This window comes from Cyprinus carpio, chromosome A5, assembly GCF_018340385.1.
Source record: "Cyprinus carpio isolate SPL01 chromosome A5, ASM1834038v1, whole genome shotgun sequence".
In the NCBI taxonomy this organism is placed as follows: Eukaryota; Metazoa; Chordata; class Actinopteri; order Cypriniformes; family Cyprinidae; genus Cyprinus; species Cyprinus carpio.
Window position 1 is genome coordinate 270919 of NC_056576.1, and position 72089 is coordinate 343007.

At 35.7% G+C, this 72089-nt stretch overlaps 3 protein-coding genes and 1 pseudogene across 4 annotated transcripts; 1 reads left to right on the forward strand and 3 right to left on the reverse strand.

Annotated features, from left to right (window-relative positions):
- The first annotated feature begins 16578 nt into the window (after positions 1-16578).
- On the forward strand, positions 16579-38857 carry LOC109066188 (annotated as a pseudogene).
- A 945-nt stretch (positions 38858-39802) lies between these two features.
- LOC109066187 (chemokine-like receptor 1) lies at positions 39803-43544 on the reverse strand. The gene is made up of 2 exons (XM_019083197.2): positions 42560-43544; positions 39803-41403 (listed from the first exon to the last, which is right to left on the reverse strand). Exon 2 carries the CDS (start codon positions 41365-41367, stop codon positions 40342-40344), a length of 1026 nt encoding a protein of 341 aa, XP_018938742.1. The 5' UTR covers positions 41368-41403; positions 42560-43544; the 3' UTR covers positions 39803-40341.
- A 60-nt stretch (positions 43545-43604) lies between these two features.
- LOC109066186 (chemokine-like receptor 1) lies at positions 43605-46244 on the reverse strand. Its single transcript, XM_019083196.2, has 2 exons — positions 46101-46244; positions 43605-44965 (listed from the first exon to the last, which is right to left on the reverse strand). The coding sequence occupies exon 2, from the start codon at positions 44944-44946 to the stop codon at positions 43894-43896; it is 1053 nt and encodes a 350-aa protein (XP_018938741.2). The 5' UTR covers positions 44947-44965; positions 46101-46244; the 3' UTR covers positions 43605-43893.
- A 17653-nt stretch (positions 46245-63897) lies between these two features.
- Positions 63898-69984, reverse strand: LOC109053390 (chemokine-like receptor 1). 2 transcript variants are annotated; one of them, XM_042750899.1, is made up of 3 exons: positions 69749-69887; positions 68967-69054; positions 63898-65274 (listed from the first exon to the last, which is right to left on the reverse strand). In XM_042750899.1, the coding sequence occupies exon 3, from the start codon at positions 65262-65264 to the stop codon at positions 64260-64262; it is 1005 nt and encodes a 334-aa protein (XP_042606833.1). In that variant the 5' UTR covers positions 65265-65274; positions 68967-69054; positions 69749-69887; the 3' UTR covers positions 63898-64259. The 2 variants fall into 2 exon arrangements, with proteins under 2 accessions (XP_042606833.1, XP_042606828.1); XM_042750894.1 differs by lacking the exon at positions 68967-69054 and having other exon boundaries at positions 69749-69984.
- Positions 69985-72089: the final 2105 nt, after the last annotated feature.

Here is a 72089-nt window from a genome sequence, read left to right on the forward strand (position 1 = left end):
AATGCGCTTAGCTCTCCCAATTCATGGAATTTAGCTGCATTGTGCTTAATTCCTAAAAAAAAAATCATTCTTTTTCTGATCAGTGGGACTGAGTGGGAAAGATAAACAGACTGCTGCAGTTTTTATTTGTCTTTTTTCCATATGCTGTGTTTGTTTTATTAATGCACTCATTATACACCCAGTAATCACCTGCTAATGGAACAGGATCAAATCCAAAACCATAACAACTAAGAACACTGAAAATAATCAACCCTGTTAATGTAATTTAGACTGCGAGTAAGAGCATTATTGGGAGGTCGCTCTAAATGTTGACAGCACAAAACACTTTGAGTGAGTTGGAAAACGTGAACCGTTCATTGCATTTTTGCTTTATAAATGTTACATTAATTTGCATACATAAGTAAGAATGCTTTGACTTGTTTGCTGACCAAACATGAATTCTGCTTATATATTATAGATTCACTTTTGTTTTGAAATACTGCCAACAAGAGTTTAGAGGACTTGTCTTTTATCTCAGCCTCTCTAAAGATCTGTGATTTGTGTGATCTCACGCTTTATGTTTGCTGAAACTAGTGGCTGTAGTAAGATATCTGAGATTTTGCTGTCAATCTTTTCCTTATAAGTTGGTAATCAACTTTAAAGTTTTGTTACAGCGTTGGTTCTTTTCCTTTAGTTAGTGGTGGAGCCTGAGCCATGCATAGCTGTCCTAGACGAGTGCTCCACGTCTCATCTGAGTGCCCTCTGTTCCAGTGAAATCAAAAAATGCAGTCAACAGGTTTGTGTGCCATTTAGAATTGAGAATACCTTTAAAGGGGTCATGAACTGAGAAATCAAAATTCCCTTGATCTTTTGACACATAAGATGTTATTGTACTATAAAAACCTCTTCTAAGTTTCAGAACTCACAACTTTCTTGTTAGTCTAAAAACAGCTTATCTTGAAGCTTTATGATGTAATAGTGTGACTAAACCTCAGAAGAAGATCAACACCTGCTTCTAAATCACTGCCTGTTTAGCCCCGCCCACGGATTCGCACACATAGTTTAAATACGGAGAGAGGCAAACGCAGATCTACGCAGTAATCAAACAATAAAAATGGCCCTGAAGACAGCAAGACACTACAATGCCAAGTTGCATTGCCTTCCTTCAGATCCCAACATTAGGAAAGATTGGATGAACTTTATTTTTAATGAAGATCCAGACTGCGTCAGTAAGAACTTGGTCCTTTGTTCAGTTCATTTTACCGTGGAATCGTTTACAAACAAGGAACAATTAGATGCAGGATTTTCAGAAAGATAGTAACAACAATCTTGAGAGAAAGTAGAGGGGGGTCAATTCAGGACAGAAAATAGCCTATTACTTATAAATTATGATGTTTTTTGATGTAAAAATTTTGATAACATTATAAGTGGACGTCAGAGAACAGTAAAAAGGCAGTTCATGACCCCTTTAAAATTCCAAATTTAGTTCCTGAATTCCTGAATTTGAATTGAGGTGGAAAACAGTTTGCAGATTTTCCATTTGAAAGTAAGGAAGTAGATTTAAAATGTATTTACATTTTTGTAATTGATATTCAATGTTTGAATGCTGGGTTGACAAAGTCTGGTTTGAAAATCTTTTTAAAAAAAGTGTGAAGGATTGAGGATAGAATATTTCTCATTTACCTTTTGTGAACCAAGGTGAAAGAACGCTTATTTCCTAGACCTAGAATGCATCGACTGTTAAATTTCTTTGAATTGCAATTTACAGAATTTCTCTCTGTCTGCTTCCTGTGGAGTGTGGCCAATTCAATTCAAAATAAACTCACGAACTGAAAGAAAACTTATTCTTCAGTTCTGAATTTTGTTTAACCCTGACAACCACACGCTACTATTAACATGTACTGACATCTTCATTTTAATTGGTTTATTTTAAAAAGTCATGTAAGAGTTGAACTTGCAACCTCTCACACCAGAGTCAGGATAAAGCATTAAAAATGTTTGGGGTCAAATAATAATGAAAAATCTCTTCTGTTCACCAAGGATGGATTCATTTGACCAAGATGCACTCCAGATTGTAATATTGTTATATAATATTAGAATCTATATATTTTTTTTTTCTGATGCACTACTTCATATTTTGTGGAAACCACCATTCCTTAAACAGTATTAATTTCTTAAAAAAAAAAATTCACGTAGGTGGGCTTAGCCGCCCAAATCTTGGGGTTGCCATCAACAGTCATTCGTAAATATAAGCTACATTAAGATAGAAAATAAATAATAAACTTATCCTGCACAGCTCATCCCACAGTCGGGATTTGTTTCATCCTAAGTCACCATATACAAATAACAGTCAGTAGCACTCTGTTTAACAGCATTAACACAGTGTTATATAAACAGGATTTTAGGTTTACTCTATTGAGACTACAAAAAAATGTAAACTTCTGTGGTGGCAGTGTGTCTGTGGTCTAATAAGTCATTCTCAGCTTACACTTGTGTGAGGTATTTCTCATATCGGTGTAGAAAGCATTTAAGTTGGACAAATCATCAAGCACTTTGCTCTTGCCAAAGAGGAGAGCTTAAACAATGCTGTCAGGCACATTAGGAATGTCAACAGCTGTTCCTGCATGTCAGGTGGGAGGTCTGGCTTTTAGTGACATAGTGGGTACAAACCATTGCATTGTGATGTGCAGTTATTCTGTCAACAAAGAAAGGAATCTTACCATTTCACCATTGTTGAACAAACCTACTGATCAACACAACTCAGGACAGAGAGACCACATAAACAGTCAAAATGGCATCCTTCTGTGTCATGCAGGTCTGATCTGAGAACTTGAATTCACGATGATGGTCAAGTTAGATAATGAATCACTTTTAGATATATAGTTATAGTTTTATACTTAATTTCTATCATTGTTCAATATCATTATAATAAATTAAAGAAATCATTGTATTTTGCTCTAGCTTTGTGTTATTTAATTTATAAGTCACCTAAATTACCTGCTGAAGGTTTCAAGTGTACTGTTTTTATGCTTTGAACTCATATCCCAGTGAACATCTAGAGCTGTAGTGCATGTCATCAATAGTGTTGAAGGAGGGGATGTGTGAACTTCATCAGCCATAAGAGGTTTTTCCTCTCCCACGGCTAATGTATTAATACATTTCCACAGCAGATTTTTATTTTTGTCTATATGGCATCTTAGCAACAACAAGCCTTTTTGCCACATCTCTCAAAGGAACCCAGTCATTTCTTTCTCATGCAGGCACCTTTTTCCTTGTTCACCCCTCCCACATGCGTTCTTCCGTTCTTCTCATAGTTCACCCTACTTCTCCAATTTATCTTCCGCCCACTCTCTCAAGACTCACCAACTCTGTCTTGTTCTCACCCTCCTTTGCAGTCTCTCTTTCTCTTGCGCTCTCAGCTCATTTTTTATTCATATTCAGAATGGTTTCTGAAAGGAGAACGGAAACTTCAGTGCTGCATGCAGGCGCTCAGCAGCAAGGACATTTACACCGCATTCCTCACTGATGGCTCTTTGTGTGCATGTACACAAGTCACATGTAGCCTCCCAGCACTGGTTGTTGTGGTTTCTCCCCTCTGCCTCTTCTTCAGTTGCATTAATGAGATATTTCTTAGAAATCTTAGAAATTAAATTTATATCATTGTTTACTTTCCTCTTTGCAACACAAAAAAGTGTTTCATACATCTTGTGCGCTGTATTCAAATACTTCTATTATAAACTGTAACTTTTGATTTAATCAGTCAATGGGTTTGCAAAAAGGTGTGTTTATTTGCCGTTTTTATTTGATTCATTCAAACAGTTCACTCATTCACTGAATCATTGGCAGCTGTTTCTCCCACCATAATAATAAAGGGATATGTTATAAGACGGAAAACAAAAAGAGCACTGGAGGTGGATATTTACCTACTGTACAAATGAAAAAGAACATACAAATGATTTCTATTGTTTGTCAGCGATGAAGCAGCTCTTTATTGTGCAGCTGGTGAACGACTCCTTAATGCATGAAAAGACATTATATAGCCATATACATCCACAACAGTATAAAAATAATATCAAAATATGATGATACTTGTTTTGATGAGAGGCCTATATCTCAGTACTGATAAAAAATATTTAAATGCTCCTTGTTCCTTTGTGAAGCTCACAAAAAGATCACATCAAAAAGAATATTTGGAGATTGGGAATTCTCTTAATCTGATACTTTTATGGTGCTTTGTGTCCTTTGTGTGTCCTGTTCATTGTAGCTGCATGCAAAAAATATATATATTTTTTATTTATTTATTCAATGAAAGAAAAAGTAATACAGGTTTTGAACAACTTGAAAATGAGTAAATGATGACAGAATTTATGGGTGAACTATCCTTTTAACATCGAAAGACTCCATGATAAAAACCTTTATTTGTTTCTTGGTTTTGTCTCTCTCTCTCTCTTAGTCTCTCAGCTCTAGAAGGATTTGTTAGACACCGTGCTCTCCTGACACACATCAAGAGCCAAATTGTGTTCTTCCTGCTGTCTCACTGCTCTAATGAGACTAACCCAACTCTAACTGCTTTAGCTGGAATAAAGGGTTATTACATTTAAATGCTCACTCAGCAAGCAAGAACAAGACTCTCCTCTCCTCTCCACTCTCCCTCTCCTCTCCTCTCCTCCCTCTACCTCTCCTCTCCTCTCCTCTCCTCTCCTCTCCTCTCTCTCTTCTCCCTCTCCTCCCCCTCTCCTCTCCTCTCCCCCTCCTCTCCTCTCCTCTCCCTCTCCCTCTCCCTCTCCCTCTCCCTCTCCTCAACATTATTTAATACAAGTGACCAATATTGCAAGATTTTGTATGAAACATTTAGTTGCATACTTAAAATTACCACTTCAGCAAATGGTGTACAATTTCACTGTTTTGTAGAATTTGATGATGTATAGGAGAAAGAACATATTATATGATAAAAATCTTCATAATTTGCTTGAGGAAGTGATTTGCTATTTATCAGTTTTGATTCTAGTTTTCTCACAACCTGTTAAGAGCAGTCAGTCTAGACTAAGAGGCTTTAGGAACAAAAGACAGACAGGATTATAGTGCCTCGCAGTCAATTTACAGTAAAGTTTAGATGTCATTTTCGACTTATTTAGGATACAATACCGTTCAGAGTGAAGCCGATAGGAGTTTACTAATAAACATGAATGTACAAATTATTTTAAATTATTGATTATTATGCTTATTAGTTATTAAAATGTCTCTGACTCAAAATGCCCCCCCCCCCCCCCCACACACACACACACACAGCGGACTGGTATGGAATGATTTAGGGCTTAGAACTGAAATTAATTTAACCTGAGATTTATTAATTGATTTGTATTTGTTGAGCAGAAGACATACAGGATTACACTGGCGTTATGCTGTGGATTGATCTGTTTTAAGACAGAAGGCTCTTGGCCTTTTTGGGGTCTGTGCAGGGTGGGTGTTTGACTGATATTAGTCAGATAACAAGATCCTTCCTCTGGCCAGGCTCAAAAATAAAAATAATCACTGGCCTGTTGCCCGTCTCCTCCTCTGACTCAGATATGCAGAGGTCAGTGTGTGGCAGATTGAAGTAGATGGGCATGCTTTTGTGTGTTTGTGTGTGGTGCTTTGATTTTGGAATACTGCTTTGTCCCAAGGTTTTTCGATTTCAATATTCTTAGAATAAGAAGTCCAGCTTTTGTAATTCACCCAAATGAGCTTTTAACCATGACAAAAACGAATACATTCATTTATATGAGTTATAAATAAAGGGAAAAACTCCAGGGTTTGGAAACAACGTCCAGGAAGGGAGAGCCACACTCCTCTCAGGAAGGATTCAAGAAGTGTTTTTCCGGCTTGGCATTAGTGTGGAAAAACTGACTGTTCCTCTAAGTTAATTAATGACGCTGTTGACCAAAGGTGACACAGGAAACACTGCCATAGTGAACTCTACCGTGAGTGTGTGCACGACTGTAACTGCTTGAAATGACTTCAGCGTATGTCTTGATATACATATTTAGTACATAGATTCAGCTTGCATCAATCTCTGGCATAAAAACAATGTTTGTTCGAGAAGCTTAATGCGTTTTATGACTGATATGAATAGCAGTAATTAGTCTGATAAAAAAATAAATAAATAAATAACAGGCCTCAGGGCAGTTGTTATAAAATCTTTAAGGCCAATCCATGTTCATGGGAGGCTTCATTGGATACAGTATGTGCGGTTTAATGAGAACAACAGCAAAACATCTAATCAGTTCAATGGTCCAAACCACTGTGCTGCTCATTATCCTGATTGAAATAGCACAAGAGAGTTTCAGGTCAGTTATTTTTAAGATCTATCTATTGCTTGAGTGTGTAGCAATCATGCTATGGGTCAGATTGTAAATAAACTACTATTTGTTTGGGGTCAGTAAGATTAAAAAAAAAAAAAAACTTTTTTGAAAGAAGTCTCTTATTCTCACCAAGAAAGCAGTTATTTGATCAATAATACACAGAAACAGATATATTGTAAAATATTATTACAGATTATAACTGTTCTACTGTAATATTTTTTCAAATGTACAGTAAGATGAATTTTCAAGCAGCCATTTTTTCTGTTATTTTTTTATTTATTTTTCAGTTGATTAATTTTGTCAACTTCAAATCTGTAGACACTGCAAAACTCTTTTGTTTATTCTTTACTGTTCAAGCCTTAAATAGCAATATGAATTCAAGAGAAAAGCCCAAATAAAATAATAATAATAATAATAAAATATATCGCTGTAGCCTCTGAACAGTTTGATGTAGTTTACACACATTTTAATGCAAGATGCAGGACTTCACCACTGAGTGCTGGGGAGGAGAACTGAGGGCTAACAAGCAAATGCACAGTTATTGCATAAATATAGAATACCATGGACGGACCAAATCAGGGCTATTGTACAGCATACTGTATATGTGAAGGGATTACTGTATTTTTAACCCTTTTTTGTTAGCTCCCCCTCTCTCTGTCCCTACATCCTCCTGTTTCCCCAGATGAATAAAAACATGAGGATTAAGGGTAATGGACTATGTAATATTATAAAGATTACAATAAGGCACTTCTCTCCAATCCCTCAGTTTTAGCTTCACTATTAAACCTAATGCTCTTATTGTGCTAGCCATAGAATCAGTGCAATCACTATTAGCTGATGTTAGACATTGATTTAATGGAAATAGTTGCTCAGTGACAGCAAATGGAGAAAAAGTAACAATTAGACATACAGTACAGCAGATTTTCTAATGCAGTTTTAATATGTTTCACCTTCTTTGTTTCAGTCGGTTTGTCTTATTTCCTTCTAGATGGCTATTTTTGTGATATAATGAGCTATAACTGATTTCCTGCCATGCATTTTTAATTGCCTTGTTTTCGTGATGTATTTTAATGTTATTTTTTAACAGCTTAGAAAATTAAAATGTCAACATGTTTAATTTTATGTGGAACAGATACTTTGACAGTAGATTTACACTAGATGACCACATATGTTTGGTTGTTATGAAATCAGTTTTCTGAACTGTACTGGTGCACACCATCAGTCTGTATACTTTATTGGGGAAAAAATGTAATATTTATCTAGTTATTTGTAGTAAGACACTGATAACTGCTCTGCTAATAAACTTCTCCTCTCACCTGCTACACCCAGGAAAATGGCCTTAAGTGGTGTGTAAACCGCAGTAGCAGGATCAAATGGAGAGGAAATCCCTGCGGATTCTCACTGAGAAATTGTTATCTGGCTGCCAGATCATTTGAGCAGGCACACCCGTAATTAATTGCAGTTGGGCAAAGAGCCAGTAACTGGCACATGCTAAGAGATCAGACATCCCTCTTATTAAAATGGCTGGCATGAAAACGACAGGGTGAGGCAGGCTTTTTGTGCCTAAATTGGGCTATAGCCAAAGAGAAGACAGGTGTAGATTGGGATATGTTAAGTGCAGTGGATGGGTGTAGATTGGGATATGGGCGGAAGGAAATATTCCTAACAGACTAGTTAATAATCCTTTCTAGTACACTTCTGTGACATATTTTGCAGATGCTGCTTGCACCAAAAGATGCTGGAAAGTGTTACTGGGTAGTGTTAAAGTGCCCCTATTATGCCATTTTTACAGTTCCTAATATTGTTTTGGGAGTCTTCTACAATAGGATTACATGCATGCAAGGTCAAAAAACTAGGGCTGCCCCAGACTAAAGATTTTTCTGGTCGACTAGTAGTGATTTGTTTTAAGCGTTCGTTGACTAATCACACATTTATTAATAAACTATTTAAATCATAATACTGAGCCTTTAATTGCCTTCATTGCACATCCTGTTTGCTTTCATTATTTTACAAAAGTGCAAAGTTTTGTTGTTATTGTGAGTTGATTTGAAAGACGTATTACTCTTATCTGTATGACCAAAAATGAGGAGTATTTTAAGATTCCATGCTCTGCACAGACACTTGAACAGCGCACATTTTTTCTAGGTTAACATTAGATTGAGCTGCCATGCAGAGTTGCTAATACTTATATACTGCGGATGATAAGCCATATTTGAGGTCGATGACTGATAGGTGAGCGTTTTGATGTCCTGCCCGATGTACTGAATTACCACATAGACTAGCCGTCAGGGGCGCCTGCAGGATTTCATCTGAGGGTACGCGCACAAATTATTATTTTTTTGGTTAAAACAGCACTTAAAGGATTAGCTCACTTTCAAATTAAAATTTCCCTGAAAATTTACTCACCCCCATGTCAACCAAGATGTTTATGTATTTCTTTCTTCAGTCAAAAAGAAATTAAGGTTTTTGATGAAAACATTCCAGGCTTTTTTTTTCCATATAATGTACTTCAATGGACTCCAAATGGTTTAAGGTCAAAATTACAGTTTCAGTGCAGCTTCAAATGGCTATAAACGATACCAGACATTTAATAAGGGTCTTATCTAGCAAAATGATTGGTCATTTAAATTTTTTTTTTAAATGTATATGCTTTATAAACACTTTTCTCTCACTTTTGCCAACTGTCAAAACCGGAAGCCGTTCCAGTGGATGACGTAGCACGTATGGGTCGCGCGTGCGCCTCTGGGAAATGTCTTCTGCCAGTTAAATTCTTGAGTATGTAACTATTACACATGTCTTTAAGTCTTGAGGACCAAACGATCAGCGACGGCAACACCGAGCAGAATGAAGGTGTCACGTGTTTTAAACCTTTTTAAAACTGCACGAAAACAGCAAGAATCAACAAAATTCAGGTCAGGTCAGCTGAATCGCTCATGGTACGCTTAGTGCATACAGCCGTACACCTGCAGGCACCACTGCTAGCCATTACCTATCTGTCCATCACAAACTGTGTGACTTCGCCTGTGGAATTTCTATTTTTTATTTTTCTGCGACTAATAAAATTTTGGTCGACCAAGCCTCTTCTGGTCAACTAACCATTAGTTGACTATTAGGGGGCAGCCCTACAAAAAAACATTTTAGTTTTTCTCAATATGTATTTAATATCACCTCATTTTCCAGCGATTCTCAGACGATTCGTTCGAAGCAGTTAAAAGATTCAGTCTCTCTAAACCCCTCCTATCCGGGAGCCTGCTCTAATTGGTCAGATGGCCTAGTCTGTTGTGATTGGTCTAAAGCGTACAGCGGTGTCAGAAACACTATTTCAATAGTTCTGTATTTTGAATGCTCTATAGAAAATATAAACATCTATTATTTATCATACTTACAGTTTGTGATTCAGTGTAGCAGCTGGTCCAAATAAAAAAGGATACTGATCCATCTTTCAACAGCAAGCATTTTGTGAATCCTGCATTGAACTCCCTGAGATTAGAGAAGCAGTTGTCAGTAGAATGATGTGTTTGTGGGCGGGGTCAAGTTGTTTGTGGCCGGCCAACATAGGCACGCACTATGCAAATGTGTTACCCCAAAGTCGGATGCGAATTGCTAACAACTCATCTAGGCTGTACAGATTCTATTCTTTATTTTGGGAGACAATAAAAATTATTGTGCACTTTCAGCTTTAGAACTTTGCAGATCATTTACATTCAGCTACATTACACACTGCATGACAAGCAATATTGAAAATGGCATAATAGGGACACTTTAATACTTTTATAATTTTCTGTACACTGTTTTCTGAAACAAAAAGCCACAGTGTGGGGAAATTATCAGCTGAAGACCTTGTTTGCCCTATTGATCTTGTCAAGTGTGTCTGAATATAAATAATTGTATACAAATAACTGAACATTTAATTGTTCCTCAATAAAGTATACAGACTGCTGGTTGGCAACTGCATTCAGAAAACTGGTTTTGTAACCAAACGCATCTGGTCAGACTAAAAAAATCCAGGGATAAAATGCTGTAAAACTCTTTAAAATATACCTGTAGACTGAATCCACATCTGAGAAAGCAATGTAAATATATTCATTTTCTATGCTGTTCACTGTAAACTATTAACTGTTGACTTGTAGTTGGTCATATGCATGAACTGGACAACATGACAAACACCTAAACTAAATCTAGACTAAACCATGATCAAACACAAGTTTACACTTTAGAGCATCAAGGTATGTGAATTGATGTTCACATTTTAAATCACTTTGTTAAATCACATTACAGGTAAATACACATTAAATGCATTTATTTTTTGCACTTAATTTTTTTACAGTGTCCTTACAATGTAAAGGACTGAGTAATATTAATTAATAACATGTACTTATGATAGAATTAGGTTTAGGGTTTGGCTTAGGGTTAGTTGCAGATAATTATGCAATTTACTGTTTTGACTATAGTAAGTATATTTAACGTGTAACAATGGACACTGAAATAAAGTGTTACCCATTTAATTTTAAGCTGTATAAAACAAAACAAGCTGTTCCAGAACCTTAATTTATTTTATTTTTTAAAATCTTTTTTGGTTTTGTTTTTGTTTGGATGTTTTTATTCTGTGTACAAAATGTATTGGACAAATGCACACTTATATAAAACACTCCTGACAGTTTTCACCTATGTATGCGAAGGCATGGTACACGTGTGGTACATTAGTGTATAATAAAGTAAAATTACATTGTAAGTAAAATATGGTCTGATATGTCGTAGGTTTGTTTGAAGAGATGAAAACTTTATTGATTAAAATGATGTTTCAGCCGTTATCAAGGCCTTCATCAGACATCAAGAACAGCAGTATCAAACAATGCTTTAAACATTTTTGTATTCAGCAACAGGTGTGTCACTTTGCCAATTACGGGAGTGACAAATGTAAGTGGTAGTCAGAGTTTGACACATACTGGTATATGACAGGCTGCCTGCGGGCATGTAGATTCTAATGTAAACATTATTACAGTGTTTGTGGAATTCAGCCTTTAATCCTGAAGTGAAAGCCATAACTGCTGAACAGAGTGCAGAAACAAAGAAAACATAAGAAGGCAGAGTGAGAGCGAGGCCAAGAGAAGGCCCCCTGTGGTTCTGGGGTCACGGCACTTTAATAGGGAAATGCTGATGCTGTCATTTTTAACACACTACATGAGGTCCTGTCTGAACTTTTGGCAGGGATTGGGGAATGTCTGCTTTTTTCTCAGCCAAAGTCAGTTTCATGTGCTGTGAATCATTTTAACCTCTACTACAACAAAAACATAAAAACTAAATTACCCTTCTGTCAGGCAGAAAAATTAGCTTCTGTAGTCTGTTATGATGATTAGTTGTTTATTTTATGACTTTTAGTTGTTTATTCTTACTGCAATTTCCTATTGTCATTTGAAGGTTTGAAGAAAAAAATAAATAAAAGAAAAATAATGTAATAGTCTAATAAACTTCATATTAAAATTAAAGGAAGATTGCATTGCAAACCAAAATAAGGGTCCATTTATTAGCCCCGCCCACTTTCCTGTAACACCAAAGAATCACATCTCTTGGGAACTTTACAAAATCATAATTATGACCAAACCACAATCACATGTGAAGAAAATCACTTACATCATTTAGGATGGGAAACATTGGCTGAAACTGACATTGTTGTTGCTTTATTATCAAAATTTTGTTTCACTCAAGAAAGTGTTTTTTTAATTTACTGTGAATGTTTGTCTTTGTGATTTTGGGGTGGATTTTTTTTTTACACAAAATGGGCTATATTTTTCTTTTTCTGATATATTTTGACAGTTCAGCATGTGAAAACAATCCTTAAAATGCAAGTCCTCATCGTGTGAACCAGTTGGGTGGAGAGTTGTGAAAAGACGTTCATGGACTTTCCCCACCTGACCTTAGAGCCTCTGTTACTTCTGTTACTCAATCAGTCAGATGGGGGAAACAAGGGAGTTCTGAGGCTACTCTGCACTAGCTTACTGTACATCCACATTGTTTGCAAATCTTTGTTTTTTTAACCTCTGCTACAACAAAAATGTAAAAACTAAATTACCCGTCTGTCAGGCAGAAACATTAACGTCTGTAGTCTGTTATGATGATTAGTTTTTTTATGACTTTGATTTAGTTGTTTTTTTCCACTGCAATTTCGATCTATTTCAACAGTTCAGCATTTGAAAACAAACCTTAAATTACTAGTCCTCAACTTGTGAACCGCTTGTGTGGAAAGTGTGAAAAGATGTCCATGGACTTTCCAAACACCTGACCTCAGAGCCAACGGTACAGTGACAGTGTGGGTGGTCCCACAGGAGCGGTGGTATTTTTTATTTACAATGGGACATGTGCAGGAAGGGTCTGTAATGGCACTGTAGCTCTCTGTATGCTGATACTCAGTGGCTTGGTTAGCAGTAATGCAGTGTGTATTTATGGAAAAGCCTGTGGATTCTAACCTGAAGTCATAGCCCTTAACTCAAGCAACCAAGATGAATTCTGACATGGTTTGCCCAAGATTCTCTCTAAGTGAACATTTTTAGTCATATTTGGTGTGAATATGAAAATAATATCCATCAGACCTGTCTAATTAAAAGTAGAGGTCAAACCACTTTTTTTTCCATTTTAGTATCCTGCTTCACTGAGAATGCCCTCTAAATTATTATTCCACCATTAGAAGTGTGTCTGTTTCTATGGACCGCCGTAGATGCCTCATTAGGGGAGTTTCTATGGACCGCTATATGTAAGCCCTCTGCCATATTGTAGCGGTCTACTTGACATCATTCACCATAGTATTCACTGAATATTTGAAAGGTGCCACAATCCTGCACAGAATGGTTCAACGGCTCTGTGAGAACCTACAGTATGGTGAATGACGTCAAGTTGACCGTTCCAAGATGTCGGCTGTATCTACATGTCTGGAGCTGTCGAATGGGGCATCTCTACATATCTGTGTGTGCAGAGTTCTGTGTTAATATAAAGGATTAAATATGAACATGTTCCATATATGTCTGACAGTTAGACAATTATCTATTTTTTGACAGTATAATTTTTTTAATTATAATTTACAGTAAAACCTAACTTTTTGTGAAGGATAAAGGTGTGCTTGACTTTGACTAGGAACTGAGCTATATCTGCTCTGAATGAAGTCTGTGTGCTGCTGGTTTAGAATGTTATCACGATAACATCAGCCTGACTCCGCTCTGACTGCAGCAGGTGGGAGCCCAGGGGTCAGGTAATGGTGACATTGGGTCATTGTATATCCAAACACACACACACACACTCTCTCACATGCACACTCACATTAAGTCTATAGTGTGAAATGTTAGCTATGGAAAATTCCGTTACCCTCGGAAAGAGGCTGATTATGACTCCTTGTTTAAACACTCTGCCTGAATGTTTTTGCCCACTGTGGACACTGGGGGTCTTTGAGAGAACAGGAGTGGACTACTTGCATCCTGTCTAGCTTTTACAGTTTGTTCACTGTTTTAATTATTATCTTTTTTGTTGAGTGAAAATATCTAAACATCCCTAAAACTAACTTTACTCAAGAAGCAAAATTGTGTAAGATAAATCTTTAAAAATATGTTGTTTTCTGACAACATATTTTAAATTAAGTTGAATATTGTTATTTATATTTTAAAAACACAAACCTTACTGTTTGATTAAAATTACATTTATGCTCTTTTTGACAGTTCGCAAGGGTTTGATTGACAGGTGATCTGACCAATCATAATGCAGAATCCGCCATTTTATTCAACAAACAAACCAGACAGGAGAGTTAGGAGATCAACATCAGTAGAGTTGAACTTGAAAATGGTGTATTGACATCTTTTTCGCAGTTGAGACAACATACTTTCTGATGTTCATCCATGTTTATTTCATGCTGTAACTAGTAGGAAGAGATGGGTTCACATGCTGCTTGAATCTGCATGAGGCATTAAAGAGGCACAAAACACAGTATTTATTGTTTGAATTTCTTACAAAATGCCAAAATTTGAAAGCTGAGACTTTTTTTCATACCAAAAGTAACCTGCTCTGTCTTGTCTGTCGGCACATTGTCAGTGTCCTCTTTGCTTCATGATGTAATTTTCACTGCGTGATGATATATGGCTTGTCGGACATAGTAAACAATGGGGGTAGTTCTTTGCGAAGGGTCAGTTGGATTTGAAAAATAAACTTGCATTATATCTATTCTCTGAATATGTCTTAATATCTAACACAGTTTTGATTCTAAAGTAAATTCTTTTAACTCAAAGATATTTTACAAAATTCACAAATGTACACATTAAATGTACACATCCTGTTTTTTGCTGTTTGGGCTTTGGGCTTATACTGTAATAAACTTTGAACCTTGAACCTTAAAAGGGACTTCGGATGCCCATTTTCCACAAGTTGGTATTGATTCTTTAAGGTCTTCATGAATGGTCTGCACTGCAACATACTTTGGTTAAATTTCCTCAGTGGTTGTGTAAAACAGCATTCATGTCTACATCTTCTCCATGTCGAAACAATGGCGGACTGTTTACAGCTCACTCAGGGTGGGTCAGGGTGGGTCTGTGCTCACTCAGGGTGACCAAACGTGCCATTTTCCTAGGACCCGTCCTGGCCAGGATTTATTTATTGCCTAAAATATCCAGGGTTTTGGCTTTGGTTTCCTGTCTTCATACTTAATGAAGGTAATGATCGTTTGACCAAAAACATGCAGATATTGTACGTAATCGACCAATCGTTCTACAGAGAACAGTCAAATACAGTGATGCAAATACGTGTATATTTTAGTGTTCGACTTGAAGCAGCGCTGAGCATACCGATCGGTGTTATGTACATCAAAGTGACATCAGTGTATGACACTTTTGTCATACAACAATTTGTCTGCGCAGCGCAAAAAAAGCCAAAACGTGGATATTTTAGGCAATATAGAAATCCTGCCACCAGGACATGTCCAGGGAAAATGGCACGTTTGGTCACCCTAGTCTGTGCTAAAACAGCAGTGTCCATCAACAGTCGTGGGAGGGGACCTGTTACTTTTTTTCCCCTTCTTATAATAAATTTTTTTAAGGATGTTTGGGATGTTTTCAAGGTTTTAATTGAGCGTGAAAAAGACTTCAAGTTATATTCTCTGAATATGAGTCCTTAATATGCATTTTTTTTCTAAAAGTTAATTATTCTTGTTTTCAAAAATGTTTAGATATTTTTTACTGGAAAATGAGACAAAAAATACTAATTTAGAAAATAATATTTTGATGTGGTTGTAAAGTTATTATATTTTTGCTATGCTAAGAAGTAACATTGTGACAATATCATCATGACAGATTTATTCCATTTCCTCTGTCGTGAAACACTTTTTTGGTCATTTCATTCTTTGAAGCAAATAAATGAGTTTTTGGCAATGTGTAACTCTGAGTGATGTAATTTGAAGTAATGATTGTTTATGAGAAAATAAAAGATCAACAGAAGAACCAATCCATTTATGTTCAATCACAAGATGGGCGTTTTAGATAAATATGAGAACCTTGTCTTCTGAGAGATATTTATTAAAAAGACAAAAGTCCTCAAGCTGAACAACTTTTGGACATAAAATGTGACCATCCTCTGTATTCTTTAGTGTAGCTGTTGCATAAATTGGTGCAGTCTCTTGTTGGCAAACTTCTTACAAAGGACCAACAATTGCTCAAAGGTTTCTTCTGTGTTTGATGGTTTGGGTGGTCATGATAATGCTTCTGCAGCCTGTTATTGAATTTAAACTCTCCTTACTTGCTTTCAGATAAAGTAGTGTTTTCTTTGCACAGAGACCTCATCAAATTTACTCCTTGTGTCAGTATTTGTCATTTTGGTATTTTTCAGTCTGTGAGTGAGGCCTGAGTCAGGAGTGAATCAGCACTGCTTTTGATTGACGGACAGCTTGGTGGGAAACAAGGCCTCAGGAGAGCAAGAGTCCGATAACAGGAGTGAAAAGCGTCGCCACGGCAATATCATCTTTCAGTCTTCACTGCCACTCGTCTTTCACAACATGGCCTCTGGGGTAGCACCGTTCTCCTCTGTCGCTGCCTCTTTGGGGATGTAGAAAGACAGAGGACACGGACACACATTCCTGCATGCTGCTACAGAGGAAAGCTGGGCAAGTGTCTTCAGACTTTAAGGTCCCTAACGGATGGACAAACTGTGTTAAGCGTCAGTACTGTTATCATTACAACTAATGTTTCCTGTTTTTGTGGAATCGTTTAATGTTTCAAAGGGACCTCGTAGGACAATAGAATTTATAGGAAGGTGCTGTCTCTGATTTTATATGTTCCTGTGTAACATCGAAGGCCAATGCGTGTGGCTCGAGAGCCCATCATGGCCAGACCGCTGCTGAAGATCCACCGCTATTTCCGGCGTAAACCGGTAACGCTTTTTCTCTTTTATCCTCCTCTACCCTCACTGCTGGCAGTCTTGTTTTTCCTCCACTCCGGATTCTCCAGCGGGACACTTCCACCACTGGAGCTTCTGGAAGCGGCCGTGACCCACTATATCTGAAGGTGGGGCCAGCACAGGTGGTGGGAGCTCTACCCTCTGATGGTCTCGGGCTTCTAGGAAGGGTATTTAAGGAGACACGGAGAACCCCCCGGAGATTTGGACCCCCGTGGATGAAGGAAAATGGGGCACAGCATATACCAGAGTGGGCCGGAAGAGGAGTCGATCATACCAGCAGCTGGAGGATCATGGAGCCAAAGAAAAAACCACCAAGAGATGGGGATAATGGGAGAGGTAGGTAGGTAGAACAGTTTCCATTACCATTTCACCCTAAGATTTAACCTCAGACAATCTTGACCAGTTATAGTCATAGAAAATTCTCTTATATTAACCATAATTTCAAGAATGTATAGCCAGACTATTGGCCAAAAAACTAACAAATAATAAACTTCAAAAAAAAAACAAAAATAACAACAACAAAAATAAAAAAAAAAATAAAAATAACAATAAAAAAAAAAAAAAAACAAAAAAAATAAAAAACAAGATAATAATAATAAATAATAATAATAATAATAATAATCAGAAATAAAAAATTTGAAAAAACAAGATTTTGAAAAAGGTTTATGCTAAAAGCAGTAAAAAAAAATTATTGTTTTTAAACAATCACCTCACAAAAATGGTTAGAGTTGTATAAAAACAAGACATCAAATCTTGTCATTTTGTGTAAAATAAAATCAGTTAAATATCTTAAATGTATCTTTGTAATTATGTTTAGATATTTACACTTGAAAATATGACCCAAATACTGATTTAATTTGTATTTTACATTTTTTTATTTAAGTATTTATTTTATTTTGGGGGTGGGGGGGACATAAAGATAACGGTCACCAGCCATTTTGGCTGGTGAAGCTACATGTAGTTGACAAGAACACAGTATGTCTGATGAAGCTGATTGACCATGCTGGTCTATGCGGTTATTAAGCATTTAAAGCACTGCTCTCAGTTTTTGTCTTTTCATCTTGGTATGCACAGAGGATTTAGCTTATTTAACAGAATGCAGAATATTTGCATGTTCTCGCACTGACATGGCACATGTGATTTATGTGTGTTTAAAAAATAAATTATCAATGTTGCACTTCTGTCAAGACACAGTTCTCCTCTAATGATTGCAACCTCAGACACTCAGTGGAGAAAGAGTCTTAATTTAGTGTCTTAAAGGAGGAACTTTGTGATTATAGAAACACTATGAGTGTTCCAATTGCCCAGTAGTGTCCTGCAAACGAAGTGACTTTACAGGGAAAACCAGTTATCCTGCTGAGGTTCCATATATGCCATATGTGTTTTAATTTGAAGGGCACTGCGAGCATCATGAGGAATAAGTGCATATACATCAATATATCACTTCACAGGAAGTGGAGATTAAATTTACCTGATAAGTCACTGCATATATAAAACATGGATTTATAACATCCTATATGGTATATATAGAATTGTGCATTTACATGATATCATCATAATACTAAAAAATAATCTGTGTGACTCAAGTGCTGCAGGGCATCCACAATGAGCTCATTTTTGTCAAATGAAGTGCACTCGGTGCTGTGAGTACACAGTAAAACACTGTGTGCCCCTGTGAAGCACAATGTGGCTGTTGATTAGAATGAGGTGATTGAGCCTTCGAGATCAGAAGAGAAATGATTCAGCATGTCAGTGGTCAGTTGTTGCAGACAGTCGTCATGGTATTAAGGCCGTAGTTGAAGCTCAGTGGAGTATGGCAAAGCACCTCTGTCTTTAAAGCTTTAAGCTGGAGGAATGAAGTGCCCTTTTGGTGACTGTTTTAAGTAAATAATAAATGTGTGTCTGAGTTTTTTTTCTAATGATTGTAGAATAGCACATTTGTTAGTTTCATAGCCTTCAGTTGATGTTTCATAGCTCCTAAAATATCTTGTTGCTGAGCAGTAGGCACAAAATAATCTTAAAATCAGGAAATGTATGATAATTCATTTTTTTGTTTAATTAACAGAATAAGCAGTATAGAAAAAAATAAACTTGATGCTTTTAAATAAAACTTCATTTGAATGATCAAAGTGAAAGCATTGATGGGTTAGTTATGGTTAAGTTTTGTGGAGCTGGAAAAAATGACTTTCTCAAATCCCCAATATTCCTGTACATAAAACATAAAGTCAGTTCCATTAATCTTTGAAAAGTAAAACTTCTTCTTTGAGGTGATCCCATTTAGGGCTGTGCGATATGGGAAAAATCTAATTGAGATTTTTTTTTTTTGACAGATATTGTGATTGTGATTTGATTTGCGATTTTTAAATTTGCAGTCAAGCTTCAGCTCAATATTGTCAATAATGTGCAGCAAAGTATGAATAACTTAAACCCATCACCCTGCAAAAAACCTATTTAGACTCATCTCTTTCATTTTGAAGCTTAAGTTACATAAGATTTTTTTTATTTGCCTTATTATTGATCTGACCCCGTAGACGCCATAATCCTTCTCTCCGTGGCAGTCATGCATATGCTCTTGAACAGAGTAATATGGGCGTCCACATCACAGGCATTCGGGAGAACGGATTGCTCACTCTAGCAAATCACTCAACATCTCAGATTCGCGATAATATCGATTTCGATTAATCGCACAGCCCTAATCCGATTCGTGTCGATTGAATATCCATGATGTGATGTGACTTGTATCATATTTTTGTCCTTCTGTAAAAGCATGTTTGAGGGGTGTTTGGTGAAGGTCTTGGATGTATGAAGCAGAAATATGATATTGCAATCATTTTTTTTAGGCGCAAGTTACAAGTGAACTTTGTGGGTCCTTGCAAAAATAAAGCATTTTCCTCTGTGAAACAAGACGGACTGATTCCTCAAGTCTCACCACAGTGCCCTGAGCTAACTCACTATTGTTTTACACAGAAACCCACAAAAAGGCAAAAGAAAGCCAATAAGTGGATTTTCTAAGTCCTCAGGTCATCGCCTTTATCCATAGTGAAGTTTAAGAGGTTTTTGAACAGATGGTTCTCAAGTGTAACCCTCAGGGCCTCCAATATAAAAAAAACTGCACTCTTCAATTTTAACAGTCAGATGTTGTATGACTTTAGCAGTCTACTTCTGATAAAGAGGAAGCCACTATGTAATAATTGTGCCGATTGTATCTTCATGATTGTAAAAGAACACAACAAATCTTCAAGGAAGTCAAGGACAGGAACATGATCTCAGACACCCAACATCCTTGTCTGTACTCTACACAGCAGCAGACAGGCTGACAGTACAGAGGTGGAAATGCATGACTGTCACTCTCTGTTATGTTGCGAGTTTACAGAGTAGTGTTTTTAAGTACAAGTGCTCATGTGGAAGTACAATCCTTTTTTCTTGCATTTCGTAATCTGATGTATTTTTGGGAAATGAAACAGGATATATTGAATGAGGAGAAATAAAGCGGAATTGATTTAACAGAAACTAATGATATAATAATGCAGAGGAAAGCTGTATTTGTGTAATATTTCTATAATAGATTTAAATATAATTATTATATTTTATAATTTTAAAATAGCATGTACCATTGAATCATGAAGATCATGGGACAATGTATTAAAGCATAGGGGGTAAATTTTCGAGGTCATGTTGAGAGACAATATTCCTTTTTTTGTCTTCCATGTGCTGTCTCTGTCTCCACTCTGCCTCCCTCAGGACACTTTTAGAACTTTTACCATGTTTCATGTCTGTCATAGTAGTAATAATATTAATGTTATTATTATATATAATGTAATGGCCAAATATCAGACACACAAAAGCAAAGAAAAAGACCTATCTTTTTTACATTAAATAGGAATATAGGCCTATTTTTATAAAAAATATATATTTACAAAAGTTTTAGCATTCTGGTTAACAAAAAAAAATATAGAGGCAAATTTGATCTTAAAATAAAAATTTTATGATATTGAATTTATTTAAATGTTATGTGAAACTATTATAATTCATCCCTGTTCCCCTCTTCATTATTATTTCATATGTTCAGAGCAAACGGTTCATGCAGAGACCTCATCATGTGAGTACAGCAGAGCATCATTATCTCTGTAGTCATGCTGCTAGTGAGTGTTTCATCCTTGCACTTAGCTGCTTCACAGAATGCCAGTCCGTGATGATGAATAGAGCTTGACTTGTAGAAAAGCAGATTACTGAGCTTGCCCTCATGATATACGATTAACTCACAGCTCGGGATCCTGCTCACTGCTTTTTAGACAATTGCAATTACTGTAATGTTGTGCTGGTAAGTGTGTATGTGACAGAACCAGCTTATCTCAGCTATTAGAAAATACATTAAAACCTAATGGGGACTGATGAGATTACAGAGGAAGAATGGATGTCATGCAACAGGGCGTTTTGGATCATTTTTGTGCATGTGTGTGTCACAAATGGATGAGATTGATGAAGCAGATGATGCATCCAGTTTGCATCAGACTGTGAATGTTTTCGAGGAACAAAATGCCTGGAACAATGTGACCATATCCAAACTCTTGATGTTTTATAATGTCTTATGTTCACAGGCTGTTTACATATGAAATGGTGTTCTACATACAGCTACTCTACAATGCATAATGCAGTTGCAATGGAAGTCGATGGAGAGAAGCAGAATAAACTGGATAAACATTAAAATACACACAAATTATAGCTAATTAATTATTACAGACTTAAATATACTAAAATGTGACGCCTGGACTACAAAACCAGTCTTAAATTGCTGGGGTATATTTTTAGCAATGATCAAAATACATTGTATGGGTCAGAATTATTGATTTTTTCTTTTATGCCCAAAAATCATTAGGATATTAAGTAAAGACCATGTTCCTTAAAGATATTTTTGTATTTCCTATTTCCTACTGGAAATATATAAAAAAGCTTAATTTTTGATTAGTAAATAACAATGCATCGCTAAGAACTTCATCATTTGTTCAACTTTTATAGGCAATTTTCTCAGTATTTTAATTTTTTTTGGCACCCTCAGATGCAGGATTTTCAACATAGTTGTATCTCAGCCAAATATTGTCCTATCCCAACAAACCATATTTTATTAACAGCTTTTCAGATGATATATAAAATCTAAATTTTGAAACAAAATGATACTTAAGACTGGTTTTTGTGGTCCAGGGTCACAAATTATAATATTCTTGTGTTAACTAGTGTAATAGAATAATAAACTATAACATACCATTCACAATATTTCACATACTTATAATATTTAGATCTGTAACAATTATCTGATGTTAATTTATTAATAAAAAATGTGTAATACAATTTTATAAATGCTTTCAGGCGTGTTTGAAATACCTTAAAGTGATGCTTTTGCGTCCTTAAAATGTGAATATATTAACTGAACAAATAAACTATGTAAAATTGCCTGCTCCAGAGCAAGTCATAAAGATCTGATTGTGATTTTAACTGTTTTGGCCACTAGAGGGCGTTGTGTTTCATCTTTTTGTTTAAAACGATTAAACGTACTTTACAATGTTGAATGTTATTCCTTTATCCTGAATCAGCAGGATTTACATGTGAAGAGAGTTCAAATCAGCACTTTTTTTCTTTTTCTCAAAATTGTTGGTACTAGAAATTAGCGTCCTTAAAATGTGAATATTTTAACTGAACCAAATAAATATGTAAAAATTTCCCTGGTCCAGAGCAAAGTCATAAAGATCTGATTGTGATTTTACTGTTTGGCCACTAGATGGTGTGTTTGTGTTTCAACGTTTAAACACGATTAAATGTGCTTTACAATGTTGAATGTTATTCCTTTTTTTGAATCACAGGATTTACATGTGAAGAGAGTTCAAATCAGCACTTTATTTCTTTTTCTCAAATTCTGTGTGATACTGGAATTAGCAGTATATATTTTTTTTTAACATCTTTCTCGTTTTAGCAAAGTACATCGGCTGTTATGTTGATGACACACAGAAACGGGCTCTTAGAGGGGTTTCCTTTTTTGGACTACAAAAAAATGGACTGTCTTCCGTTGCCAGCCAGGACAGCCTGTGCTGAGAGGTATGTGCAATTGAAACGTTTTATCCCCATGTACAAGAACACACACTTTTGTGTCATGATAAGGACTTTCTTTTGAATTGTAGGCTGTGGTTTATATACTCTGCTTAATGATGTTTTTTGTGCCCTAACCACAGACCACAAGTTTGTTTAAACTTTTTTATGTGTGACTAACAGATGACTGTTTCCCCACAAACAAATGATTTCAAAGTTTTACTGTCCTATTAAGATGACATTTCATCCCAACAATGATTGGTAGAAAAATGGACTCACACATCCACACAAACACTCTGTTAACATATTAACATGTACGATACACATACATACACATTAAGTCATCATAACATGTAATTGCTCTCACCCTAGAGATGATGACCCTTAAACTGACAAACATAAGCATTTAACACTCATTACACTAATCTAATTCCCTTAACCCTTGATTAACTGAGAGGGCAGGGTTCTCAGATATGCCGTTCCCCTGATAGTCATCTGATGTTTCATGTCACTAAGATTTGTGCTTAAATATCATTTTCATGATGTGTGCTCACAATTGTTTAAAAAAATGTTCCGTTAGGGATAGTTCATTAAAACAAAAAAAAAAAAAAAACTTTTCCACATTTCTTTCCAACTCTGATGTAGTTTCTTTTTCTTTGGAATACACTGAAGAGATACTGAAGAATTGCACGGATTGTTCTTTTCTGTGGTACAACAAGAATCAGAACTAAAGCTTTTAAATTTGAACAAGGTGCATTAGCGTAAACATTATGAAAGTAAAGATGGTCAGTACGACTCAGTCATACTAAGGCATATGATAGAAACTGAATGAAACAGGAACTTAAATGTACAGGAATCTAAACAAACTGATCAAAATTTAAGTCATTATTAACTGAACCTTTTAAATCTGATATTTTAATGAATTGGTTGATCAATGGTTCTCAAACTTTTAGGCTCCAAAGCCCCCCCATTGTCCAGATAAATTTTCTGTAAATTTCCATAAATTTAAAAAAGGAGCTTAACTATTTCAACATTAAATTAAAACTATTTCTTTTAAATAAAATTCATGATTCCAGAAGTTTTGAGAGCTGAATGTGCTTTAGGGATCCCACTCTTTTTTTATCTCTATGAGACATTATTCTCTAATTGTTACGTTTTACTGGATTAGGAATAAAGATATGGATTTAAAAAGTGCTTATGGCGCTTGAAGATTTTATTAATTTACATTACAAGTCTAGAAATCTCACTTTCAAAATTAGGCTTCCTTGTTTTCCAAGACCATCGAAATGTTTCTTCAAAGAAAAAATATAGTTGTTGAGGGAGAGTAGACATAAAGTATGCATATCTTGATTGACTTTTTTTAGCTTATGTAGCTATTTTGTAGCTTGTTTTGTCGTATTTTTAAGTCATTTTGAGGCTCCCTTGGAAGTTTGCTCCCTCATAGTGTGCTCTGGCTAATGCCAGAGAACAACAAACATTCATCAGTCAGTCAAGATCATGATTTGATTCACTGATCCAGTTCCTGCAGTTTGCTGCTCACTTGATAAAATCTAAATCAGTGAATATAGGGACTTTTGGGTTTGCTTCTCACCAATGCAATTAGTATGTCCTCAAAAGTCTTGAAATGTGTTATTGTCTACTATTTAATGATCATTTTATTTTGCTTTTACATGCTTGTGGCATCACCATTCATTATATTTCATGGAAAATAACAACCAACCAGTTTTTCCACAGTAAAAAAAAAAAAAAAGAGAGACATGCAGGTTTGGGACAACATTAGAGTGAGAAAATGAATTTTCATGTTTGGGTGAACTATTCATGTTGCTTTTCACTTTCATTCCTGTTAGCATTCTTGTTTACTTCCTCTTTTCTTCAGTACCTCATCCCTATCGCTTCCATTTATTCTTAACATCAGTCTTTGACTTGGAAAAGCCACAGAAAAGATAGAGAGGGAAGAAAAAGGGTTGAGGGATTTTGGCGTCAGGACTGCTTTAAAGGGAGAGCAATGTGAGTTACAGAATGAGCAATTTGAGAGGAGAGAGCCAACAAAACAAAAGCAGCCCCAAAGCTCCCACTCACAACGTTCAAGAATCCTGCCTCCCTCATATTGAAGAAATTAGGAGAAGACCGCAGCCTGCAGAGGGTGCATGAGCCAGAAACTGAAGAAAGACATTCTTATACTGTCCTCCTTTGATATACAATCATCAGCATGCATGTGAAATCGCCCTCATGCATACTGTGTTTCAAAGGATACAGCTCTATGTTTATGGACAACAGTTCTCTTGAAGCTTTTAAACCAGAATGTCAGCTAGACAGTGCTTCACATTGTTTAAAAATCTGAAAATAAGAGAGTTGGAAAGGAAGGGGTGTCGAGGACTGGAGGAGCACAGTAACTCTCTATGGTCCAACCAGAGATTTTTAGATTTATACAACAAAACTTCAAACAAAGGCACAGTGCAATTTCCAAGAATGGCAAAACCTTTCCAAGAGTGCTTGGAAAACTAAAAACTTCACATAGTGCCAGTGAGCTGAATTTAAACTGACTCCTTAAGCAAAACAGGAGTAACTTGCATCATCATTTCTGAATTTGAGGAAAGGAAAACTGCTGGTTATGTAAGAACAATAAAACCAGTGACGTAGGCAGAATTTTGTTTTTGGTCGGGCCCTGGCCAAAAGTGGGCGTGAACTAGTAACTAATGGACGGAGTCAACTCTCAGTATTCTGGTTATTTTAAATTTTTTCTTTTATCCCTCATTGAAAAACAAAACCATAGAGAACACAGTGGAAGACACACATAGTAAAACTACCACCATCTCTGTCTCTGTCATGATGGGGACATGTGCCTATTGGTCAACATAACCTAAAAGTCATTCACTATAGCCCCAATCCCTAAATACTGTTGCAGATTACAATAGGCCACTCAAACTATAAAGTTAGAAGCTGTGTAGAAAGATTTTCTCACGCAAGGTCACGAATGTCTGCTCAAACTAATACGAATGCAAACAACACAGATGTGAAGCTTTGTATCACTTTGTCCATTAAGTCATAGAATATCAACATACAAGAGAACTAAAGCTATAACCTGTCCACATACAAAACCTGAGTAGCAGTTAGAACAAAAAAATGAAATACTGCTTTGTTTATTCCAAAACAGAAGCCATTAAAAATTTTATTTGTATATTTTAATTTTCATTTCATCATTCTACAGTAAATGTTTAAAGATTCAAGGCACTGTATTTCCTCATCATATTTCCTCAAATATATTAGATATAATTGAAGAGTATAAAATTATATTATTCATATTATATAATGTTTTTTATTTATGAATTTTCATTCATTATTAATATTAATAGGCCTAGATATTCGGAAATAGGTGCAGTTAGTCGTTGGTGCGTCAGTCGCAAATATAAAAATAATCTTTGGTGAGGACATCTGGCAACATTCTTGGCCAAAATTCTTTAGACACGCACACTAACACGACTTTAAAAACACCACACTGAAAACACTGGATGAGCCCAAAAATTACATTCATAATCAGCCTGAGAGTAATGTGTTCCCGTCTTATATAGAATGGAAGTGGATCAGCCTGCACTTGGGGCCTATTCCATCATAGTGGGTAGGCCTTTATGGGACCATCAGGCCCATTCTGCTAGCTAACCCCTGAACTAAACCACATGCTTTCTGTCGTTTACAAGATCTGTATCCTACATGCACACCCATGTTCACCACAAAGGCCCTCAGTATAAATTGAAAACTCATTACACTCCCCCTGAACCACCCTGTTATTAAGTAACTTGATCATGTGGCCAAATGTGACAGTTCATGAACACACCACTTGTTTAACCTACATTTTTTCAGCTACCACCCCAAATACTTAAACTACTAGGCTATATAATGACCCAGTGAACATATATGCAGTAATGCATATGTGTTTTTTTGTAAAAAACAATGGCTATACTAAATTTATCCCTGACCTCCCATTGTTTTTTACGCTTATTTGTTTATTGTTATTGTTTAAAGTATGTATTGTCTGGTTTCTGTTTTTTTCTCCATTTCTGTCACTGATGGAGTTTTGGTTCCTTGCCACTGTTCTCCTTTGGCATGCTTAGTGTGGGGATGCTTGACTGATTGCACAAAACACTAGAAGAGAGCTGAACTGGATGATAATATCACTGAATCATCAATGCACTGACTTTAGCTGGAAAAATGATTCTTTGTTATTGTCTTCTTGCATTATTGACAAACTATTTTCCTGCTTGACATTGTAAAGCTGCTTTGACACAATCGATATTATATAAAGTGCTATACAAATAAAGGTGATTTGACTTGTGCAGTCTATTTTTATGTAGAATATTGTTTACTATGGAGAATAATTGCATTTCTCTCACAGTGCGTTTAAAGTGTTTATGAAAATTCACTTTTGTCTGTTTTGCTAAATGGATGTTATAGATCTTCTTGTAAAACAGTTCAGCGCATTCATATGTTTGTTTGTTTTTCCGTCTTTCTTTCCGGGGGGTTTTTTTTTTTTAACCCTCATATTGTGTCCAGTCATTTTGACCTGTGGAAGATTTTCAAATTTATCACATTTGACTAAAATCTATTGACTTTGCTCAAACAGGTATAACAACTTCACATAATGTTTGTACAAACCCGATTAAAAAAGTTGGGACACTGTACAAATTGTGAGTAAAAAAGGAATGGAATAATTTACAAATCTCATAAACTTATATTTTTGTTCACAAAGACCTTCAGAATATTAGATAACATATCAAATGTTGAAAGTGAGACATTTTGAACATGTCATGTCAAATATTGGCTCATTTTGGATTTCATGAGAGCTACCCATTCCAAAAACGATGGGACAAGGTAGCAATAAGAGGCCGGAAAAGTTAAATGTACCTATACAGGAACAGCTGGAGGACCATTTTGCAACTTAATTAGGTCAATTCGCAACATGATTGGGTATAAAAAGAGCCTCTCAGAGTCGGCAGTGTCTCTCAGAAGTCAAGATGGGCAGAGGATCACAAATTCCCCCAATGCTGCGACGAAAAAATAGTAGTGGAGCAATATCAGAAAGGAGTTTCTCAGAGAAAAAAAACTTGTAAAGAGTTTGAAGTTATCATCATCTAACGTGCATAAATTCATCCCAGAATTTCAGAGAATCTGGAACAATCTCTGTGCGTAAGGGTCAACGGCCAGAAAACCATACTGGATGCCGTGATCTTCGGGCCCTTAAACGGCACTGCATCACATTACAGGAATGTTACTGTAACTGGAAATCACAACATGGGCATCAGGAATACTTCCAGATAACATTGTCGGGCGAACAACAATCCACTGTGCCATGCGCCGATGCCAAAGATGCCAAAACTCTATAAGTCAAAAAAGAAAGCCATATCTAAACATGATCCAGAAGCCGCAGGCGTTTTCTCTGGGCCAAGGCTCATTTAAATAGACTGTGGGAAAGTGGGAAAAACTGTTCTGTGGTCAGACAAATCAAAATTTGGAAGTTCTTTTGGGAAAAACTGGGACTCCATGTCATCCGGACTAAAGAGGACAAGGACAACCCAAGTTGTTATCAGCGCTCAAGTTCAGAAGCCTGCATCTCTGATGGTATGGGGTTGCATGAGTGCGTGTGGCGCCTGGGCAGCTTACACAATCTGGAAAGGCACCATCAATGCTGAAAGGTATATCCAAGTTCTAGAACAAACATATGCTCACATCCAGACGTCGTCTCTTTCAGGGAAGACCTTGCATTTTCCCACATGACAATGGCAAATCAATTACAACACATCATGGCTGCGTGAGAAGAAGGATCCGGGTACTGAAATGGCCAGCCTGCAGTCCAGATCTTTCACCATAGAAAACATTTGCCGCATCATAAAGAGGAAGATGCGACAAAGAAGACCTAAAGTCAGTTGGCAACTAGAAGCCTGTATTAGACAAGAATGGGGACACACATTCCTATTCCTAAACTTGAGCAAACTTGTCTCCTCAGTCCTCAGACGTTTGCAGACTGTTATAAAAAAAGAAAGAGGGGATGCCACACAGTGGTAAACATGGCCTTGTCCAAACTTTTTTGAGATGTGTTGATGCCATGAAATTTAAAATCAACATATTTTTTCCCTTAAAATGATACATTTTCTCAGGTTAAAAACATTTGATATGTCATTTATGTTGTATTCTGAATAAAATATTGAAATTTTGAAGCTTCCCCATCATTGCATTTCTGTTTTTATTCACAATTTTTACAGTGTCCCCAACTTTTTGGAATCGGGTTTGTACTTATTGTCCTTTTTCCCTATAAAAAAAAAAATGACTGGCCTACAAAAAAATGCCATATTATTACCAAATGTTTAATTTTGGAACTGATTGATTGCAGACCTCATTGATCTAGAGCTTTTGCACCTCAGTTTGACTGTGAATATCGCCAATACTTTTGTTCTGGTTTGTATGCACCCAGAAAAGTCTATTGTACAGTTTCTATTATCTCTTTCTGTTTGTGCATTTTTGGTTTTAAACATTTTTTTTAACAAGTTTTTTGCACATTTTGTTTGATATTTTGGGCACTTTTATTACTCAATGTGATAGAGTAGAGAAGTGTCAGTGTTGGGAACAGGATACACAAACATGGCTTCATTATCGCACTTCTTCATAAAACCCATAGCTTAGCATGTCAGATCAATGGCAGTCTGCCCTGACATTGCAATGAACTGACATGAACTAATGATGATTTCTCTCTGTCTTGTGTTATTTAGGGTTATCTCTATGCGGGTCTGGAGTTTGGAGCCCCCCCCCCGAGTGCTACCTGTGGCCATAAGATCCAGGCACCCCAATGTGTCACCAGAGACTGAATGTAAACAAATTGGGAGTTGTAAAGGTGAGAAGAGTAACCTCTGTGGAGGACCTAATCGACTGTCCCCATATATAGACTGGAGCTGAGCCAGGAGTGAAGTCGGCCCGCAGATGTGAGTATCTCATGACACCGACACATACACTTACACACATGCATCTGCAAGCTCACACTTGCATGTATCTGTCAATCTCAAAACTCAGCAGAAGGAACCAGAAAGGAAACAATGGACTTATTTCTTACAGGAAATTGGGTAAGCCATTATGTAAGGTCTCATTTGTTAATATTAACTGCTTCAGGTTGACATGAACTAACACGGAACAATACTTCTAACAGCATTTATTAATCTTAAAGTTAATATCATTAGTTATTAATCCACTTTTAACTTTTAAAAGGTTACAGTTGGTTAAATTTGAGTTAATGTGCTGTGAACTAATATGAACAATAAAACAAAGATTAATAAAATGCTGTAAAAATATATTGTCCTAATGTTAACAAATGAGACCCTTAATGTTAAGTGTTAACAGGAAGTCTTGTTTATCTTTAAGCTGTTTTTTAGAATCCATTTAATATTAATTAGAATCCATTTAGAATTAATTAATATTTTCTTCTAGTGATTGTGGAAAAAATCTATCACTTTGTTTGTTGCATGTTTGTTTTTTTCCTATCTCAATCATTTGTGTCTATCTATTGTATCTCTGAAAAATGCTTTTTCACAGCATTGGTTAGCTCCTTCTCACGATTTTCAATCATCCATTTCCAGATCTTTATGGCACATCCTTGACCCTTTTTCCTTATGCCTCTTGTTTCCTTTATTAATCAAAAAAGTAGCACAGGCAGAAACTTGTGACATTCCACCCTGTGTTTCCTGAATAAGCACTTTTCTCATGTGGACAGGATGTCTGTGTGCGTATGTGATAAAACAATGCCAGTAGTTGTGCAGGAACAACTTAGCCTTTGATCAAAACCATTGGCAGAGCCTGGTTTTACCAAGTGCGACATGTTCCTGGATCAACATCTTTGTGTGAACATTGTGATTAACCAATCAGATTTGAAGAACCAGTTTATAGTTTTTGTGAAGTTTAGGATTACAGTCATTGTTTGATGCTTGTATATCAGTGTCATTCATCTATTATTTTTTCTGATTTTAGGGATTACTCATGGTTAAGGTTAGGTTTAGGTATAGGGATATGGTAAAGACTAAATATTTGGATTAAAATGTTGTTCCAGGGTCAACAAAATATGCTGACCTAGGAACACATCTAACTCAGCAAAATCAGGACGTGCAAAAAAACCATTGTACGGGCCCCGAGGATTTCCATTTTTTTTTAATCAGTCAGTCAAAAAAAACCATTTACAAAACAGTAGCTGATGAGGTATTCATAGACAAGCAACACTCCCATTTTCCTCAGAAAAATGGTATGTATGTAGTTGTTTTTTGTCGTTTTTTTACCCTTTAAAAATTCATACTTATTTATTTTGCTTTTTAGATGGGAGTGCCATCTTCAAGGGATGTTTCAAGAGGCCATACAACGTGACCCTGGCGCTTCCTGCTAGTGCCGTTATTAACAACATGTCAGTGGACAAGTGTGTTGACATGTGCACAGAGAAAGTGAGTATGCATGCATGATGTGCGTCTTGTAACAGTATCTCTCTTATTACTGTGTTTGTAGTCTATCCTATATGATCTCTTCCTTTTTTGTCTGTCATAGGAGTACTCTCTGGCAGCCTTGGCTGGAGAAAAATGTCACTGTGGCCCTTTCCTACTCCCCTCTTCACCCTGCATGACCGAGAGGATGAGTGAACTGTGTCTTCAGCGCTGTGCAGGAGAAGACTTTGAGAGCTGTGGAAACAATGACTTCTTTGTAGTGTACCAGACCCAAGTGCAAGGTAACATTAGCTTGTTTGGATAAAAACAATGTGCCCAGGCCAACGCACAGGCAGCCCACATGCACAATATTTTTCCTTCTTAAGACAACACACGTCACTATAGAAGCACGAAATATAGCCCAGCACATTCGGTCTTCACAGTGTTTCAATTGTGTGATGAGCTCTATGTGAGCAGAGATGGGCATAAATACATGAAAATGTATTTCAAATAAAAATTCAAATACTGCGTGGAAAAAATGTATTTAAATACAAATACAGTATTTTGTATTTTGAAAATACACAAAATACATGTGAAATTGGCCATCCAATAGGCATACCTATTGGCTGAAATCCATCTGGACCTATTCTGAATGCAAAAAAACAAACCAAAAAAAAAAAAAAAATCCATTTTACATACCTCTTCCCTTATCCTGCCCTGTAGGAAATACAAAAACTACAAAAAAAAAGAAGGAAAGGAAAAAAAAAAAAAACTTTTATAATTATATCATGTATAGTTTATTTTGTGTTGTATATGAAGTTTATTCAAATTAGAAAGTTTATCTAAAATGTAAATTTTCTAATTAATTTATTTAAAAAGCATTTAACACTGTTACAATTCAGTACTATTTAATCAGTATTGTTTCAAACAATATTGTTTAATTTAGTGTTATACATATGTTATCATATTTAAACAGTATGTTTTGTTCTAATGACACAAGTAATAATCTCAAGTTTATGACTTTTATATGATTTGATTCTTTTGTGTGGGTTTATGTAGTGTACTTTCACATTTTCACGTGTCCTACAAAATGACTTACAACCTTATCAGTTTATATGTGAAGAAATCCATTTATTTATAAACTTCACAAAATGATTGTTTGACAAACTACTCGGCAAACTTCTTCCTTTTACCGCTGCTTCATCTCGGAGCGCACGTACAAAAAATCTGCCTGCCAACGTGCGAGTGTGAACTTGAATTCACACTTATAACACCCAGTTCGACTGCACCAAGCACACCACACTCTATTACTCAACCACTATTACCTCGATTGGCCTTTTTCTATGTTAAGGATTTACAAAAAGTTAAATGAACTAGCCCTAACATGCAGTAATGCTTTAAACACATTTGACAAGCTAGTTGATAAAAAAAACAACAACCGATAAACTATCAAACTGATTGGCTAACGCTATTTTTTCCCCCTTGTTGGTTGCTCTTTTATTCTTTCATGTTAACTGAAGGCAAATTAAGCTCTATGCTCTATTTTAACTTGAATCAATACGTATAATTGACCATGACATCCTCACTTCATTTTATTCCAGAAAAGTCGCTCACCCCTAATGCTGAGTGGAGCTGTAGCCCTCTGCACATCTGCCCTGCTCCCTGATAAAGAGGTTGACTGGCACAAAGCTATTATGTATTTTGGAAATACAAAAATACTAATCTTAAATGTATTTAAATACAAATTACATTTGACTTTTTCCAAAGGCTTTAAAATATAAAATACAAAATAGTATTTTGCATTTCAAATACGTATTTTAAATACATGTATCTGAAATACTGCCCATCCCTGTATGTGAGATTTTGTGGCTGCTTATCACTTATCAAGGTTGACCCTCAGATCTGCTAAATTCATACTTCCTCTACACTTCCTCTGAGTTTGCTTTCAAAGTAAAACAGTTTTGCTTTTTTTTTTTTTTTGCTTTGGTTTCAAACAGTGGTCAAAAGTCATGGCTTCAACAAAAGACTATTTGGCGCTAAATTGATAGAATATATCATGCATTTACAGATATCTGCAGATGATTTCAATAAATGCATGTTTGTGACACTTAAATGCTGCAACTGGCAGGCAGAGCCTTCTTCTGAAACAAATGCAAATTTGTACTCAGCCTCAAAACCACAGAATTCTGATTTTTTTTTATTTGACTAACATTACCTGTGTAGATTAATGAACACAAAGGTCACAAGGATAACAAAGATTTACCGCTTTACATGTTCTTTACAGCTTTACACAAATGAGGTTAGTAAGGAATTTTGTCATGCTGTAACTGTTAACACACATTATCTCATTTCCTCTTTAGTTTCATAGTCATCCTTTCTGTGGTTCAAATTACGAATGGTCATCATGTACTGCTTCAAACCACATTTGAAATCTAAGAAAGACAACATTTGAAAAGACTGATTCAACTTGTCTCACTTCATGAAAATAGCAGCATATGTTCATGGTGATATGTGCGTCCATAAGCCTTTCCTCTGTTTATCACGCCACTCAAAACCTGATTGAGACATTTTACCTGTCTTTTAAGGAATGCAGAGATTCTGTGATTTGAAGACTTATTTTTTGTTTTTGCATATTGTAATGGTCACTTATAGCATTTATGGTAATTTGTGGAAAAATGACAACTGCACATGTACGTACAGTGTGTGCCTGTAAAGGTGAGCACTGCAGACTTTTGTTTAGACTTTAGGATTTTTTCACTTCAGTATCTTATGTTTGGTCTGGTATGTGTTCTTCATCTCTACAGATAATCGTTGTATGGACCGGCGCTTTTTGCCCACCCGTTCCAAGCACTTAGTGGCACTAGCTAGTTTCCCAGGCGCAGGGAATACATGGGCCCGTCACCTTATTGAGCTGGCTACGGGTTACTACACTGGGAGCTACTACTTTGATGGCTCACTGTACAACAAAGGGTAAACTTATCTTTTTGTTCTCCATAAGGCCATCTTTTTTGTCTCTTGCTTGCTGATGGTCTTCCTCTCTCTTTGATTTCTCTGCATGTGCAGGTTTTAAAGGGGAGAGAGATCACTGGCGTAGTGGTAGAACCCATATGTATCAAGACCCATGAGAGCGGCAGGAAGGAGATTGAGGCCTTTGACGCCAGCATTCTCATGATCCGGAACCCTTATAAAGCCCTCATGGCAGAATTTAACCGAAAGTATGGTGGCCATATTGGATTTGCCTCTCAAGCTCATTGGAGGGGGAAAGGTAAGAGATGAAAGCTTGTTCTAAAGCCTAGTGATCGCTCTACATATTTCACATAGGAAATGTGCATGTTATTGTCTCTGTTAATGAAATAGTTTCAGCTCACCAAAAAATAAAAACTTAAAAAATAACCACACACAAGCCTTCTTATACATAAGAACAGATTTGGAGAAATGCAATCATAAAAGAACTTGATAAACGTAGCATTATATCACTTGCTTACCAATGGATCCTCTGCATTGAATGGGTGCTGTCAGAATGAGAGTCCAAACAGCTGATCAAAAAACCCACACAATGATCACAAGTAATCCACATGACTCTAGTCTTTTAATTAATGTCTTGTGAAGTAAGAAACCCAAATCTATCATTAAGGTGTATTAGGTTTAAATCATCACTTCTGGCCACAATTCATAATAATGAATAATAATTCATTATAATTTATATTATTATAAATTAATTATTATTATAAATGATATAACTTAATAATCATAAAATAGGTAATAATAATGAATAATAATAATGCCATTGTTGTCCTCTCACATCCAAATCAACTGACATATTCTATAAAACTGTTAAAACAGTACTTGATCTGTGCATATTTTTCTCCTGATTCAGATTAGATGACTTTTTTCACTGGAGAAAGGAGTATTATGGATAGAGAACTATTTTTAGCTGGAAACAATGGTTTGAAGTTAAAAAACGTTCTCTTAATGTATTTGTTTATTAAAAAACACACAGCTTTTCACTTCACTGTGGATTACTTGTGAATCGTTGTGGTGTTTTTATCAGCTGTTTGGACTCTCATTCTGACGGCACCCATTCACTGCAGAGGATCCATTGATGAGCAAGTGATGTAATCCTACATTTCTGCAAATCCATTCTGATTAAGAAAGACATTTGTCAACACCTTGAATGGTGAGGGTGAATACATTTTCAGCAAATTTTATTTTTGGTCAAACTATTCCTTTTAACTTTCTTTTCAAACTGCTGCTATACTTATATTTTTTCACTATTACTATTCGTCCAGCTCCTCTTTCATATACACACTCTGGTTTGACATATTTTTTTGTCTTCACTGAGCTCATCACAATATTATCTGTATCTTAGGTCAGTTTGGTAGGCTAACAGCCCAGTGTTTATAATCAAATGTTTAAAAGAACTTCTGTTTTGTTCTTGCTGTTGCCATTAGTCTGAGGGTTATATTTGCTGTACTGCAGTCAAGAGTGTGCGCTTATCTGACACAAAAGCCGTAATTGTTTTTAAACAGGTTTTTAGTGTATACATTTTGAATAGTTAGTGGTTATAAAAACCATTAACCCAAAACACATTTTACTTGCAGTTAATGTAATTTAATTTTACTAAGATGTTGTTGCATTTATCAAAAGTTTGTAAACTATGGTAGTAGTCAGTAAATCGCTTTTTGCAAAGTTGTCTTTACCCCAATGAAGTCCATTTTTAAGCAATGTTTTCCTCTTGTTCTGCTTCTTTACAGTTTTTAATTTCACATTTTTTCACACAGAGAAGATATCCTTGTGACATTTAGGTGTCTTGTTTACTAAAATGAGCTTCTTCCTGTTTTTGTTTCACAATTTTCTATAAAGTTTTAAAACATTTAACACACCATGTTCCTCAGATATTGTTTCACTGTTCTTGTTGCCATGTCAGCATGCTTATTAATATAATATAATATATAATATAATTAATTCTTTCTGATGCATCACACTAACCGAAACGCAGAAGCATCTCAAAAAAAAAAGTATTTCTTTTGTATTCCATTCTTTTTACACTCCTCCAACATCATGATTATGATAATTTCATTCAGTTTGGTGAAAAAGTCATTAGCTCTTCATTAGCTTTTGTATTATTTTCTTTCTCTCCACTGATGAGAATCAGCAGAAAATGACATTCTATTACTTGAATACGAATAAGTGCATCACTTCGGAGTATGATTGACTTCTGCTTCTTCATTTCAGAAAAGTGCTGTCACTGATTAATAATATACTTTTGCAGTTCCACTATTGCAGCCTTTACAAAAACAAAAACAAAAAGTTGTTTTGGTACATTTGTCTGGTATGTCTGGCACATTTGTGCAGTGCTGTTACACATCTGGAGATACATGTCAAGCTTTTCTAATGCACTAAATCTTAGCCACAATGGCACAGCATGTTACTACAAGATGCTATTTTCAAGTTAGTTCAAGAAGTTAAACTCTTTCATTCTCTCTCAATCAGAGTGGCCGGAGTTTGTGAAGAACTATGCTCCATGGTGGGCATCCCACACACTAGACTGGCTGAAATATGGGAAGAAAGTTCAAGTGGTACACTTTGAGGATTTAAAACGGGACCTTTTCTCTTGGTTAAAAGGCATGGTAATCTTTCTGGGCCTAGAAGTCTCAGAGGACCGCCTGCTGTGTGTGGAAGGACAGAAAGATGGGAACTTCAAACGCTCAGGGCTGAGGAAGCTTGAATATGACCCTTATACGCCAGAGATGCGTGCCACAATTGATGGGCTAATTAAGACTGTGGACACGGCACTCAGAAAGAGAAACCTGCCGGGTGTACCTGAAGAGTACAGGCCCAGATGATACTCCTCTCTTCACTTATGCTTTTTTTCACAACACACCCCCCCGCCCCAGCTATACCCATTTTTCCCCTAGAATGTGAAATTGGTTATCATCATTCTCCTTCTTTGCTTTCAGTTTTAAGAATGGTATGTATTGCAAAAATTAACTGCTGAAGACTGTTTGTCCATTCATTAATAATCTACACTACATAGTAAGACATGGGCTTGTGCAACAATTTGGCTTTGAGTTTAATCACCATGGATTCATCTTCCTTAGGCACAATAATAAGTGTGTGGTAACTACAAATTCAGTTCAGTCATTAAGAAAAATGACTATTCACACATTTTATGAAAGTGTCTATTGCCATCAAGACATCCGGGACAGCTGTTTAGACACTACTGGACTCCTTTAAGCAATTCAGTCTCATTGGGAATATATGGACAGTGATTTCATTTTTAACATCTGAACCCCAGCTCCCTGTTACCACAAATATCTGTAAATTGCCTTGTTATGATGTTATGATGCTTCTTAAAACTGATCAGTCAACAAAAATCCTTACCATGTGCATTAGATAAATGCATGGGCAACTCGAAAACATGTTGGTGTACCACAAACACATGATACTTGCCTTCAGGGATTTGCAGGCAAATTGCAGCTCTTATTGAGCTATCGATTTAAATGAAAGCAACAAAGTTCTTCTGTTTTATGTTTAGAGCACTTTTAAGTTGAGATTGTTTCATCAAGTTAGCTTTTTTCTTACTGAGGTTTTAAGGTGTATTTGCAGTGGATGATTAAACAAATAATAATTTCATTGTGTGCTCACAAAGTAAAATAAATGGGGGCTTCTTGTAAATTGCTTAAAATGACATTTACTGACCCTTTACTCCTTTTCTCAATCACAATTATTTTAATCTGTTAAAGAGATACTGAAGTTTACCCCAAAATGAAAATTCATTCATTATTTTATTATTTTGAAAGACATGTTCTAAAACACAGCTCTTACATGAGAGGAGTTGTGAATCGATATTTGGAATCATGTGAGGATGAGTAAATGATGACAATTTTCATTAAGCAAAAAAAAATATGTCCCAGGTTAGACTGTGAGAGTAGTTGCACTGCATACTGTGTGAGGTGCATGCCCACAAAATCAAAAATTCCTCCCAAAATATCATTAGATGTCAGGTTTTGGATGCAATTATAAACTTGTTCCCTGTAGAAATGTTCAGAATTGTTATTTTTGTTTTTAGTGTTTTAATTGCAGGAGTTTTTATTCAAAACTGCAAATCAGCTTTATAATATATCAAATAATCTTGAAGGGGTGAAAGCAAGTGTGAAGCAATGTGCAAAAGAGAGAAAAAACACCTTGCGGGTAAATTTCTGCTTGACAGCTAGAGACCTAACAAATAACATTCAATATATGTAAATACACATATATATTTTTGTAATGCTCACAAGTATAATGACTTTAAAAGACAAAGTGTCACCTATATTTTTGAAAAGGCTTTTAAATTTGAGCATTACATGCTTTTCATTTCGAAAAGGAACAAAACTGAAGTGTCTTTCTGAATGCATTTTGTATGGAGTGAATGTACGGAATTTCTACCAAATAATTATGGAAATCAGAGAGTAATTGCCAACAATGCAAAGGAAATTAAATGATTTCAACAAGATTTTTATTATAATTGTAAGCTGAGAGTGTGAGTATGAGGAAAAGTTTTGCACTTGTTTGGATGATGTTTTGGATGACCTGACCAATAAATTGTAAAGCACCACATTCTCAGAGGCCCAACATTCATTTGTGTAGTTGCATAGTTTTATATTTATTTAAGTGTTTATTTATTTAGATTTTCTGTGTGCATTTGGTGAAATTGTTGTTGAAGCAGTTTTTATGGAAAATTATTAGGGTCCACCAGTTTGCTCAACCAATGGCAGAAGGGTGAAGTGTTTGGGAAACCAAAAAAAAAAAAACATTATTTATGCAATTTTATTGGTTGCTAATGCCGCACAAATTGTGCACTTCAGATTTAAATCTCTCTTTACAGCTGTATTTACACTGGAGTTTAAATGCTGGTTATTTTGCAACTTCCTAGAATCAGAGTTAATGGGTTTCGGGAAATAGCTCAAAGAAACAAGTTTCCAGGCTGCAATGTCTTTCTGAGGACAAACATACTTTCTGAAACACTGCATCAAATCATAAATATTCAAAAGTCATAGGTTAGCCCAAGTTTTACATCTGCTTGTTATATCATGGTAGGACTTATTTCCAAACACTTGTCAGTCTGTTTTACTCAACAGTTATAAAATAAACCGCTGCTGCACACTAAATGGTCAAAACGAATTCAAGACTGTTTTGTGGATCTTTTTGACTTGTCATTTGTTAAAATGACACAGAAACAACAAATGCATGCCAAAGCAACTAGGTTTTAAACTATTGGCTTTTATTTTTATACATTTTTCTTTTTTCATGTTTTTGTATGAAAATGGAGATCAGTTCTATAAATCTATGAATATGAAATAAAGCTTAAATTACTAAATACATTATGCATATTTATTTTTGTAATGCTTATAAGCAGGAAGTATTGAAAGATAGGAAGTATCAAATAATGTTTACCATTTCAAAAACAAATAATTCTGAAGTGACTTTCGAATGGGTTGTGTATGGATTAAATTTATAGGCATATTAAATAATTAAGAGATTTACCAGCACTTAAAGAAAAAGAATGGTAAGAACAAGATTTTTTATTATATATTTTTATGCATATGTTACCAAAACAGAGAGAGAGAGAGAGAGAGATGTGGAGCATGACAACAAATGATGTTTAAAACATTCTGTACATTCAAAAACACCCAAATTCTTTTATACGCCCCACCCCAATATATTTATACAGTATATGTGTTAATCAGCATCATGTGTTAAACATGCACAAATGATAAGATAAAAACAGTAAATATTTAATAGCTGTCATCAAGAAATCATTACGTAAAGTGGCATTTTAATTTACAATGACCTGTAAAGTAGCTTTTATTAAACCTCTATTTACATTTATTTATTCTTCTTCTTTATTTATTTATTATTTTTTTAGCTTGTAAAATCTATTTGTAAATTTCTAAACTCATGCAACAGACTAAAAAATTGCATTACTTGTTAATGCTGTCACATTACTTGTTAATAATGTCATTTATATAAACCATGTTCTCCATTTACACTCGGAAGAGAATTAAGAGAAATATCTTTAGTCCATGACTCATGTTAAAATTTCAGACAGCAGTGGGAAGTTTGTTATCCACAGAACTGGTAATTGAAGTTGTTCTGAAAGCACTTCGGGTCTCTTCATCAATGGCGCTCTCAATATTCGAAAGAAAGGAATAGCATTTCTTCTTTAAGTCCTTGGCCATGAATGCATAGAGGAACGGGTTTAGAAAGCTGTTTGCACTGGCGAGAGTAGCAGATACTTGTTGAGCTGTTTTAAATGCAGAGTTGTGCACAGATCTGTCCAACTCTAAAACAGAAACTATTTGGAATGGCAACCAACAGATGAAAAAAGTTGTGGTCAGTATAGTCATGATTTTGTAGGGCTTGGTGGATTTGGACATTTGGTTTGCTCTAAGTTTATGGATCAGGATGGCATAACAGGTGAAAATGGTCAGGAATGGAATCAAAAACCCAAACGTAAAGCGCACGAACACGACGGTTTTGTGGTGATCCTCATATTTGGCATAGCATTCTTCTGGTGATTTATTTAGAATCTCTCTGAATTTTACAGATGGAATGCTAAGCAAAGAAGACACAAACCAAGCCAACACAACAACTAAAGAAGCTTTCTGTACAGTGCGCCGATTCTGGGCCCAGACAGGAAACTTGACGGTGATGCAACGATCCACACTTATGATGACCAGGATGAAAATGCTGCTGTACATATTGAGGGTCATTACAAAAGCGTTGAACTTGCACAGGAAGAGCCCAAAGATCCAGTTGTTCTTAACTATGTTGTCAATGGTGAAAGGAAGAGTAGCACAGAAAATGAAGTCAGACAAAGCCAGACTCAGATACCAAGTGGTGTTCACTGACTTCTTCATCTTAAAACCAGTAATCCAGATCACTGCACCATTTCCAGTGATGCCAAGAAGGAATATGATCACATTAAAGATCACTGTGATCACACATGCTGCTTCCCTGCAGTATCCAGGATTTGAGTCCTCATGAAGTTGCTCTTCTATTGAATTGCTGACTCCAGTTAACGCTTGTAAATATTTATCATAATCTGGATATACAGTTGAAGTCATTGTGACTTATATTACAACTGAATAGGAAGCAGAATTCTGTAACAAAAACAACAAGGAATTTATCCAACTACATTTAAAGTGTAGTCATTTTGCATATTTTTAAAATGACTAAAGTGGCTGTGCAAAAACATGGCACTATTACCACACAATCCATGCAGAATAATTCTGTCCTATAATTTCCATCAAGCTACTTTGAGATATTAATGTAACAAAAAGATAAAACAGATCAAATTTGTTTTTCGGCACATTGCAGATTTTGTTTTTTGTTTTGCTTTTCTCTTGGTGGGTCACTATTTAAAAAAATCCTCTGAGAAGTAAAATAACAGAAGTTCTGCGTGATGCATACAATATATTTCTGATCAGTCCTTTTCTGACATGCAGAACGGTCAGAAAAGACCAGTAAAAAGATCAATGCTAGCAGAATTCTCCCATAGCTTACCTTTTATTTTCATGTAAACTGCTTACACTTTTCTAATTATACTTTTGACCTTAAATTATATTTGATGGGTTACATGCATGCCTGTTTGTATGAAGGAAATTGCCTAATTTGTTACTTAAAAAGCTATTTCAAAATTTTAACCATACAGAACCACAGAACAATTTACACAATTGGCATATTATTCATATTTGAATCCTAACTGCAATTTTTAGTGTAACTTGATGACTGCTATGTTTGTTAAGTTAGTAAAGTAACTCATCTCATATTGTATCTTATATCAAACCCACCTAAAAGTAAAAGCAATCCCAATACTAAAAATGAAAATTTTTGGAGTTGATTCTACTGAAACATAGAAATTTTAATCACATGCATCTTGATTCTTCTGCTGCTCTGTCTTTAAAATTGAACCAAAAACAAGTATGATGTATGACTGTATGATCAAGTACACATATGTGACCTTGGACCACAAAACCAGTCATAAGGGTCAATTTTTCAAAATTGAGATTTATACATCATCTGAAAGTTGTCCAAATGAAGTCCTTAGCAATGCATATTACTAATCAAAAATTACGTTTTGATATATTTACAGTAGGAAATTTACAAAATATCTTCATGGAACATGATCTTTACTTAATAGCCTAATGATTTTTGGTATAAAATATCAATAATTCTGAACCATACAATGTATTTTTGCCTATTTCTAAAAATATACACCAGGGACATTGGCTGTGATAAAATCTAAAGTTAACCTACCTCACAAAGTAAGCTTCACAATGCGTTTTGCAATGTTTCAGAAATCAACTTCTGCTGCTGGGTTGTTTGCTGATAAGTGCAGACTGAGCTATTGGCCAAACATTTTAACACCTAGTTCCTCTGTACCATGCAAACAAATTCCTGAGAACTGAGACTGTCGATGGCCACACTTAACAAGAACCCTTTTCAAAACTCCTGTTTATCTGATAGTTAGCGATAGGCTGGTTATGCTCTCTTTAAAGCATAAAAAGAATAAAGCACCATCTCAGTTAGCTGTCCAACATCCATGCGTTTACCATTGTGGGAGGATGCTGAAGTGTGTTATGCTGTGAAGCTCATGGTACCATAATTGCAGTCAAAACAAAAATATTTATTAGTCATAGAGAATTTCAAAATTATTCTGAACTGTAAGATCAGTACAAGTGGTTATAAAGATTAAAGAACACTAGCTTGCATCAGGAAGTCATTTGCATTGTGCATAATAATGGTTTGATTTTAGGTTGTAAATCAAAAATGTATTCAAATTAATTGCATATACTGATTGCAAAGCTGCAAATGAAGACTTTGACAAGTAAGAAAACTGTGGCAGACAAGTAAATGGTGGATTTTGAAGTCAAAATACTATTTTATTTCCTTATCATTGAACATAAACATATGACTTTAGAGGTTGTTCACACAGGACAGGTTTTCTACATTCAACTTATTTTTGGACTATGTACATATAAAATGATTTTAGTCATCTTGTGCACTGTTTTACGAATGCAGTATTAAAAGTTAAGTTATATTAAGTCAAGTTAAACGTAATTTTAAATGTGTCATTTTGCTGCACTTAAGCAGTTTTAAATGCAACAATGTATCCAGTAAAACACAATCTGTTTAGGTGGCATTTCAAGCTTAAATTGCATATAATGCAACATTTACTTTTGGCCTTTTTACTTTTCATTTACTTTTAGGCTTAGATATTCACAAAAAAAAAAAAAAAAAAAAAAAAAAAAAAAAATCATCCAGAAGTAGCTAGTAAATTTTAAAAATTATTACAAAGGTAATGCAAGTAACACACTGAATTCAACATGATTTTTTTAAGTAGAAAGACAAATAGTATTTTCTTGTAAAACATAATTCAATAACTTTTTTTTCTATTTTATAACTTTTTTAACAGTGTAGGAAAATTCCTTACTATTGAATTTACAGACAGGAGATACACTTAAGTGTGTTATTTTAAATTAGTTTAGTTTCAAATTAATCACACTAAATGAAAGGCATTAAATTGACATCCCTACTGAAAAAAAAAAAAAATTACTGAAAAAAAAAAAAAATTACTTTGAGTTTAATCTTTAGATATGAGTGGATGCCCTGGCATCCACTGAGCTGGAGCGAGACAGGTATCGACTGATTGTTCGGCCTTCTTCTCCAATAGCATTCTCAATCTTTGATAAGAAGGAGCTCCTGAACTTCTTCCTGAAGTCATTACCCATGAAAACGTACAAAACGGGGTTTAGGAAGCTGTTTGCGGCAGCAACAGTGGTGCCAATTTTCAGTCCGAGAGAAATGACCTCAGTGTGGAAGGTTCGGTTTTGTTCGATTAGCACAAATGTGTGGTAGGGCAGCCAGCACAGGAAGAAGGTCAGAATGAGAGCCGTCATGATCTTAAATGGTTTGTTGGACTTCGCCATCTGGGTGGCTCTCAGTCTGAGGATGATGATGGTATAACAAACAATGATGAGGATGAAAGGGATCACAAATCCAAAAACAAAACGGCTCACGGCTATGATTTCATGGCTGTACTGGCTGGACTTGTAGTTGTTAATGCATCGGTTTGTGCCCAAGTGATTCTGGACATCACGGTATATGACAGATGGGATACTTAAAGCTGTAGAGATGATCCATGCGAGTACAATTAATACAGATGCTTTTCCAATAGTGCGGTGATTCTGTGCCCAAACAGGAAACATGACGGTGACGCAGCGATCCATACTGATGATGACGAGGAGGAAGATGCTGCTGAACATGTTGAGGAACATGACAAAGGATGTGAACTTGCACATGAAGAGGCCGAAGATCCATTCTGATGTGACGCTGTAGGCAATGTTAAAAGGCAAACAGGCACAGAATATGAAGTCAGATACAGCCAGACTCAGGTACCAGGTAGTATTGACTGACTTCTTCATGCCAACCCCTGCAATCCAGATAACCACACCATTTCCTCCAAGGCCCAGCAAACAGATGATCACATTGATCACCAGCAACAACAGGCAAAGAACCTGAGTGAAACACGTGGTGGTGTGGATGTGGAAAGAAACTTCTTCATAAGTTAAATTATCCGAGGTGGTGAAATTATCATAATCAATGTAATTGTTGTAGTCAAAAACAAAATCTGCTGATTCCATTGTAATTTACGTTGAGTCCCTGTAAGGAGAGAACAAAAAGAAAATTTGTTAAATAAATATTTGTTCAGTAAAAGTATAAATATCAGCAATATCATAATCACTGTTCCTATATTATTATTTCTCAGCAATATGTCATTTCAACCTAAGTAATATCATGAACCTTCAGGGTAACACTTTCTATGAAGCCCGTGTTTATAAGGTATTCCTAAGGCATATAATATGATGTTTCATCTCATAAATAACCATAACAATAATTATAATACATTATAGAACTTACTTATTTGTGGTTATAACTTTTATGAGTATGATCATTTATAACACGCAATGAACACCATTTTAAATCCACTTAATTTATAGTGTATTGTAAGTCTCATATTTTGACATTATTTAATTAAGATCTGCACAGTATCTTACGATCTTACTGATATTACATTAAATATGGTTAAAAGCAAATGTGCCATTATAACACACACATCTGATCAAATATCTAATCTTATGGCTGTTAAAGAAAAAACTTTTTTTTAATTGTTTTCTATTATTATTGTTGTTGTCGTCGTTATTTAAGTGGTCTTTGTCTGCTTTAATAAAATAATAAGTTAACAATGGCCAGATATGAGACTTATAATACATTATAACTATAGGAAATATAATCCTTTTGAAAGTTAAGTGGATGCATTGTGCTCATTGTGTTTTATAAATCATCATACTCTTAAAAGCTAGAACCACAAATAAGTAAATATTATAATGCATTAAAACTGTTGTTATGATTAATCATGAAATGATACAACATATTTTAACTTAATCTATTTTTTTGTTTTTATAATACATTATGCATTCACTATAATGCCTTAAGTATAGCCTTAATCTATTATAAATACAGGCTTCATAGTGTCACCAAATTCTGTTTTGAAAACTAAAATATAAGTTTGATTAGCTACAATAGATATGGTTCTCTTAATCAATAAAGAGCAAATTAAAACTAATATAAAAACATATCAAATATTCCAAAACAATATAATATATGATAATACATATATATATAATAAATAAAAATGAATGTGTCTCTGCGGACAAAAACACTCAAAGGCAAACACTTCAGTGTGCTTTGAAGTACATTTTCAAAAGTCTTACAAAATAACAAGGCAGTCTCTCACCTCAGCCTAAGAGCAGTGTTTCCAGCATTACTGCACCAGCACCAGTTTATCATTTGACAACTGTGTCACTTTTATAATGAACCAGTGCCCTTTCCTTCTATTGAGCAATATTGTGCATGACTCCACATGCTGTACTTCTACATAATGCTTCCACAACTGTTTTAGTTTTCCTCATCAACAAGATCCCCTACTTTCACTTCTTGATTTTGTTCTTTTAGTTTTGAAAAAAAATAAAAAATTAGATTCAAGGGTGAAAAAAAATAGATTCAAGAAACAAACTCAAAACTTTGGACCTCTACATGGTCTGATGTAATTAAGTTGGCTTGAAAAAGCCAACTTAATGAAATCTGATTTAAACTTTCTTCTTCTTCTTCTTCTTCTTCTTCTTCTTCTTCTTCAAATTTTAAAATGTATCTCCTCCTAGTCTTTTAAAGCTACAACCACCAAACTCGGCCCAGACCTGCAGACTGGTCTGACTCGGGTTGCTATATCTTTTCTAACTGATCTGGCTTACGGTTTTCGTAAACCAGACTATCAAACCCCACCTAAAATTGAGGGATTTTCATTGAGGGAGTGAAAACTTTTATACAATAAGACTTATGGTGTATTTAAGCTGTCTATTGCTATAGAAAAGCTTAACAACTCCCTACTGAAAATACAGCTAAAACCAGCCTAAACTGATTGGCAGCTTTGGCTGAATCCCAAGCTGGTTTTAAAGTGGTTTTGGCCACTTTTTTAGCAATTCAGGCTGGTCTTAGCTATTTTTTTTTTTGTTTGTTTTTTTACTGAATCAACTGGTTGTAGCTGGATAAGAAAAAAAACAAGCAAACAACAATCCAAAAAATTCCAAAAAAGGCTAGAAACATGCTAGCAACATGCTAGTAACTTGTTAATCAGGCTAGCAACATGCTAGTAACTTGCTTATCATGCTATCAACATGCTAGTCACTTGCTAATCATGCGAGTGACATGATAGTAACTTGTTAATCATGCTAATGACATGTCTAGTCACTTGTTAGTCATGCTAGCAACATGCTAGTCACTTGCTAGTCATGCTAGCAACATGCTAGTCACTTGCTAATCATGCTAAGAACCTGCTAGTGACATGCTAGTCACTTGTTAACCATGCTAGTAACATGTAAATCATGCTACTAACATGCTAGCAGCATGTTAATCATGTTTGAAACATGCTAGTAACATGCTATCATGTTAGAAACACTATTAAAATGCTAATAACACTATAGTTAAATACTAATAAAAAAAAACTAAAACAAGCCAGATAACAACGTTATTAACATTAATCATACTAGAAACATGCTAGTAACTTGCTAATCATGTTCTTAACATGCTAACAACATGTTAATCATGCTAGAAACATGCTAGTAACATGCTAATCATGCTAAAACATGTTAGCAACATGTTAGTCATACTAGAAACAGCCTAGCAACCACCCAGGTAGCCTAGCAATATGTTTTACATATTTCTCATTTTCCCACTCCCCCTGTTTGACTGGAAGAGGTGGAGGTACTGGTCTGCTTATCTCTAATGATTGGAAATTTAATCCTTTACCATCTATGGGTATCAATAGCTCCTTTGAATCTCATTCGGTTACTATTACCTGCCCTACCCTCTTAAAATCCTTTTTGTAGTTGTTTATCGACCCCCAGGACCACTAGGTAACTTTTCAGATGTATTACTGTAGGTGGCTAACCAGAGTGTGCTTTCTACCGCCGCGAGCGCCGCCGCCGCGACTGCAAAATGCATTTGCAGCTTTTGACTGATGAGTGACGCTTTAACCACAAGTTATCAAACAAAGGCATCAAAGCACATTTTCCGCAAATAGCCATCAACTTTGCCTCGCCAATGTGTTACATTTGACGTCTGCAGTCAGGGAAAATTAAAGAAAATCCTGTAGTATTACCCTGTAGTAATATACACAGATGAAAAATTAGTAAGCCTACTTAAGAAGTTATGTGCGTTTCTTAGAACGATTTTCAAGCAGAATAAATGTCAAGCCAAAATGAGCCTGTGCTAATATTTTCTCTAAGCTGCAAAGTATTACACCATATTTTAGATTTGAAACATTTAACTTTTAACATTGTTTATATTATCCTAAAGAAATGGTGGTTTACTTTTCATTGGAGCATTAAAAGTGGGAAGCCTATTTTAGTGAGCTAGGCTACATACGTGGATCTATATGCAAAATGTCAATATTCTCGAATATTATGCCTATATTTGTCACAAGTAAAAAAAAAAAAAAATTAGTATTTTACAATTCCTTCCTAATTCCTAATAAAACAGCATGCATTTTGACAGATAACTACTTAGGAAAAAGATATCTGTGTTGTTTTGTACACACTGATTAAGAAATTGTTGCGTGTTTTATAAATTATTTTTTTTATTTTAGTAAAATGTGAGGCACTGTATAATTTGCTCCCATTATTTAGGCTTAGCTAAAACAAGAAACGAATAAATTAAACCTGGCCACGATTTAGCTAAATCATTAAAACTGAAAAGAATCGACAGATTAATAAAATGTCCTCATGTGAAAGTGCACCTCAAACAAAGTGCACACAATGTAAAAAGAGCTTCATTAATTGACAACGTAAGTAATTTTAAGGGGAGCCTCCTTTACTTGCTTTTGTACATTTATATATTTACAAAAATATATTGCAGCCGGATTTAAATGCAGAAGTGTATTACTATTCCTTAAAATATCATAGTGCAAGATTTGCGCAGCGCAACACACAATTATTCTAATTTGTCTTCATATTTCATCTTCATTAAAAATCTTGTTTGGATTTATTTTGTATAATTTCATGTAAAAAATAATTAACTTTGTAATGGATATGCAAAATATGAAACTGCAATCTTATTTGCAGTCTATAGCATTTTAGAATTATTTGTACAGTAATATTTAACTTAACCTGCTTTTGTATCTTTATTATTTAATGCAAAATAGATTTATTAAAACAAGTTTATGAGAGTCATGCATCTGTTTAATCTTGATCAAGAACAACTAATGATCAATGTATTGGAGTGACATCGGCCGTTAGATCATTTTAAAACGTCAAATAGCCTTCAATTTACAGGTTATAACTGCATTTATCTCGGTTGAATTTTTGTGAAGATTTATTTTTATTGCGGATCCCATACTGTAACCTAAAAGAAATGTGCTCTATTACTATTCATATTCAAGTGTTTGTGCAGAAAATTAATACACATGCATTACAGGGAGGCGTCCTCGTGATCACTTGAATGTTTTTCCTGATAATGAAATAACTTAAAATTGGGGTGCCTAACATACATGAGAAATATATCAACAGAAAGCTTGAAATGTCTACTTTCAAATTCAATTCAAAACGAAAAACAAATACTACCTGATTATGTAATCTGTGATGGTTGCATTTCTCTCGAAAGGCGCGTCCATATGGAGAGAGTCAGCACCGTGAATGTCCATCTTGCAGCCGACAAGTAAACATTAGTTTATTAATAAGTAATTGTAATGTCTCCTTTTTTTACAATTATAAGGTTACTTCTGCCTGTGCTTTGTGGCAAACTTAATGCCTGTGCTTGAGCGTGGAATATATTAAGGCTCATTATTGATTAGACTATGTTAATTTAATATAAACGTGCGATTAGTTGAATAATGACTTAAATGAACGACTACTAGTAACTAAAAAAACTTACGTGGGGGGCAGCCCTATTAAATTCCTTCTAGACATCTCTGTTAAAGTTTTTTTAAAAGCATTATATACGTGTTTGCATAAATTCTGCTTTCAGAACGGTCTGTAACATAGAGATGACACATCCTTAATATTGATTTTTTCCTCTGAAAAAAAAAAAAAAAAAAAAAAGCGAAAATTGAAATAAAATTGATAGGCCTATTTTATTTTTTTTGTGAATGGACAACCTTTCTCCATTCTGCAGATATTGTTGCTTCTGGTTTGTGCATTGTAAATCACAGAAAGTCTACAAAATATGTTGTCTCCCAAAAAATCTGGTCTTTTTTGTGGTGTCTATAACGCATGTGTATTTCCCAAATCTAAAATAGCCTATAAAACACGTTCATAGATGGATACTTTTCTGATGTCTGGACTCTGTTTGGGATTTAGAAAAACATAAAGAGATGGTTCAATATATTGGTAATGAACACATTCTGTTAGAATTTATATTTCAGGTTTTGATTCAATGTCATGTCAATAATGCTGGAATTGCCCAATAATGAAACTTAAAATAATTAGGTCTAATGTCTCGGGACGTTTCTTATTACTGCAATGTAGTTTTACATTTGTATTGCCAAAACGACTTTGCAGCGTACAATTAAAACTGCAAAACTGAAAATAGTACAAAGCAGCACATTAAGAACAAAAGTTTTTCTCTTTGGCAGATGCGTGTCTCTCTCGCCAGTTTCTTTGTCTCTCTCAGAGGCGCCTCATGTCTCCTTAGAAAAAACAAACCATATTATCTTGTATGTAATACTCTGTATGCTGTTGCAAAAATTGCAAAAGCCAAACCAAACATTTGTCCTAAAACAGTCACTTTGCCTAAACCTGCTCTGCAAGTTTAAAATGCTGATCAGACACTCTCCATATGAAAGAGCAAGAGATTCACACCTTTATTTCAACCCCCACAAGCTATACAGAACCCCTCCAGCTGGACTTAATTCAGTCACACCACTGGATGCTTAGTGTAAAATGGACACGCTCAATCTAAAAAAAAAAAAACAGCGAACTGCAGAATACACACATCTGTATTAATCATTTTATATATTATTTTATTATTATTATAAAAAAAAACAATTGGGATTTCTGAAATCACTTCTACCACTGGACCATGGATTAACTTGATAAACCAAACTTCCCTTTTCCATTGCATTTTTCACAAGACAGATGCCCTCTTCATTCATCTCGCTTCACAATAATACAAATAACAGTGTCATCAAGCAGATAATTACTGTGTGTTTATTGTAGTGTTCTAATGCTGATCTGATCAATATCTGATGTAATCAGCCTGGTTTCAGCCTGTTTCAAAGCGCGATTAATATTAACGTTTTACTGTCATTATTAATAAGTCTTATATGTATTGTAGGTAGTGTTATAGCTCTATTTTACAGAAGCACAACCTTTTGTTGATATTCATATGAGTTTACACAAAAATAAGGGGTACACCATTTACAGTTCCAAATGAAATATTAGTCTTATCTGTATGAGCAAAAATGATGGCGTACTTCAAGCTGTTTCCACTGTTATTAAGAACAGAATGAAGGGATTGCACTGATGTCTACGCATATTAACTTCCATACTCTCTGCACAAACTCTTAGATATATGCCTCACAGTCACTTTTAAATGTTTAAACTAATATCGTAATATGCTTTTAAGTGTTCTGTATCTACAGATTTTATTTTAAGCAAGTCGTGATGATTTGAGAATTCTAAATTTATCAAAAGTTACAAACACATAATTAAAAAAAATAAAGTTCCAAACATTTTTCTAAACAAAATAATAATGAAACAATAAGAAATATAACTTTTCAATTCAAAACAAAAACTGAACTATTTTAATGGTGAGAGAGAGAAATTAGACATGGGCTCCAGGTGGACTCGGGCCGGAGATACTGGTAAGCTGTTGGCCAAGGGCTGCTATAGGGCTTAGGTATGAGGCCAGTGCAGGGCCTCTACCTGATTTCTGTGTTGTGATGTTGTGAATCTGTAAGGAACCCTTTACTGGACTGCTATTTTTCCTCCGGGTCGGCAGGTGGCGTCTCTCACCTGACTCCTGTTGAACACTACCACTCATTATGCCTGATGCATCACACCTGTATCTTGCCCTATTTTAAAGTGTGTTTGTGCCATGCCTTATTGTTCAGTCTTGAGCCTATGTTACTTGTTACAAGCTAAGTCTGTTAAAGTTTAAGTCTTTGGACCCTTGTGGTCTACTTTTCTTTGTACTGTTTCTCGGAAGCCCGCTTCTCTTGTTTTGTTGTACCTTTTATTAGTAAAGATAGTGTTTTGTTGAAGATCCACGACTCCTTGCTGTTTGATCACCTCTGCTCTTGGATTCATTGAGTGGGGAGTTAGCTCACTCCGTTAACTCAGTGACTTTGAAGACAACAGACCCGGGTTCCAAATCCCCACCTAGAACAGCCTCGTTACAGCATCGGGGTTGTTTTCTAATTAAATGACAAAATTCTTAAGGTTGTATTTTGTTGTCTAATTCATTCATTTATTATATAGATATATATGTACGATTTCTAGTTTTTTCATGTCAGGTTTTGGCGGTATTCGGCATTTTGGTTGGCCACCTACTGTAGATGTGCTGCTATCAACCTTTCCTGAGGATGGTACTCACATAGTTATGCTTGGAGACTTAGATAAACATCCACATAGATAAACCTCTGTCTGCAGACTTCCACACTCTGCTTGCCTCTTTTGATCTCAAACTGAGTGTCAGCTACTGCTACTCACTAATCAGGCAACCAACTGGACCTTATTTACACACGACACTGCTCCACTGATCATGTACTGGTTACTCCACTGCACACCTCGGATCACTTCCCCCCTCACTCTTAACCCTCATGGTTCCTGACACAACACATACCCCTTCACATGTTATCTTTCGACGTAACCCCATACCTACGCTCACCCTCTCACCCTCCCAGCTATCTGCTATGGTTCTTCGATTCCTTCCCCTAAACTGTTAGCATCTTTTGATGCTAACAGTGCTACTGATTACATTCTGCTCCACTCTTACATCTTGTTTAGACACTGTTTGCCCCTTGTCTTCCAGTTGTTGCTCTCAGTTGTTGAAGCCCTAAGACTGGCAAGAGTGGATTCCAAATCATCAATACTTATCTTGCTTGATCTGTCTGCTGTTTTTTGACACGGTTAACCACCAGATCCTCTTGTCACCCTTAAGGCAAAGGGCATCTCAGGACTGCACTCCAGTGGTTTGAGTCTTACTTATCATATAGGTCCTTCAAAATATCTTGGAGAGGTGAGGTGTGCAAGTGGCAACATCAAACTACTGGGGTGCCTTAGGGCTCAGTTCTTGGACTACTTCTCTGTCTACATGGCATCATTACAGTTTTATAAGTTACTCTTTTAATCTTGGATCCAATTTTCCATGTAAATCAAAATGGCTTAACCTTATTGTATACCTTGGCATAGCATTTGGATATTACCATATAAAATGTGTTATTTCTAATAAAGTTAAAATTATTCAAATAAAAAGAAAATATTCACAGATGTTATCCTGTAAATGCAGCCGTTAGCAGATATATTCAGTGTTTGTGGTAAATGTACCTTTTGTAAAATATCAGTTGAAGATATTGAACATTTAATATTTCTATTGCCCTTTTTTATCTCTATTTAATTTTGGGTTGACTTCAAAATAGACATAACAAAAAAAAATACCTCTTGATATTTTACTTTGTTTTCAAACCCCATATTTTTCTGAAAAACAAAATTACATTATTAATCTGTTATTTTAGCAAAGTTTTTTATTCATAAGTCAAAAATAATTCAAAAGAAACCATCATATATTACCTTTTGTATATATTTTGAAACCCCCTATCTAATAAGAGATCACAAAATATGAAGCTTATAAAAACAATAAAAATTCTTTTTGATTTTTGTAACTGCCCTGATATTATATAGCACTTTTTATTATAGAAAATCCTTCCATAAATTATGCCAAAGCCATACCAATTAACAATAATTATTCCGTTTTTAAAAGATATTCAGTGCAATCTCTTGCTCTGAACAAGGTAAAGCAGGTCACTTCTTAAACACTTTCCCTGTAACGGTAAAGTACTACTTCCACAGGTCTGTGCAGTCACTTTGAACACAGGTACAGTACACACCTTCAAATTTATAAAACCTTGTACCTTTATTTTTACCAAATGGTTTTCAGAATATAATACAAAAAAAAAAAAAGTTGTTTGACATACCTTATCAATCTTAAAGAACCATTCAATGCAGATTTAACTTTATGAGTGTGTCATCACTTCACTGTGAAGTTCAACCCAGTCACAGGAAATTTGTTGCTTACCACAGAACTATAATAAGCAATCTCACAGTTTTGAAGCATCAAACACATGCTCTCATGAAGAGTTAAGAGAAAACGTCTTCTCAGAGGAGAAGGACACAGTCTCATGATTTATTATGTTGCACAGGTCTAATAATTTGTAATTTCTAAAAATTGCTGTTAATTTCACAGCAGTCACTTATATTATGAGAAAGATTTAAAACTTTTGAAGAATTCTGTCCTGCTGCTGAGGGGTGGGTCTCCCTTAAGCTTGTGTTATACTTTCCGCATGAGCATTCTGGACGCATACACAGACAGCGCGGACGCGGACTACTTGTATTTATACTACCGAAAGCACATGCTGATGGCCCACTCCGCAACAATCATATGAACAAATGTACGCTTTCAGTAGTATAAATATAAGTAGTCCACGTCTACGTTGTCCGTGTATGCGTCCAGGTTGCTCATGCGGAAGGTATAACACAGGCTTTAGGGTCTGTGAGAATATTTTCTTATTCCCGGCCAGTGTGACCCTTGGGTCATGAGATCTTAACAAACCAAAAGGTCTTTTATGTTTTTATAACTGATTTAAAGATTTCTTTGTTCTGGTTTGGATGTATAAGGGAAGTGGCAAAACACTACTTTGGGATTCTGTAACCAGAAAAAACCCCACACTGTTTGTGTGAGTCTGGAGCTCTGCACTAGAATTTTCACATGCTGTTAAGTCAGCTATTTCCCATACAGCTGCAGTAATCCACGTACAGGAGCACAGAATTGCCATGTGGCTACAATGTGATTCACAATTGCATTATCCTTTCTGAATTGGCTTGTAATTGTTTTAATTATGTTATTGGCATGATACATTTTTTGATTTATTCTGCGTTATTCTTAGATCATTATTTCTAGTAGATTAAAGTGGAGTCTGGTATTATCGCAAGGATAGATCATACAACAAGGCTCAATGAATGGAGCATGGGTTGCATCATTTGAGACCTTTTCGGTTTCTGACTATCACTGCCTTAGTAAGTTGTAGTTTTTGTGAATATACAAAAACTATGCTTTTTGTTATGAGCAAGCAGAGCACGTCAGCGTGGCCGACTTAAAGATAGATATTCACCCTGCATCCTCTAAGATCAGAACTGACATAATCGATATCTGTGATCAGTTTTTAATTAGAAATACAGTCTAAATTTAATGATCACTTAAAATTGGAAACACAGAGCTAGGCTAAAATTGAAACTGAACCCTGATAAATTTAAGTGAACTTTGCAGAAGTGCAAGTAAAAGACCTATGCGCATTATACCTTTGCCCTACGCTATTGGATTGCATCGTTGGGTGGGTTTACCTTAATTTAAATCTCAGAAAATGTAGTTCAGTGTTTTTATGACCCTTTAAAAGGATTTATTTATTAATATATAACGTTCTCTGAGGTTCACTTATCATTTTAAGTGTGATTTTACATAAAAAAAAAAATCATCATTTTGAAGTAATAGGCTATTTTATATCCTGTTTTTTGAGCCTCTCTGCAGAACAGTCTGTTTTTTATAGGGGGGAACATTGAAAACTCTCAGGTAAATGCCCACTGCTTTTGACTAATTGGCTAACTGCTTCACTTATTAAAATAACAGATGGATGCTGATGTGACGTACTCTGAAAACAATATGGGTCATTTGGGTTAAAATATCTCCAGTTACCTAATGTAACCTTGGTTCCCTGAGAGGTGGGAACGAGACACAGTGTCACCGAAGATGTTGCTTTGGGGTTATAATCCCCTCCTTCCTCAAATCTACCAAAGCCTAATGAAATCTTGCAGGCAAGAATTTGCCCACCAATGCCGTTCAAGCATTGCCTCAGAATATTTGGACTGAAGCAGAGTGCAGCTGAGAAAGACTCTGAGCTATGTAATACAGCAGCATATGCAGGGAACTGAGGTTATGTTAGGTAACCAGAGACGTTCTTTCTCGAGTCAGTCTCCCCGAAGATGTCGCTTTGGGGATCTCATAAAATCCGGCTTTGTAGGTAGCAAAGGTCCAGATCAGCCGCAACAAAGCTGCTGTCCTCAGCTAAAAGTACTTCCACACAACAGAAGACCTCATAAGCTCAGCAACATATCAGCAAAGAGCAAGCAATAGACTACTGTAAACAGATCAAAGGACAGCGTTCTCGCCTGCATCTTTACATCATCCATCTTCTCCATAATCCACAAAAAGCAATACAACACATCAAACACATCAAAAACATACATAACTAACGGCACTAACCAAAATTAACAATATAAAACCTTATCTAGCAATGTTTACCCCGGGATATGTGACATCTATAGTGTGAGCGCCGCACCATCACAACGTGCTGGTGGCCAAATAATGCATGTGGCAGCAACACAAACACTACTGCATAATGTGGCAACCAGTGGCAAGCCTCACTGTGCTGTGTGGTTAATGGTGGCAGTCGTGCCAACACCTAGTACTGATGTCCACTGCAGCGCTGATGTTGGTACTGTCATGAATATAATGCACGCAGGGTTAAAGGAGTAGTTTCACTTCTAGAATGAAAATTCTGTCCGTATTTACTCACCCTCCACTTGTTTCAAACCTGTATGAGGTTCTTTCTTCAGATGAAACACAAAAGAAGTAGTTTGAAAAATGTTAGTATCCGAACAGTTGATGGGCTCCATTGACTTCCATAGTAGGAAAAAAATAATATGGAAGTCAATGGAGCCCATCAACTGTTCGGATACTAAAATTTTAGTGGCTCTGGGGTGAAAAACTATCAAGGAACAGAGTTAAGTCTGCTGTGTATATATACCTCTTATCTTGTTAATTGATTTGATTACTGAATGTGCTCCTCTCGTGTTAATTATGTTAGTTATCTGAACATGCTCCTGCCCGAACTTTGTTAATAAAACAATATAAACAACAGCTGTGCCACCAGGCTTATCACAGGAGGTAAAGAACGCCGGCCATGCCAGTGTACCGATGAAACATGCTACATATCAGAAAGTGCTACCAAAAAAAAAAAAAAAAAAAAAAAATATATATATATATATATATATATATATATAAGTTTAGGGTAGGGGAAGATATGGACATTAAAAAAAAGCCTCAAACCACATGGAGAAGATGACGATAGCACAATCTGATAGGTAGCATTTTTTCGCTATCGATTTTGTGCTACCTATCTTTTTAATGGGAGGTAGCACAATCTGAGCAGGTATAGCACAAATCATCAGAACACCATCATACATTAAGTGAAAGTGAAAGTGAAAGTTAAAGTGATGTGACATACAGCCAAGTATCGTGACCACTACTCAGAAACCGTGCTCTGCATTTAACCCATCCAAAGTGCACACACACACAGCAGTGAACACACACACCATGAACACACACTGCTTGGATAGTGTAAGCAATACTTTACATCCATATGAGAAAACAGAGGCAAGCCAGTGTTCAACACAGAAGGCAATGGAAGGGAGCGGCTGGAGCATTTTATATACACTGTAAAAAAAAAAACTGTTGAGAATACTTAAAAAAGTAATGCAACTTGATGCAGTATGACTTTTGAGTTTTCTCAACAATTCTTTTATAGTTCTTTTAAGTAACAATACTGCATTCAGCCAACCTAAATTTCTTTGTTCATGCAATGATAATTGTCTTATTTTGCTAATAAAGTTATTCTTGTCACAGCAACTGAAAAAACAAATACTTTAGTTGAGTAAATTTACAAACCCGATTCCAAAAAAGTTGGGACACTGTACAAATTGTGAGTAAAAAAGGAATGGAATAATTTACAAATCTCATAAATGTATATTTTATTCACAATAGAATATAGATAACATATCAAATGTGAAAGTGACATTTTGAAATGTCATGCCAAATATTGGCTCATTTTGGATTTCATGAGAGCTACACATTTCAAAAATGTTGGGACAGGTAGCAATAAGAGGCCGGAAAAGTTAAATGTACATATAAGGAACAGCTGGAGGACCAATTTGCAGCTTATTAGGTCAATTGGCAACATGATTGTGTATAAAAAGAGCCTCTCAGAGCCTCTCATAGAAGTCAAGATGGGCAGAGGGTCACCAATTCCCCCAATGCTGCAGCGAAAAATAGTGGAGCAATATCAGAAAGGAGTTTCTCAGAGAAAAATTGCAAAGAGTTTGAAGTTATCATCACCTACAGTGCATAATATCATCAAAAGCTTCAGAAAATCTGGAACAATCTCTGTGCGTAAGGGTCAAGCCCGGAAAACCATACTGGATGCCCGTGATCTTTGGGCCCTTAGACGGCACTGCATCACATACAGGAATGTTACTGTAATGAAAATCACAACATGGGCTCAGGAATACTTCCAGAAAACATTTTCGGTGAACACATCCACCGTGCCATTCGCTGTTGCCGGCTAAAAACTCTGTAGGTCAAAAAAAGAAGCCATATCTCCCCATGCTCCAGAAGCGCAGGTGTTTTCTCTGGGCCAAGGCTCATTTAAAATAGACTGTGGCAAAGTGGAAAACTGTTCTGTGGTCAGAAGAATCAAAATTTGAAGTTCTTTTTGAAGAACCGGACGCCATGTCATCCGGACTAAATAGGACAAGGACAACCCAAGTTGTTATCAGCATTCAGTTCAGAAGCCTGCATCTCTGATGGTATGGGGTTGCATGAGTGCGTGTGGCATGGGCAGCTTACACATCTGGAAAGGCACCATCAATGCTGAAAGGTATATCCAAGTTCTAGAACAACATATGCTCCCATCCAGACGTCGTCTTTTTCAGGGAAGACCTTGCCTTTTCCAACATGACAATGCAAGACCACATACTGCATCAGTTACAACATCATGGCTGCGTAGAAGAAGAATCCGGGTACTGAAATGGCCAGCCTGCAGTCCAGATCTTTCACCCATAGAAAACATTTGGCGCATCATAAAGAGGAAGATGCGACAAAAAAGACCTAAGTTGAGCAACTAGAAGCCTGTATTAGACAAGAATGGGACAACATTCCTATTCCTAAACTTGAGCAACTTGTCTCCTCAGTCCCCAGACGTTTGCAGACTGTTATAAAAAGAAGAGGGGATGCCACACAGTGGTAAACATGGCCTTGTCCCAACTTGTTTTGAGATGTGTTGATGCCATGAAATTTAAAATCAACTTATTTTTCCCTTAAAAATGACAAATTTTCTCAGTTTAAACATTTGATATGTCATCTATATTGTATTCTGAATAAAATATTGAAATTTGAAACTTCCACATCATTGCATTCTGTTTTTATTCACAATTTGTACACTGTCCCAACTTTATTGGAATCGGGTTTGTATTATTTTCTGTTTTCTGATTTAAAAAAAAAATAGTAAATAGTCACCACATTACCATTTTTACATCTATTTATGAATAACAAACAAGGACTTTTTTTATCCGTTTATGTCATTAAAATTGCAATGATGAGAAAGGTTTTTATGTTAATTTCTGTTGGTCTAACAAGGAAAATTTTAGTATTTGAGACTCAAAAGATTTCGTAAGCTGGATAATATGGCAGTTGCATTTTTTTTACAGTATAGGACAGACCGCTGCTTTGAAATGGGGGGCTGCTTAGTAGAGGATGACACGGGAGTGGATTTTCACTCCTGTCCCATCCCACTCCCATAGAAAGAAATCTTGTCCCGTCCCACTCCCAGACCAAAGTTTAAAAAATAATCCCATCCCATCCCGCTCCTGGTAAACTGACTCCCACTCCCATCCCGGTCCTGTTTAAACTGACTCCCGCTCCTGTACCGCTCCCATATATTTTTTTCTTCAATTAGTGTTTAGTTAATACATAGAATTTGATTTAATCTGCTCTCCATCCTGTTTTAGACCAGCTGCTGAGCCCCTGTTTCGTACATCGTGCTATCACCGTCACATTGTACTCTCATAAACTTAATTAATATTTCAGACTTTCCGACCAGTTCTGTGAACTTAATAGACATGTCATTACTTCTGACTTTGCGCTGTAAATCATTTTTTGCCACATCGACTTCTCCGCGGTTGTTAGCTCCCTCCATCACTGCTCTTTGAATTCCGGCGGGAAGCCGTGACAAAAAAGCACTGATGGCTTCTGGGACGGCTGGGTCGTGTAGTTATTTTTTAATTGCGTTACATTGAAGCCTTATTAAAAGGAAACTACAAAATGGTGCATTTACTTTTTTCTTTTTTGTCGTCTTTGCTATTGGTTGATTCCCGCTCCCGTCTGCTCCCGTTAACCATTTATCCTGTACCGTCCAAATCCCGTGATTAATAGCAAAGATGACTCCCATCCTGCAGGAATCCCATGGGAATCCCGTGACCCGTGGGATTCCCGAAAAAAATGTCAGCCTCTACTGCTTATATTACACAAGCGAGTGAGTGGCTGGAACGCTTTAAAACTCTATACATGAACGATCACCGCTCTGAAGCGGGGAGCTGCATATTATGAGAGTGAGTGAGCGGCCGAAGCTCATTTCATTATGAAAGACAGACCGCTGTACTGATGCGGGGGCCTGCTTACTGCTTATCAGTGAGTAAGCGATCAAAGTGCTTCCTCCTCTGTGCATAGCAGGTCACAGCACTGAGATTTGTGCACGAGCACAGCAGACTGCTGCTCTGAGACAGTGGGCTGCTTTTTATCGTGCTCTTGAGTGAGTGACTGGATCTTTTTTCCCATGCCCTGAGTCTGAACACGGCACGCTGCTTTGACACTGAGGGTTGCTTATGTCGTGTGGCAGGAATTTTGTCTTCTGAACATGACAGACCGCTGCACTGAGACAGTTGGCTGTTTATATCATGTTAGTGCCAGGAATTTGTCTTCTCAACGCGACAGACTGCTGCACTGAGACAGGGGATTCTTTATATCGTGGGAATGAGGAGTTGAAGAGATTTGTGCTTTGTACATGGCAGATCGCCGCTCTTGGCAGGGACTGCATGTGTAAAGATCAAGGGCCATGCAGGACATCTAAAAGAAATGTCATACTTTCCAGAACGCTGCAGGGTAGCAACAATCCAAAAAATCTCAGACAGCTAACTGATGTCCCCGCTCTCTTTCTGACATAATCCAAGCATTCGCGCTGCTTCTTACATGAAAGAGAAATTGATTTGTGACATGACACAACAGTGCTTGTGTCCGATGTAGATATGTTATGATCACAAGGAAGCCAATTCAAAGACTACACTCAAAAAAAATAGCTAGTTGGTCTAACTTAATAAAATTATGACACACATTTCCACGCATTTAAACTGATTTATTTTGAACTTAAATTAAGTTCAATGTACTGATGAGTAAAATTCATGCTAATTGAATGAGCTCACAACAATTTTCACTGGACATATTCTGTGAATGTTCCCTGAACATAATTCACTCTTGTTGATCCAAGCAGTGTTGTTGCTATTCATACTGGTTCCTTTGTGCAGAGTTGCGTGAGTTTTATGCATTTTTATGAAAATAGAAAGGCCTGTTAGAGTTTAAGGTTTTAATGTTTAGTTATTTGTTTATGTTTAGTTCAGACAACATAAAATGATGTTTTTTTTTTTTTTTTTTTGGTTACCATTGTGGTGAAGAGTAGAGCTTGAGCTTAGATTGTCAATAGGTGTCATACACATATGTAAATGTTCTATGATTGTTTGGTTGTGAAGGGTAGAAATGCTGACAATATAGACTATGCAAATCATGTCCTGGTTCTCAAACTGAGTTTTTTTCTTTAGATTTTCATATTTATTTTTATGAGAGTATAACAGCCAGCATAACACTTTCAACATATGCAAGTAATGATCATGTAAAAATGTTCTCATGACATTAGCATAGTTATAGCTCATGTGGCCTATAGCCTAACCACAAAGTCTATACTTCACCATAATGGTAACCTCAAAAATAATCATTAACATAAACTCTTTTAAATGTCAAAAAATAACTAAACAACAAACTTTAATATGTCTTTCCCTTTAGGGTTAGGGTTAGGGTTAGGGTTAGGGTTAGGGTTAGCCTTACCCTTAAACAGCACTTAATTTCAACATTTACTCTCCTATGCAAAGCATGCTGGGAACTAGAAATCCACTGCCCAGCATTAGTCAATGCAACATAGATGATTCATGTAGGCCCAACTTAACTTCAATGGTTTAAGTTAACATTTTACAAATGTAATTTCATTTAACATAATAAAATTGAGTGTAAATGACAACTGAATAAAAAACTAAAGTTTTATGTTGTTTCAGCTTATTTTATTTAAGTAAACTGAGCAAACAACTAAAATCATTTTTTTGAGTGTGTGTGTATGTATCATCTGTATGGTTCTGTTGATGGAGTAATCCTGTGTTTCTGTCTCTCTAATATTTCCTCTCCTACTACTACAAGTGCTATCATTTGGAGCAGCTAAAGAGGCTGTGATGTAGAAGCAGGCGTTGATCTTCTCCTGTGGAGGCAGTGTTTAGCCACAGTATCACGTCATAAAATGGCACATTCCAAAATTAGGTGTTTTCTGAGCTTGGTTTCAAAAAAAGCTGTTTTGAGTTTAAAGTTAAAAACTTTTTAATGATAGATATGTTTATTAAAAACACACAACAGCTTATTGTTCCAGAGCAGAGAAATAGAGCTTTAATACTCTTTGTAATCCAGCCAATGCAACCCCACCTAAAAAAAATCAAGAGCAGGAAGAAGCCTTGGGTGGAACAAACATCACATCGTCCCCATTTTTAAGTTATTTAAACCGACAAGAAAACGGAACTTGCGACCACCCTTTTCTCTCTTTGTCATTTGTCAGGTCAAATCACCTTTATTTATATAGTGCTTTACAGATTACAGATCCTGTCAACAGTTTTACAGAGTTAAACAGAAAAATAATGTTTCAGTGATGTGAACAAAATACAGTTCTGTTGTAAACCAGCTCTAAAAAGAGGACAATAGTAAACAGTCAAATCCAGGTGACTGTGGTGATCTCGGAATAAGAATGAAACAGACAGACTAATATTAGCATAGATGCCATTCTTCTTACAGTGTAACAAGTACATGGGTGTCATGGGAAGTATTCACGGTTCCGGTTGACCTAATTAATGCAGCCTAACTGTCCTTTAAACGGATTTGAATGATAGAAACGTGATAGTGTTTTTGTGTATATCAAGATTATAAATATGGGTCTTTAATCTAGATTTAAACTAACAGTGTGTCTGCCTCCCAAACAGTGCTAGGAAGACTTTTCCAGAAATAGGAAAAGGATCTACTACTCAGAGTTGATTTTTATATTCTAGGTGTTATCAAATGGCCAGATTTTTGAGATTGCAGCAGACATGAAGGACTGTAATGAGATAAGACCTTTCAGGGCTTGTAAAGTAATCAGCGGGATTTTAAAATGTACAATGTTTAACAGGGAGGCAGTGCAGTACTGACAGAACCGGGCTAATATGATCATAATTCCTGGTTGTAGTGTTTGTAAAAAAAATAACATATGAAAATATATTAATCTGTATGTAACCATATATAGACCTAAAACATATACTTACACATTCTTAAATTTATAATAAATGAAACATTATAGTATTATGACAAAACAGAAAAAATATAACGACACACCATAAATAAAAAAATGGCTACAGTTGGTCCTCTATATAAGGTTGATATTGTTATAATAAAGGAAACATTATGGTATTAAGACAAAACAGCAACAATATTACGACATACCATCAATAAAAAACTGGCTTCAAATGGTCCTCTATATGAGGCTGATATTCTTATACAGCAGGTTATATATGGTGGGGTAATAGTGTTTCTGTTAGCTGTATATTCTAGCAATGTGAAGGTTATGAGTTTGGTAAATGTATACATGTGATGCAGTTTTTCAACTAAAGCAGTATATAACTTGAAGCAAAGCATGAAACTGGACCAAACAGGACCAATATTCAGAATACTCTTAGTTTTGAGAGTTTGGACTTTTCAGTTTGCATACAGAAATTACTACCATGCATTTTTGTGGATGTGCTGTTCATTGTTGTGATCTGGGTCATCAATCCATTCTTACTCATCCTCTGTTGGGTCGCAGGGATGCTGGAGCCTATCCCAGCATCTCCCAGGGCATGGGCGGAGGAAACACTGGACGGATGACCAGTCCATCATAGGGGAAACTCTCTCACTCTTATTCTCCAATTCACTTATGAAAACCTCCACACAGACAGACCTTCTGTCTCATTTGCAACATGATCCCCTGATAATCCTCCATTACATGATCTGGGTCATGCGCCATCCAATTCATTTTAATGCTGCATCCCAATGACAGATAGATGAGTGGGTTGGTAAAACAGTGGGCTATGGCCAGTGCAGTAACTGCTGGAAGTCCATATTTCAACATATTTGGACCCAAGCTGTCATTTAGAGTGGCTTGAAGCATGGTCATGAAGATTTGAGGGCCACAGAACACAAAGTAGGCAATCTTTATAGCACAGATTATCCGTGCCTGTTTCTTACAGTCTTGACAGTTTCTATGAGCTGATGTCAAAGAGCTTAGAAATATTATCAAAGCTGGCACGAGAAGTCCGATGAGAAATCGCATGACAACAACAGCCTTCAGCCTTGTAATGCCATCTTGAGTTGTTTTTGTTTTATCCAAGTCATAATCATCAATGCACTGATCATTTCGGACCTCTCTGGACAACAGCGAAGGACATGCCAAGATTGCTGAAATGGTCCAGGAAAATGAAATGAGAATCATGTTACAATTCTTGCACTTTTTCATGCACTCGACTTTTGAAAAAGTAGAACTAATGCTCCAGAGACTCAGCATGACTGCCGTGGAGAACATACTGCCGTAGCTGATATAGGATGACAGCTTGCAGCTTGCACTTCCGTAATTCCATTTGAAGTTATAGTAAGCATATAGGAGCTGAAAAACAATAGATATACTGGAGACTAAGTGTGTTAAAGCCAACGCCATAATCCAAGTGGCAACCTTTGGAGAATCCTTTTTTTTCAGGCAGCTGATGACAATGACGATGAAGTTGAGGGTGACACCAAGGATGAGGACAATAGAATATGTAATTAAATAGGTCATCCTGATCTCTTGTTGGTACTGCTTGGTTGTATTTTCTGATACATTTTTTGTTGGTATGCTTTTAAGTTCTTCAATGATTGTATCATAGTCAACTTCTTCAGACATTTTGTAAAGCCTGAAACAAAAAGATATGAATTATTTTACTGTGAATAATACACAGCCCAGGAAGTGTTCATATGTCCATAATATGCATATATGTATATGTGTGTGTGTGTGTGTGTGTGTGTGTGTAGGAGTTATAGAAAACAATCATGGCCAAAATTATTAGAACACTAGAATTTTACATGCTAAAAAATGGTTTAAGTCAGTTATTTCTATCTCGTGTCATTAGGAAAGATGTTTACATGTCCAAACATTCATTTTCCCATTAATTGTAATAATCCAGTGAGAGTTTTGTTTGCACAAGTAGTCTAACAGCAGCCAGTGCTCCACTCAGAGATCTGATCTCACCATCATCCAGTCTGTCTGGAATGACATGAAGAAACAGAACAAACTGAGAAAGACTAAATCCAGAAGGCAACGTCTCCAGGATACTTCAAGAGACCTACATTTTTCTGTATTGACACACTACAACAAAAGATAAAAATAACTGACTTAAAAGTATGGCAGCTGGTGAAAATACTAGTGTTCTAATAATTTTGGCCACCACTGTATATCTGTATATGTATAAATATAGGCTATATATACAGAGCTGGGTAGATTACTTGAAAATTGTAATCCGTTACTGATTCCAAATTACATGACAAAAATTGTAGTTTGTAACGTAATATCCATTACATTACACATGTCAGGTAATATAATCAGATTACTTTTAGATTACTTTTGACCTTACTCACTTATCATGTTGATTCATAGGATACTCTTGTACCATATTGATATAAAATTACAAAAAGAAATAAAATATATTCCATTCAAAAAAAAAAAAAAAATAAAAATCATTTTAAAATGCTAAAAAAACTAAAAAGAAATAAACACTCTTCCTAATAAAATTAATTAACCTATTTTTCCTGCATGTCATGTGACCATTAACCAACATCAGAGAACCCTAAACATGCAAATGTGATACTTAATAATAAATATTTAATTTTAAATCTCAGGGGTACTTTAAGTAAATATATTAGATGAAAGATGTTCAGATAACCAAAAAAAAAAAAATAAATTGGGAATGCCTGCATTATGTAAATAAGGGGGAAAAACTGTGAAATTGTGCATTTTAATGTGTTTTTGAAAGACAAATGCCTTCCAAAGACACTGAAAAAGATGGTTAAATAACCTACTGAGTGATAATTCAGATAAATATTGTGTTCATCAGTATTTGATGCGATGTTGAAACACTTGAAATGATTTTTGTAAATCTAGTGGTCAAATGCTGTATAACCACCTGACCTATGACTGGTGTTTATGTGAACGCCCACAAAACTGGAAAGACTTTCTGAGTGAATATACGGGATAGGATATTTGAGAAAGAAACACATTAAAAGATGAAAAAGATGAATTAGGAGAATTGATAAATTATGAATAATTTAATGCTATTGTGTGAATAATATGTAATCAGGTAATCCATAAAAAAGTAGCCTAACTGTAGTCTGATTACGAGTATTTTAAAATATAATTTAATCTAATTCCAAGTACTTATTTTTTGGAATCTGATTACGTAATCCAGATTACTACCCAGTTACTACCCAGCTCTGTTGTAAAAATATATATATTATAAATATAGCTACATATATATTATATTATTACTCATCACGAATGTTCCCTCAAAGCTGCGCGCGTGCGCGGCCACGCAGAAGTAATAATATGCCCCCGCACACAGGACGCGCAAAAATGAGTTGGGAAAGCATTTGATTGAATTCTCGTAATTTTCATTGAAAGAGAATGATTATGTGCGCCAAATCAGTCGCTGTATAAATCGAATACTTTAATGGTTTCGGAGGAAAATAGCTCAACACGGTAGCAAATGCAATGGGTGAAATAAAACGTCATCGTTTTAATCAAAAGTGGCTTGGTTAAGTGGTGGAAATAGCGGATGATATGTGATAAAACCGGCAACAAAACTCCGAGACATTTACAGTCCACACAAGTGTAGAAGTGTGCAAAATCTACTGTTTCGATAACAAATAAGAATTAAAATGTTCAGGTTTTTTAGAAAAATATTTGACCACAGATCTCAGTTTAAATGCTTTATTTTGTTTTTATATACATTATATTATAAACTTAATAATAATTTTACCTCAAAAAGGGAATTCATGAGCAATATCTGCTGCACTTATCATATTAGAATAGCATATGTAATAGGCTAATATAACATTATAAGGGGTGTGCGAGACGAGACACGAGACTGGTTCACGAGACGATTGAGATTTACAGAAATTCCAATGAAGAAAAAAAGGGGAAAAATAGTTTTTATAGTGGAAAAACACAAATGCAAAAAAATGTAGGTCAATTTTGAAATCAACTTGCTTTATGAAATTAAACTTTACTTTAATTAAATTATATGCAGCAATATAAACTAGAGCTGCAGTTCCTGGATAAATGAATCATGAATCATATGAATTGGAGGTCACGATTTCTCACGATTCTGAAGAAAAAACATATAGAGTCTAAACAAAAAATTTACTAGTGGTTCTGACAAATCGTTCATTGCTTAAGTTTTTTTTTTTATTTTTTTTTTTTGATATATATTCATTTGAAAAATTTAAATTTACAAAATGGAGTCAACTGTCCCAATTCCTAGACTTGTTTCACGACTGGAATCTCCCGAATGAAACGATTCAATGACAAATTTATAGTGTTCCTGTGGTTCAGTGGTAGCGCATTGCGTTAGCAGCACAAAAGGTTGTGGGTTTGATTCCCAGGGAACACAGATTAGGTAAAAAAAAAAAAATGTTAGCCTGACTGCACTGTAAGTCGCTTTGGATAAAAGTGTCTGCTAAATGCATAAATGTAAATACGTTTTTAAAAACGGGCAGTTGTCGCCACCTGGTGGAAAAGGATAAGCGTTACAATACATACAAGTGTTAAGATACTTTCGTTTTGATCGCTACTGTAGAGAAGTGTTTTACCCAAACTGTAAACTTTTATCCCAGTACTTGTTGCTTAAATGTCTGTAACACAGAAAATAATGATGTGTGGTTGAAAAGACTTGCTCTTTCTGGATCAGCAGCAGCGTGAATGATGCATTAAACATGGCAGAGACAAAACGGTGCTTCTCATGCTCCACTGACACTCGCGATGTGAAAGTCATAATAGACATAACTGAATCTTTGTCATTCAGGAATAAGATGGTGTGGGTGTTTGAATTGAGACCTTTAAAATTATTAATTGTTACGCTCTAATGTTAACACTTTAAAATGTTTTGCAAAGGATACCATCACGTTCTCGCGAGACCAGTCCTTATAAATAAAGAATTTAACTGTGCTGCTGGGGTCATATGGCCTTGCTAAAAAAGAACAAAGAAACAAATCTTCCCACATCTTGACGTAGACATGTGGGGGTGGTGTTTGAATAAGCCGTTTTAGGTAGGCGTGGTTGACTCTTATAACTTTTATAAATAATATCTCTTTGGATTTGAGGCTTTAGTCTTTGCATCTTTACAGATCTTCTTTATGCGCCAAGAGCTTGTAACACTCCAAAGAGAAAGTAAAAATTGAAATCGCATCATATGACCCCTTTATTAGAAATTGTGTCCTTGGTAACAGCACTGTTAAAAATATTTTCTCAGGTAATGTAAAATGTGGTTCACTAAGTTACATCAAGGGTCAAATCAAATATAAATAGCACATTCAAATGAAAAAAGTTACAAACTTTTTGTGTGTGCAATGTACAGGTCTGGTGTAAGAATTGTTTGTGCTCAGGTGGTAGAAATGTCTGCCCAGTAGAGAAAAGTTTGGCTCTGCAAGAAAAATACAATTAGAGGGAACATTGCTCATCACCTACATTATACTATAAATCCCACCCCTTCCTGGACACTGAATAGAATATTATCCTTAAAGGAATAGTGCAGACAAAAAGCTTTACAGAATTGACATTATGAACTTTTTTTAATGGAAAAGAGCTGTGGGATGATTCTTCAAATGTCTTTTTTATCCAAGAGAAAAATAACCACCAAGCTTAGGGAAGAAATGACAGAATGTTTATTTTTGAGTGTCTCTTTTGTTCTATTCTATCCTAAAGCATAAACATCTTATATAACAGACTTCTTATCTTACAGTCAATGACATTGAAATCTGACACTATTGTCGGTGATGAACCTTTATAATCAATGCAAAACATTAGATACTTAATAGTAACTAAAACTTTGGTGACTTAATTATTTATTAATTAATTAATTTTAATATTAAGAATGAAAAATTAATCTCCAAAACAAACAAAGCATTAGGCTACCAGAATTAGGGTGCAAAATTAGAGTACAAAAAACAGCACCATCTGCGAAACAACACTGCATTAAAAAAAAAAATTCTTATTTTTGCACACATGATTTACTTAAATCTGCATGTCTTGCAGAAAAGATCTTAAATTTTCACCAAAATCCCTTAATGTAGTTCAAATGCTTTGCTTCCTGCATACTTTGTACAAAATGTTCTTACCTTAGGCAGCAAACGAGCAGAGTGAAGAAAAACAGAAACGTGTGTCTATCTGTGAGAACGGTATACTGAATGTGAAAGTTAAAAGCTTTTTCCTGAAGCACATGTTTGTTTTCGTCAGCTGCAATTTGAGCTGCGGAACATTTATTCTGGATGTATTCCAGAATTTTAAGCAGTCCAGTTCCTATCAGAATAATGTTGTTACACAACCAGGGGCGGTACATGGAGGCGAGGGGTGGCACCGACTACCAGATTGGGGTTGACTTGTTTTTAATACATTCCTCACTGCATCTGGCAGTGGCGGACCCTGGCATGGGCAATAAAAGAGGCTACCTAGGGCGACTTTCTTCTCTTCTATATACAGTACTTAGAATACTTATACTTCTATATACTTTTTTAGGTGGTTTCTATAGAGTTATCTTAATGACAAATATCGAGAATGCAGTAATGTAATGCGCCACTCACAAGCAGATTTCCTTCGAGCACACAAAACTCCTCTGATGAATTGGCTCTGCTCTCACTCTGAGATTGCGTGCGCATACTCAGACTTTGTCATAGCATTACTGAAGACCAGAAGGGCTTTTTTTTAATTCAGGTGAAGAGTATTATCCCATTAAATAGAAACAAGCTGATTATAGTCAGCCTTCTGTATTTATTTTATTATTTAATAGGTACTTATCTGAGTTAAGTGCTTATCAGGGTGATTCTGAAGCCAGAATGAGCCCTTAGCACGAAGTATGTCCACACACTTCATACTATGTATTTTTCTAAATGCCAGGTATGCATCTTACTATTAGATTAATCTTTGAAATCTTTTACTGATTTGATATCTTTGAATTGCCTATGTAACTGGCATAATAATTCTATTCTGTTTTACTCTGTAATTATTGACTCTCGCTGTATCCTTGTTACCGCATTTCCTGTGTCAGGTTAGTAACAGGCTAAACTTCAAATGAAATGGAGCGTAGGGCACACCAACTGTATCTTTAGAGATCCGGCTAACACTTGGTATTAGTTCAAGTGTACTTAGATTGTAAGGGCTTATAGGGAATTTCAGTTTAGGTCACCTGGATGCTGTTCGACCAACCTAAATAGGGTGACCCTAACCTCTGTTTATTGCATTATTACTCTAGCTAAGTGTACATGGGGAAACCATGGCATGACCATACCAAAACTACTATCAGGGAAAGTAATGTTGGCTGGCTTATATCTATAGTAGTGGTCATGACATCTGAGTAGAAAAAGTACAATAATATTAAAGAATAAATAGAATAATCAAATGTCAGAATAATAATAATTAGAAATGGTCTAGCAACCAATTAATATGACAATCTAAATTAGAGGTCATATTAAAATGGAGTCAGATTAGAATTGAATTTAAATTGAATAACTTTGCACGCTGAAAAGTCCGAACTCGCAAGAAACCTTCAGCCACATCTGGATACCTCCATTGGACCAATTTGTGGACCTTAAAATTGCATTCACATAAAGTTCTGTTATGACCAATAACTCTCTCTACACTGCGCAATCAATATATTATTTACATTGTGTATACACTCTAAAAAGGGCACTTTGGGCATCAAGGGAAAAAGGGACTTACACCTGTAAGTAGCTAAATGCGGTTGTCAATCTCAAAAACTGACAGTGTGAACGTAGCCTCAAAGCGGAGTGGAACACAGACGAGGAGGGATATTGAGAAGCACCCAAGGTGTCTGAACGTGAGGGATCATCCTGGATTTATTATTGTTATCATTCAAAAAATGAATAAATTCAGAACAGTATTTAAATAGAATTCTATTTTAAATAAGACAGAAATATTTTTTCTACAACAGCAATAGTGTTTACAATAGCAAAACCACCATACCCTGTAAACTAAATAATAATAGTATTAATATAATTCAATTTCTAATTTCAGAGTTATTAAGAGGTGCAAAGAAAAAAACTGGTCCAAATTTATATTGTGTCCCTAACAGTGTTGGGCAAGTTACTCTGAAAATGTAATCAAATTACTGATTACTGATTATGTCTGTCAAAAGTAATCACATTACTGTTCTGATTACTTTATTGCAAAAGTAATTAGTAATTAGTTACATTACTAGTTACATTACTTTTTTTTCTCCTCCATTAAATTTATGAAATCCCAGCATTCATGCTCCCGATAAATATTTGTTATTAAAGCAACAACATTCACAGAACACCGTTAACTAAAGCAAGCGGCTGCTGCGTGTTATAAATCTCTGTTATAACACAATAAATATATGCATAATGAATCTTTCATAATTTTTACAATTCATGTGTTATAATGAGAGGATTCGTGAGCAAGCAAATTTCAGCACTGCATTCC

Coding starts and splice junctions, on each gene's coding strand:
- LOC109066187 (XM_019083197.2), bottom strand. CDS start 41,367: ATGACTTCAACTGTATATCCAGATTATGATAAATATTTACAAGCGTTA.
- LOC109066186 (XM_019083196.2), bottom strand. CDS start 44,946: ATGGAATCAGCAGATTTTGTTTTTGACTACAACAATTACATTGATTAT.
- LOC109053390 (XM_042750894.1), bottom strand. CDS start 69,969: ATGTACCGCCCCTGGTTGTGTAACAACATTATTCTGATAGGAACTGGA. Junction 65,275..69,748: donor CTGCTCGTTTGCTGCCTAAG/GTAAGAACATTT, acceptor TTTTTGTTTCAG/GCTTTACAAAATGTCTGAAG.